This window comes from Platichthys flesus, chromosome 14 (assembly GCF_949316205.1).
Source record: "Platichthys flesus chromosome 14, fPlaFle2.1, whole genome shotgun sequence".
NCBI classification, from domain to species: domain Eukaryota; kingdom Metazoa; phylum Chordata; class Actinopteri; order Pleuronectiformes; family Pleuronectidae; genus Platichthys; species Platichthys flesus.
In genome coordinates, this window is record NC_084958.1 from 6,641,233 (window position 1) to 6,712,638 (window position 71,406).

The window sequence follows — 71,406 nt, forward strand, 5'->3', positions numbered from 1 at the left end:
GAGGATATAGAGATGAAACTTGTACAGCACTGTGTGGCGACATGGTCTTATTAGAAGGATGCTTGTTGACAAGCAAAAGAACAATCATCTTATTTGTTTTGAGATTCTGACACAATATATGCAATTATTTTTTATAGAAGAGATGTTATTGGGGAGGAGAGTGAAGCTGCTAAGAGTTTAATATTTGTGAAATCAAGTACTTTTGGACAACTTGAAAGGAAAACCACGTAAAATCGCTATTCACCACATGTCTGTTGTTTTTATTTCGTCACCTCAGTGCAAAAAGGGAATGCTTTACAAATTTGTACATTAAAAAAAAAAAAAAGAGAGATCGACCAGTTTATCAGTAACAAAATTGTACTGTATCACATGTGACAAGATGCAACTGATTCAGTGTTGACGGTGGAATGCGGCATCATGTCTTGACGGGGAGATTTGTCATCTTCTCTTGTCGTGATCTTTGGGGTGAGAGAAAAGAGCAGAAGAGGTGGAAGGGTCAGTAACATGGAGGTTATGAAACAAGAAAACAGAGTGTGACCTTTCCTCCACTGTCTGCTCATCTAAAAGGTAATAACGCTGTTTTCTAGCACAGCAAAGGCAATATGTGGTATCCTGTGGATCTACCCTGAATAGCAAGAGTCCGCTTTATCACACACTCTATCTGGAGCTGTTCCACTGAGAAATAAGTGATGACCTGGCAAGGACGGCTAATGTGACTAAGAGCACCCAAAGGACAAGGGCATGTCTTATTTTCCAAGCATATATCTTTATAAAAGCCCTTTTACTGTCCACTGAGAGACTGTGTGCCATATCCACAGGAGGGTTGGCTCATGTCCCTATAAACTCTTATACTCAAATACCGACTCCACTTAAAACCGATCGTAATTTCATCAGTGGCAATGGTGCTGAACAGAATGTAAACGTTAATAAATCCAGCTTTTCTAACTCTTACAATGAGAGATGTTTGTGTAAACTACACACCTTCTGAGAGGGGGCTAATTAGTTAGTTTCAACCGATGAAGTTCATCACAACCAGGTGGAGGACAGTGTGAGCGAACAGGAAGTCAGCAAAGGCCCTCTCTGGAGAGATGGACAGGAAGTCTCCCTTGTTCTGTGGGTTGATCTGGATACGAAGACACACTGGAGAGAGAGGGGGAGAGAGAGAGAGAGAGAGAGAGAGAAAAGACATGGAGGATTTAGCTTGTTTTGTGTACCAAAGAATAACACAAAAGCAATAGGACTATAACTAGTTCCATACTTAAGAACATTTTCAATTGATAGCTTAGCAAATATTTATCAGAACTTATCAGAATAAGAGGGGGGGGGGGGGGGGGGGTCTACCACAACCTGCTGCCTCCGGAGCTAGTTATGCCATCTTCATTGTTCTATTTGGAGTTAGGGTACGCTTTATGTTTTCTTTTATAATGTCTCATGACTATTTTCGATCCAATCATGATCCGGTGATTATAAATAGAAGAGTTGGAAAATTTAGGTTAATGTCTCGCCGCCCCCAAAAAGAAACGGTGTCTCGTTAATCTAAGTCTATCAGTGAAACTGTGCATTTTATGAGAATTATAAATACGTTACAGTAACGCTTTTTTCTTTCAAAGCTGAAAATTCCAACCCTGAAACCTTTAAAGGAGCATTATCAATAAATGCATATTTTACATCACAAATGACACCATGCAGGGAAGCTGAGACAAATAGCTACTGGCATATTGTCATACTGCTTAATGCAATGATCTGTATCATCATCATCATATCAGCCAAAGGGCCTAAAGTCACCCAGTCGAATGTTTTATGGACAAGTTGTCAATGAACTCTGAGTCACAGGGTCTCCACTCTCCTGCACTATGGGAACACATACAACTCTGAAACATACTGAGTTATTAAGTTACCTGTTTATTAGATATATGCACTTGAAATGCGAACACTTTAATGCAACGATCCTGCAGTAAACCCAACAACCCTGAAGGCTGGAATGTGCAGCACATTTTAAAATCTGTGGAATCAGCTTCGTGGTGATGTGGAGGCTGAGCTTTGCAGGATATATTATAAATGGCTTGGGATCATTTCAAACGGACCCTCAGTCTACTTTTATATAGATTTTGATCAAGCTACATTAGCTTGTTAGCTAGCATGTGTCTGTGCTGGTCGCTGAAGGAGCACTGACCCCGTGGCTCAGTGAAACCTTCTGGTGACAGTAACAACACTTCACCGTGGAGAAGACTCACCTGCGAGGATGAAGGAGCCCACACACGAGATGAATCCGGACAGAAAGCTGTTGAAGGGGAAGGTACCGACCAGCAGACAGTAGAGGAACTGCATGGCTCCCGTCAGCAGGATGTAGAGCAGATAGGCGTCCACCACCTTCAGCTTGTTCACCGTCGAGGAGCCGTACTCCTCCAGGAACCGGCCGACCACCGAGATCACGGAGTTAGACATGTTTCTTGGGTTGGAGGCTAAGTGTGCAGCTAGCAGCGGTTAGCGCAGATCCTCTTCCTCAGTCCAATGAGTGACGTGTCCTCGGCAACCGGAAGCCGCCACGGTGTTACAGGAAATGGTGTCCGAGTAGCAAAAAGGCCCGTGTTGAACCATAGACTGTATGTTGAACGAGGGATAGTGCGCACCGCCCCCCCAAAACCATTGAAAGAGAGATATGCTAAAAGTAAACAGATGTTACACTCTGTCAGTTTTATGACATGCATCCATGTTATTGTAATCTACATAATCATACCGCCACAGTAAGTGTAAAACAGTGACTGTTATAAAAGTTGATGAAGTGATTGAGTTTCTAAATTCAATTACAATTTCGGCACGACCCAAGAATAACTATGAAATCCCAATATACTGTAGCTTCTTTTGCTTATAGCTTTTTCTAAATAAACTTTATTAATTAACAAACTAGCCAAACCACATAAAGCACACAAACACTAATATAACATACCCTTAGAAATAACTAGCATTAGAGTACAAAGTTTCATATTGACAAACACAAACCAATGTTATATAAATATAAGTTTGGCAAAACTTAATCTTAAAGTTTGACATGTAAACAGATGATTATGAATTCTGTTTATCAAGCAATTAATAAATTATAAATAAGTGAATTATCCAGAGTGTTTGCAATTAACATTTGACCCCAATCTTCAAGTTATTTATTTATCTTTAATGAAAAATGCAATGTACAACTATATTACAGTTTAATAGTTTAACATAGAACAGAGTTCACAATGCAACTATACAATTCAAATACAGACAATAGATAAACCAAATTATATAATAATAGTAAAGGAGATGTTAAACCCAAAGTTAGTCTTGATCATCACAAATGTTCTGACAGACAGCAAGCTCAAATCCTGGTTGCGGCAATTTAGTCACTAGTATCTGCATTTGCACAAATTACTCAAACATAAAAAAGTGATTATTTACACATTTCAATGGTCTATCTGTCATCAAAAGCAATATATATTAATCCTTTTATGTTGTTCTTGCTAACCTTGGTGTAGATGTACTTGAAATTAGTGGTTAGCCAGGAAAGTATAAATAGCACTTTTTTTTACAGGAATACCCAGCCTGAGTCATTATTGGAGCTATTGTCAGTTAACTGAATTCATATTCTTGAAGGAGCACTTAGTCTTTTTTAAATGTTCTCATGGATGTTAGTGTATTTAACTAAGAGTCCTTGGGTAATGCCTATGAGATTCCGTCATGAAGAAAACATTTGGGCCAAAGTCGACTTATGATAGTATATAAAACTGTATATGGTTTATATGCAATTGGAAAGTACATTTTGTCTGTCTGTCTTTGCTGTCTTGTAACACAAGCACACTGAACACATTTATTCAGCCTAGAGAGAACCTACATATAAATTGAGGCAGTGTTCCTGGTCCTGTGCGTTACTAATACTTTGTTCCTTTGCGGTAATCCCATTCACTATGGTACAGTTGTATGCAATAAATTGCTCCATGAACAGTGGCATCTCCGTGCATCACTGCTCTCATGGACTTATTCACCATCTTGAATGTGTCTCATGTAGAATGTAAGGCAAGGACACGGTTTTCCTTTGGTTTATCACAGTTTACTCAGGCACAGCATCAGTCACACTGAAACTGATGCTGTGAACACAGGATCATGCTGCATGATCCTGGTGTCTATGGATAGAGAGGAACTCAAAGATCCATCAGATCCATGTGCATGGTTCATGCACATGGATCTGATGGATGTGGAGCTTTTTTCTTGATTCATGGGAACAAAGATAGCTGCCAGCGAACAGCGTGACAACACAGGCAGCTCCCTTTACACTGCAGTGGCAGTTGCTGTTGACGCCGGAAGAAGGCAGCTTTATTTCGTATTTTTGACCGCGATCGTAGACCGACGCTTCGGTGCATCCTCACCAATAGACGATCTTTGCGCCTGGTCAGCTGACCCGGGAATGTGCGAGTTACAAAACACGAGCTGCCCCCTCACGGTGACTCGTTGTGTTTGTGTGGCCGGAGCAGAAAACGTGTTGTTCTCCTCGATCGACTGAACTGGATTTAAACACCGGGGCATGTTGACAAATGGATCCCGGTTCAGCTCCGATGCAGACCGACTGTGAGACCGAGTAAGTCAGTGGCACGGCTGCGCAGCTACACAAACACACAAACACACACACAATACACCGAGTTCCCTGGGTGACCTGCGCCCCTTCACTCCCAGCAGCTGGGACCTGTGTTTCTACTGGGTCACTCCAGTGAGTCGGTGCATCTGAATCCACTCAGAGGAAGTAAGACACGATGTGTGATGGTGTCCTCCTCATTGAGTTTGTTCAACCCACATCAACACTAAAACATGATGAGGATTTAGACATGTAGCCATCTTACGTGATGGCACAATGCATGTCTGCTTCATGCGAGAGACAGTGGGGGAATCTTAGTCAACTGAAAAGTGAGCTGACTAGTTTGCAACTGGAACTCAGTGATGTAGATTCAATATGGTTTTTAATCAGCGTATTTGACTGTGTTGAGCAGATTGTGAAGCTACACATTGTTACACATGCTTACACATGCTGAAAACAACAACTTTTCAACAGGTTGAGCTCCTAAACGATTTAAAAGTGGTGTGTGTTTTTCACCAGATTTACAGCAACATTTGTGAAATTTGTCATCTTCACCTTCTTCGCAAAAAATACATCGAAGTAAAAGTTCATGATTTAATTCCTCTTTGTTCTTAAATTTAAACTAAGCCTGCATGTTAAATCTGAATATAAAGTCCTAATCTAAACGTTAAAGGTTGAGTTTAAATGATAATTCTAAATATTTAATCTGAATCAAAATGTTATCCCTAAATGTTATGCCCTGTATAGTACTGGTTTAATGAGATTATCTTACAACATGCCTCTTTTTTTATGTCACTGAGGAAAGCAGCAGCAGTGGTTGACACACCAATGACTCAGCAAATCTGAATAACCTGTTGGTATAAGGGCAGGTGACAGGCCTGGAGCTGTACCTGCTGTATTGGTGGTGGTGGTGGTGGTGGTGGAGCTAGAAATATGACACTGGCCTGTTTCCACCTGAATTCAGAGCGGAAGGGGATGGGGATGGTTGACCCATATTGTGTTTTTCAACATATTTTACATAATAGGTGTTCAAGATTTCAATGTTATCAGTGTATTGACTTAAACTGCTTAACAGTGAAATATAAATGACTACTAAGAAGTCACAGATAACTGGGGTGATCATTAACCTCTGCTCCAGTGCTGTGGCTTATGCGTGAGGGTAGTGAAACATGACACCCCTGGATGTGTAGTCGTCATGTGCCTCATGTAAATAACAAACCACAAGTGCTTGAATCTTGGACTTGTGCCAGAAGCATTCGTACTGTACATTTATCAGACACTGAGCATTTCCTGTTCTGTCTCTCTGTGCTGTCAGGGAAAACTCAGTTTGGAACTGGTGGCCCTCCTGGCGTCCGACCTCCACGTCCCTCTTGAAGACAACCGAGTCCAAGATTCTTGCCTGTAAGTATGTCTCAACTTATACTGGCTGATTACATAACCACTGGGAACTAGTGTAAACATAACTAGGCCCTTTGATGGTGTATTAAAGCTGCTAACCCTTTATGAAATATCACATTTCTGCATCTTGATTTCATTGTTACTCTTCTTTTCCTAATCACACCAGGTATTAAGAATGACCTGTGGGCCCGGTTTGTGACGTTACCAAACCAGTATCAGCTATGGACATTGACTCTCACCAACAAGATGGTTCATAAACCTGCAGGTATGACCCTCCTCTTATTGTACACCAGGAGGCAGCAGCTGCATTCTCTGGACTGTAAAACCCACAACCAAACTCCTGCTCTGTTACCCTCCTTTCTCCACCAGTCCCTAAGACTCCCCTGGTGATGGTCCATGGCTTTGGAGGAGGGGTGGGGATGTGGATCAGAAACCTGGACGCGCTGAGCAGGTCCCGGCCCGTCTATGCCTTCGACCTCCTGGGCTTTGGCCGGAGCTCCAGGCCTCCCTTCCCCTCAGACGCCGCCGAGGCAGAGGAGCAGTTTGTCGCCTCCATTGAACAGTGGAGACAGTCCGTGGGTCTGGACACCATGATTCTGCTGGGGCACAGTCTGGGGGGATACCTGGCTACCTCCTACGCCATCCAGTACCCTTCAAGGTAGTATAGATAAATTATAACTAAAACCCATCACGTGAACCCACATCAGGGATGTATACAGAAGCAAATACTTCAGTGTTTGTCATGTTGAATATAAGCTATTTTATCTGAATTTAAGTATTAAAACATTTTGTGATCTTGATTTATTGGAGTTCCAAAGGCGAGTTGGATAGCACTGTCATGGCATTAACATGAAATACTGCAAGCAGACAATGAGCTTCAGCTTGAGAGGGGCCAATGGTTCCTGTCTTTAAGATAACTAAGCTAAATACTTAACAGAACTGTAGCATTATGTTATTAATGGCCTTAAACTAGAGATATGAGTTTGTATCAAATTTCGCTTAGTGTCTTGTCAATACATTTCTCTTTGCCAAAATATTTTCCAGAACACCTCTGCAAGTTGTTATGATCTCCAGTATTTTGTTGCAGATTTAATGCTTTAACGCTGCCCCTAGTGGCCAGCAAAAAAAAGAAGTTAATGCTGCTTTAAACCTGTATTTAAAATAAATTGTACAGAATTCCAAGAAAGAATCTTTCGATATTGACCTTCTATTCTCAGGTTATGCTCCTTAAAATGTGCATCTGTATTGTCTGGTAAAGAGATACAACTAACAAACAATTCTAAATTGTAAAACTCTGTCCCTAAAACCCATTCACCCCAATCTCCTAATTACAGTATTAAGAAAGACAGCAGTGCGTACCACGTTATGAGTAAGGAAATAAATGGTGCTTAATATAATTTCTCTTCTGCTGTCCTTTTCCAGAGTATCACATCTTATCTTGGTAGACCCCTGGGGTTTCCCTGAGCACCCCAGTGCACAGACTGAGGCGAATGGCGATAAGGGGACAGAGGTGGCGAGGAGGCCGTCACCTCCACGCTGGGTGAAAGCTATTCTAGCGGTGGGCTCCCTCTTCAATCCACTGGCTGTCATTCGAGCAGCAGGCCCATGGGGTAAGAGACCTGATTGTTTATCTAGTAGAACGCTGAGCCACATAGTACTCTGTCCACTAACATCAGAGTATGTCACTGATTCAGGTCCGGGTCTGGTGAACAGATTCCGCCCCGATTTCAAAAGGAAATTTGAAGATCTGTTTGATGACGACACAATGACATCGTACATCTACCACTGTAACGCACAAACCCCGAGGTATGCAGACATTTTAGCAATACAACATGTTAATGCCTGATAATGGCCAACACATCTCATCGCCCTTTCTCTCCGTTCTCCTCCCAGTGGTGAAGTGGGTTTACGTGCCATGTCGGAGTCTCTGGGCTGGGCTAAGAGGCCGATGCTGCATCGGGTTGACCTGCTGCCGCCCTCCATGCCCCTCTCCATGCTGTATGGAGAATCTTCCTGGGTGGACAGCTCATCAGGGAACAGAGTGGTCCAGATTAGGAACCAGGCCAACACCAAAATGCTGGTGAGTGGACATGCACAAGTAAAGACATTAGGCTGATGTCGTCCAATTATGCATATTACAGCACATCACTGAATTGCTATCATTTTAATTCAATGAATTTTCTTCAGCACATAAACGTAATGCGTCTGCACATAACTAACCGTCTTTGTCATCTGTGTTTATCTGCAGCTGATTAGCGAAGCCTCTCATCACTTGTATGCTGATCAACCAGAAGAGTTCAACAGAGCGGTTGAAAATATATGTAACTCTGTTAACTGACTCCGTGGTTTTGTGTGTGTGTGCGTGTGTGTTCCTGTACTTGTATCTTTCGGAGAACCATTTTAAGCATAGACCCTACAAAGTGAGAACATTTTTGGAAAGTGAGGACAGTCCTCGCTTCTTCCAAGGGCAGTTTGAAGGTTAAGACTCGGTTTTAGGGTATTTAGTTGTGATGGTTAAGGTTAGAGTAAGGGGCTAGGGAATGCATTATGCGAATGAGTGGCCTCACTAAGATAGAAGTACAACTGGTGTGTATGTCTGCGCGTGTGCTTGTGTATGCACTGAATGTATAGAGACAGTTCATGTTGGTGGTTTTAGCAGTGTAATCTATGCATGTCAAGCATCCTGGATGTTGCTCTGCTCTGTAACAAGTTATTACTGGCATCAAATTGCTGTTTGGTATTTATTACACCAATTTATTTAGAATAAGAAACTTTATTTATAACATGTAATTTTTTTAATCTGCAATGTGTTCATACAGACCATTAAATGATCTGATTAAAACCAACACTGAAATAGTGCCGCCTGTCTGTGACAAAGCAGACACCAGTCCACTGATACGCACATTTTATATATGCCTCACGTCAAACATTAATACACTGTGTGTTATATTTTCTTTGACTTCTGTACCTTTCCCACTGTATTAAACAGATGATGGTGTTTTGTACATTGTAAACAATAAAAGCTTATTTGACAGACGCTATCCCTCTCTGCTGTTGTAGTATTCCACACGTGTTGCACTTTGTGACCCAGCCAGCAGAGGTCAGTAACAAGTGTCATCCCCATGAAAGTCCTCTGATCAAACTGCTGCACAAATAAAAGTATATCACTATTTTCAGCTACATATATCTTACCAGTAAACATACTCTCAACTCAACTCGCAGACAGCGCAGCCCTTGTCATTACATTAGTTAAAATAGCATTTGTAATCAATCTAAAGGTCATATGCATAGTCGGCTAGTTGAATTAAAACAATATATAATTGCTATTAGTTGTTTTTAAAGTAACATAAAATTGGAATAAACATGTACTTACATTTATATTACAATGTCCTTCAGTACAGTACTTAGGTAAAAGTATATCCTTACATCACTGCATGTGCACTACATTATATATTCCATTATTTTACTTAATCTGGCATGGCCATCATGTAAAACATGCTCAATGAGAGAGTAAATGTCGAGAAGAAGGAGCTCTGAGTATATCTGTAAACTAAATAAACCATGAACTAGTGTAAAGTGGTTGTGTAATGAGTGTCACATGCTATAAGCAGTTTGGATATCACGGTACATGGACGTTTTGGAAATATATGGTATTCAAAGGACAGCAATGAATATGCACATCATGTCAGCGAAGAGAACGACAAACCTCAGTGCAGTATGTAGGACAAAGGTAAAATACAATCACTGCATTGAAAGTTCTGAGCAAAAGATAAATATGTTTCACATCAGTATGTTAAAAACTGATGAAATGTAGCGAAGGTGTGTCACATTGGTCCACTCCTGTTGAAATGAATCACATGAGGTAACCAGTCATTATCACTTTCTTTCCTCTTATCAAAAAGCGAGTGGGATTACAGAATGGGATTGAACAGGCCCACATTTGATCTGTGGATATCCTTATTTCAACACCGCCCTCCTCTGACTAGGACTCTGGGTGTGTCTGTGAGAATGTGTGCAGAAAGAAAATAACTAGTAGTCAGAGCCGTCATTTCAGTGTAAATTTTATTACCAAAACGACACAGAAAACAATCCCGCTAAATAAGATAGATAAATAATGTCATGTTATTCAAATAGTTCCTTCACATTGTACTTTGAGTGCTGAAGTCAAACAGACCAGAACAAATACATCTGTGTGAATTCAGGCCGCTCTGGGCTCTGCTGTGACACGGTTGTTCAAATTCACAGCAGGGGCAAATCCAATCTTGTAGGTAAATTGCTAAATACTGTAAAGCTGATGTCAGTATGATTAAACACACACAGTGGAGACATGCACACAACGTATAACAGAGCAACATCTTCTTCATCAAGTTCAACCACAAGCAACACACAGCAAATGGAGACGTTTGGGTTTAATGTGTGCTAACTTTTTCAAAATAAAGGCGCGTTATGAATTTGCATGAATCTTCAGACTGAAATCACCCTTCAGCCAGGCCCTTCCTCATTCATTTTCTTTTCAAATACACAATGTCGACTAGTCTGGAAAAATGAACTTCGAACTTTGATCACAAAATGTTCTGTCAAATATAACAGAAAAAGAAACTGTGGGGAATTCCAGTGTGCAATTTGCAAAACGCCAATTTAAACGTCTCCTTTCAAAACCTTTCACAGTACCCTTCCTTCATTTAAGCCATGTGAGGTTCATTTTGTCTGAAAATAGTTTTCACAGATTATTTTTTTCCACCTTATGACAAGATACATGTATGACACACATACAGCATTTTCATTATCATGCAATACTGATGAGCTCACTGCACTGTCACATCGTTCATTGTCATGAAATGCACTAGTTTAGAATCAGTCTAATAACTAGAACAGTTTAATTCAATATATGAATGCTTGTTAGTTGCAGCACTGCATCGGCTAGGCATGCTCTTAAATCCTGCCCTATACATCTTTACCACAGGTTTAACATTTTAGATCAAGGCAGAAATTAATTTATATTTCTTCAGGTAAAAAATAATACTGATAATGCTACAGTTGTTAAGTGTCTATTCATAGTTTTAAAAATATAATGATTTCATATTTTGCTATTTAAAATACACAAGATAGTTTAAGATAGAGGAACTTGGCAGACTTCATATGATCAAACGCTTTCAGTTTATAAGTCGGAGTGATGGTGAGGCTACAGGCTCCATCTTATTTGTCAAGAACGATGATATCCGCCACTCCGTGCACTTGTGTGAGCTGTTTGCAGTCGAGGGACGCCACCAGCTTCCTGGGTCCGGGCTGGGTGGGGATGAAGTGCTCTGTCAGTGTCACCGTGGAGTGACCGCTAACGTCACTGAGAGGGACAAACGGGAGAGAAGGGTTAGTCTGGAGAAGGAAAGTAGAGGAGAATTTTGAAGGGTAAGAGACAGCGATGCAAAAAGAGAGGGCGACCCCTCACATTCTTACCCTACAACCACTTCATGGCCCTTTTGTAGACCCAGGCCTTCCACCCTGAACACCACGTCCTTCAGCGTACGTGGCAGGGGGTTGGTGAAGGTGATCTTTGCTGCCATCTCCTTGCCAACGACAGCTTCTCCCAAAGGCTGCAAGGCACAGATTACCAACAGAAAGGGTTGAACAAAACTCTTTACAGAGTGAAGGTTGAAATAACACTACTGTAGCAATGCTGTGCTGAATTGCCAATTGACCTACCGTGATGTTGAGGTCAGGGGTGCGGAGCCTGAACGAGGTCTGGTTGGCCAACAATTGCTGCGTCTCGCTGACTCTTCCAGACAGGGTCAGCATCAGGGCGGCCTGATCCATCAGCTCGTTCTGGTACTGCTGGTAGGGCAGCACCCACTCAATGATTTTTTCTGTGTTAAGAGATACGAAAAATGAGCACAGCTCAATATTCGATATTTTTACAATGCAGGTTTTACTGTTTTTCAAATGATTAGTTAGTTATCTTCACATTGAAATCAGAAACAGCTAGCCTCTGTCCAAAGGTTAAAAAAACGGCATGTTTTATAGCAGTTCAATAGTTAGCCTATTGAAATGAGAGAGATAAATCTATATAAATGTTTTGATTAACTTCTTCCTCTTGTAAATAAAAAGTTTGCTCATGATAAAAACACACTTTTGCTAAATAAAGTAAACCTGCTTCAGCCTCATTTGGTCTGATATCAACAGCTTAGCTTACGGTGAATAATGTTGCCTAACTTATCGCTGTGTAACAGACTCAGTTTAATGAAGTCATTACACATGAACAATTGTGCTACTTTTAACTTTTAACATCATGTCACCATTGTCACTTAGAGGTGCCACAGAGGTCACTGTTAAGCAAGATTTACCAAAAATCTCCAGAAAAGATCTTGTTGAACTGAGTGCTTCGACTGCACTGCAGCAGCCAAAACTAGCTGCGCAGTTTATCAGACAATCTGCAGACTATTGCTCATCTACACATTGAGCAACATTAGCATTTTACACTTAATCGTTTGACACATTGTTAATATAAAAAAGTATAGACTACGGCACTAATCTGACCTTCATTGGGCAAAAGCTCCACAGGTATCTGCTCCTTCTTGAGGGCTCCCTTCAGCACACCGGTGTAGTACATGACGGCCACCTGGCTGTGCAGGGTCGTCTGACGCGGCTGCGAGCTCATGTTCTTCACCAAGATGCTCAGCTTAGCATCTGCGCCCATCCTCGGCCCCTCGCCCTCCATCTTCACCTCCACGACCACGTCCTCAGCCATGGGTGTGGAGTAGACTTCTGGCTTGCTGCCATAGCGACTGGCGGTCTCCACAGCGATGCGTTCCTCGTCTGAACCTGATTGGGTGGAGGGAGGAGACGCCGAGTGAATTATTGACAGAGGCGAGAGATCTGGCACAGAGCCCTTCCAAACAAAGCAACACTAGTTTTAATAAATCATTACATTTTAATAATGTTGGAATGATTGCCGACGCTCTGAAACATCAATCTGAATGAAACGTGTTTTTCCGCACCTTCTTGGTGTTTGTACAGGTGTGTGATGTCCGCCCGATCGTCAGAGCCCACGGCCTTGGTGCTGATGCAGTGGCCGACCGCTTTCTTCTCAATGTAGAACTGGTCGAAAGTGCCATCCAGGTTCCTCTTCCAGTAGATTTTATCACTGTTGACCTGATAGGAAAAAACAGGGGAAAAAAAAGTCATGAGAAGAGGAAACAAAGAATACGTCACACTTATTTATTATTTTTATTCTTTTGTACAGTTGTAAAGAAATTATGTTTTCTTTAAGAGGTTAACTCTCTTTTGAATCAAATGGGCAGAATCAGGATCCCCAAGAAATAGTTATTGTCTAAGACCAATATTTCATATCCTTAATCCCAGAGATTTAGTTTGTCCACCCGTCTGTTACTGTGGCAACACGTTGTTATTTATATGGTGGTGAATAAAACAAGATTCCTGTACCACTTGCCAATTCATAACACTCACCTCAGCGAACACAAAAGGCGTGTCATGTTTGAGGTAGACTTGGCCGGAACGGATGGCGTTGACAGATGCGGGGCCACAGCGGAAGGTGCCCTGACTTGTTTCCTGTGGAGTGGAGTCAACAGCCTGCCAGCCTCCATGGCCAGGAGGCAGGTCTGGTCGGGCCATCCAGCAGTCGTTCCATACGTGGAAATTCCTGAGCGAAGATGGAAATGAGAGGTTTTCCATGTGAGGTTGTTTTAAGAGGAACAGAGTGACACTTTGGGAAATATGCTCTTTAGCTGATTTACTAAAAGTAAGAAGAGGATGATCTACACCAGCCTGCTGTGTGCCACCCATTTCAGATTCAGATCAATCGTCTGCCCTCGTTTGTATAGCACTTTTCATACAATGTAACACAAAGTGTTTTACAGAACAACAGCATAAAAACAACATCCTCCGTCCCTTCACTCACCCCATCCACGAACACAGCAAGACAAAATTGACAGGAAGTGAGGGAGCGTTATCGTAAATCTCATAAGTATGAAATGAGGATACAGCAAAGACAGGAACTAAAGACAGATCAAATGATATGGACATAATAATGAAATACTAAAGGAGATAAGTAAAATATAAGGATAAAGTAATAAAATGGGTCCAACAGTCTCGTAATTAGTTTTGTATTAACTGAAATCATTCTTCTTATCTAAAGCTCAGGAAGAACAGCTTATTAAATCAGCATATTTCCCAGTAATCTGTTTCTTGAATATTACACGGCATGTTCTTCAATTATACTTTTCGGAAGCTTCATTTCAGATTTGCATTATTTAAGTGTCCATGGGCATTTAAGTATAGCGGGCAAAATCTGTGTCAAGCATTTACAGAGCAATTACAGATTAAGTGTAATTTCAAAAAAGAGCATTATGGGTTGTTGTAGGCCTGGACGATATGGCCACAATTATACCTAAATAAAACATTTCATATCAGTCAATTTCGAAAATGATCAAGATAAATGTCACAATATTCAAATGTTTGCATTTGATAAACAGCAAAACCAATCTGAGGTAGATCAATTATATGTCAACAATGAATTATCAATATACCAATATAAATTGGACTTATGGTATATTGTTGTTCATGAAAATTATATTGTGATAATTAGAGAATTTTTTATTGCCCAGCCCTATCAGCTAGTATGGATTTAATGAAATTCAACCTAAATCATTGATTCAGATGGAGTTGGCTAACACTGCTCCGTGTATGGAGCAACATGTCCCTGGTGTACTTTTGCTTCCTAGCTATAGAGGGACAAGAAATGGTACCCATCAATCTAAGGACTGTACTACACATATGGGAGATGGATATATCAGTTCAGCCTCTTGAGTCGGAAAGGAGCTGCAGATAATTGTAAGTACACAACGTCTCAGGGTCAAGTCAAGTTAGGGGACTGCGTTCGGAGCAGATCTAAATATAAGGTGCATTCCAAAGGTATGGATTTAGCAGAGAGCCATTTTCCACGCAGGGTGTTACTGTCAATGTAAAGATACACATCTTACCAGACGGAATCACTATTGAGGTGGTCGATCGGCTCCGCATCCTCATCGAAATACACATCTGTGGTGAGGGACACGTCAGTATCGTGGGCGGACTGGAAGTTGGTCACACTGCGGGCTGGTATTCCAAGACACCGCAACACTGGAAGCAAAGACAGACACATGAGTAACATTTACAATAATTAAAACTCATTCAATAGTCAAATTATGTTCCCAGATGCAAAAGATGTGAGCAATCACTCGGCACATCTCTACAAAGATGGCATCTGCCTGGTTGCAGAGAAAGCCGATAAACCTGCATGAATGAAAACAAACACATGTGGCTCTATCTGTGATAAAAGTGGGAGGTATGACAGGAATGCCAATGCAAGGTATTTATGGTGGACATGAGCTATGTCCTGCTATCAGGAGCATCGATGCAGTTGTGCTATCATGTGAGGAATCCTGCAAGCACTGATTTAATAACACGTTCTGTTTCAGAGTAGTGAGATCTGATTAACGGAGCCTGATACACAGGAAGACAGGAGTACGATTCATTTAGACACTGTGAGTCAAACTCATGGGAACACTGGGAGATACAACTGGTATTCTCTGTGGTATTTCACACACATTCATACACCCAAATACAATCGCTCCACATGCCTTCCGCCACCACCCACTAAGCTCCCGCCTCTCTATAAAAACACCATCACATGATTCATTTCACATGCTCACCTGTTGTGGTGACCCCAGAAAAGACCCAGCATTGTCCATATGACACAGGCGTGCCGCTGGAGGAGTGGTACTTCCTCAGGATCTCCACGCTGCTGCTCCACGCCGAGGGAGAGACTCCGTCGGAGTAGTTCCCAGACCAGTTCCCGACCAGAACCCCATAGTCGTCCTGAGCGTTAATCTGGAAAGAGGGTGGAGACTCAATCAATAACATCTGACTGCCATCATCCTGTTTTCAAAACAGGACGGTGAAAATTATTTGGGCTGTAGCTAAAATTAAAGACAGTGAGATAGTCAATCCTTAAAATTTAAGATATAATAATGTTACATTTAATGTGATAGTGAAAGATATATTTTTCATGTATTTAGAAGTAATTTACTGATTTAGCATTGCACTTCGTCTGCTGCACGGGTTCTCAACCTGGAGTGTGGTCTATAAGTAACACGTTAATAAAATGAGTGACTATTTGGGTTCTGAATTTCATACACTTCCTCTAGTAAAACATCCAAAAGCACAAATCTTTTCAAATCGGCGTCTGTGGTCTAATTCATATCAGTTGAGGGGTCCTTAAAGTGCAAACGTTTTAAACAACTGATCTAAAGTGCAAGACACATGTGCATTTAGCGTGTAGCTAATTTAATAGTAAAATACACTGTAAACACTGGAAGTTTGTCTGAAACCAGCGATAACACTTCTGTCTCTTTTTTATTCTAGATATTCTTCTTCCTTTTGAAGATTGAGACTACTTTACCCAAAATGTTACTCAACTGCTCAACTTGAGAATCGGGTGTCTTATGCTTTTAGCAGCTAATGTAGCCTCAGGCCTCGAGCCTCAAGCAAAGAAGAGCTGTGCTTTCCACAGAGGTTTAGTAATTTAACGTCTCTTTAACTCCACACCAACAGATCTTTTACATAAAAAAAAAAAGTATGAATACTTCAGACAAAACCAAATGGAAAAGACTTCAAACTACAGAATACTGTATATAACTTCTTTAATATGTGCACATTGCACTGCTCTAGGCCTATAAATGGCCTTTGAAGGGTAAAGTTAGTGGAGATTTCCTTGACTTTTTACTACTTTGACTGTTACTGAATTAGATAATATGCAGTATGCGTACGTGTGTTATATGTGTGTCAAATACATGAATATACATTTTTATTTTGTATTAATGTATTTAGCAGTCTGTCCATGTAAGTGTCTTACCAAGGCAGATATGACCCTGACCACATTGACAGAATCCCCTCGACCAGACGGAGGCATTTCACTCTTCTCCAGGATGAACAGACACGCATCCAGGATTCCTTCATGAAACTATAGTGAAGAGAAACCCCACACAAATTAGTAATAAAGAAAATAGTTCATTTAGATGGGAGTTGATCATTATTTTAACATTTACACATTAAAAGATAAAAAAACTCAATTGATAACAAGGACTTTCATGCAGGTGATGTTCAATATTTAATATTTCTATATTTACTTATCCATAAATCCCATAAAAAGACCAAAACCAGCAATTAGCTTATCCAAGATTGCCCGAGTAGCTGGAGCCTGATATGTTTGATCCTATCAGCCAGACAGCATACCTCCCAGCTGAGCTTTTTTTTTTAAGTAAAACAAAATCAAAAACTGTTTTAAAGATTAACAACTTCGGTATAGGGACAGACGGGCTGAGTGTGGTGATAGTGCCTACCTGTCCAAAGTTCCATGTCCGGGCCCCAATCTGTTGCTCTGTGCCGTAGTAGATCCTCCCAGTGTCATTCAGCACATACTCCTTCCTCTCCTCCTCATCATCCAGGAACACTGTATCCTCTGGAAACACATGACAGTTATATATCTGTGTATGATCATTTATCATAATCAAAACAATTATGACAATACAGTGTTTTAGATTTGTGTGTGTGTGTGTTTTCTGTAAGATTCTACATTGGCATATCTTTTAATTATTCTTATTTCAGTAGAACTATATGGGTTTATTTGAATGATATGGACTCTAGTGAAGACTTTGGCTTATTTCCTGTCTGCTAAAAAATGTCCAACAATCCTCGCCTTGTTCACCTCTTCAGTGACTAAACCCCGAAAGAATGTTCACAAATCGTGTCCCCAAGAGTCTCCTGGACCAGGAAATGGTTAAGAAACACAAAGAAACCTTCGACCCTGAAATGGGGCCCACACTCATTTATGGGAAGTAGTCTGTTTTGAGTGACATCAGCGCCTCAGACTTGGGCGTGCACCCCTGACATGAGTTTCACAATCACAGTCTTTCTTTTTTCCATCTCATTATCTCCTGCTGATTCCACAGTGGTTATTGGCGGGTCGCGAAAAAGGAACACAGCAGAGAGAAGCAGTTAAAGTAGCAGAGCATTCAGGATGCAGGTGAAAAAAGCCCACAGTCCAAAGTGAAAGGAAGAGGTCATGAGGGACGACAGAGAAAGAAGGGATGTTATGCTTGGGAGGGAGATGAGGGAGAGAGAGTGGAGCGTAGCAGAGAGTCTTGAGAATTCTAAAGGAGAGATCAGAGGGAGGTGAAGTTAACTTTATCTGGCAGCTAGGATGACTGTGGTTTTCATTTCTTCTCAGAACATCGTGGAATGTATGACGAAACACCCACACCCACCACAGGATGAAGAATGAGGAGGAGGCTGAGAAACGGGGCATTGGATCAGCAGATAGCAAGAAGGGAGTGGGACAGAGTGGGCGAGGCATATAAAGGAAGGAAATACACATGGAGTCAGTAAAAGCGAGGGAGAGGACAGGTTGTCACCAGCTGTGGGATTACTCTGAGCTTGCCCCCTGGCATTTTATACAGTCATTGTACGATTTTGACTTTTATGAGCTTGAGGGAGAAATTGGTCTCGGGAATAGGAGATTGAAAAAGGGAAGAGGAGATTGGGAGTCCTGCCAAAAGCAGCAACCCCATAATAAAAGACCATCTTTTAATCAAATCCAGGTCCACATTTTTTTTTGTTAGCTGTGTCGCAAATTCACTGCTTTTCTGCTAAATTTCCTGTGGGTATAGTTTGCAGTGCTCAGCAAACTGAAAGAGAGTCGGGAGAATAAACAATGGATAGCATTTCCTAATGCTTTTATTTAAATTAATAAGAAAATAGTAACTGCCCAATACATTATTAAAAAAAAAGTCTGACCTTTATTTATTTGTTAAATACAATTAATTGAGAACCGGGGAAAAATACTATTCCCAGATAAAGAAAATGATATCTGAGTGCATAATACACTTATTTTATGTAAGGAGCTACATGGTCTATAAACACAACTCATCATGGCGTTTAAAATGGTTATAGTCAATATTTTCTATTAGAAATAGATAAAACTTGCTTTGTAAGGCTTACTAATGCGAATGAAATAGTTTAACAAGAATGAAGTTTCAATTATCACTCAACAGTAAGCCGCTCAACCTCAGGGAGGCTAGCTAAAAAAGTATGCCATCATATCTGGAAGGTGTCAATACCACGTTCCTGTCATCGGAAAACTTCAGCCACTGCTTCTGACTCTCTGCTAAAGGATCCAGCTGTCTAAATAAATTTACTCTCAAATATTGAAATACAGAGACACAAACACTGCAAAAACCATCATATTGAGCAAATTCTTTCAAAATAACATAGTCAATGGCCACAATACTGGAGTGACATACCTACTTGGAGTAATAACACTAATAATGCAATAATACTTTTTCAACAAAGCACTATGTCAATTGTTAACATCTTTGGGCCACTTCTTTAATTGTTACTGCAAATCAAATCTGTCAAAACTTTGAGAAACATCTTCCCAGTCGCAAAAATTAAGATTTAGACTTGAGGTAAACTGTATTTACTAGTTGGAAATTGGTAAATGTGGTATGAAGCGCCATGTTTGAAAAGTAATCATTGACACCTACTTACAATGCTATTTTATAGTGCAACAACAGTCTGAACACCAAGCCAATGACTGAAATCATGTTTATTTGCTCTTGTAGATGTGTCTTGCCCTCATCAATTGATCCCAGAGCTAAAAGAAGAACAAATATATGACTAACACTCCTCAGAATGCCAGAGAAGCTCCAAATGAATGAAAAAAAATGTACTGCTGGTTTGAATTAACTGGCAGTTTGGTAAGATGTTATCATATCGATTTAAAAGGCTATAATATTATATTCAGTTTGTTTTTGCTGCCCTCAATTGGCCAAAATAATCAAATGAACTTTAACCACAAAGGTAGCTCAGTGTGTATTATCTGTAATAATGTCAAAAATGATGTTTCATCTTACTCACACAGATGTTTTAGTTATACACAATTCAGGGTGGAGCTGTAACAGCACAACCACGTTTACCAGCTGTCTTGAGCTGTAGCCAGTGGGGTTACATAACTCCCATAGTTACAGGATCACGCTGTAGCTATTTGACTGACAGCAACACGGATCAAGTTGGCCTTTTTCACCCATGTGTAACATTATATCAGGACTCCTCTCATAGATTCGGAGCTGTACACACATCTACAGTATATTGTGCCAGTACTTGCCATCTGAAGGATGATGCTGTTACACGACAGCTATTTTCTGGGAACATCTTTGCTGGCTGCTCAGCAGTTTTTCTGCCAGCAAAATTATAGATTTTCATTTAAAGCTATAAGGCCTCAAAAGCTAATGTTAGGGTGTTATTTATTCCAGACAGGTTATGTAACACCATCTGCCTTTTACCATTAACCGTCTTATTTTCTTCAATGTGTTTCCTTACCTTCACACCAAGGATTGAAGAGCATGACGATGTTCTTGTTGGCATTGTAGGTAGTTGCGGCCTCTCCCTTTATAGAGCAGGTCACCACGCTGAGCCTGTAGAGGCCAATAACAGCGCTGGCTGGAGAGTTGACGGACAACTTGACCTTGGTGCTGTTCGCTTCTACGATCTTTGCCTCCCAGCGTTCATCCTCCAGGTGATCCACCAGAGGAATGATGATGTGGGTGCCTTTGGACACCATGGGCAGGGGACCTACACCAGAGAGGGGATACTTGAATCAGAGTGCACCATGATGGAAGAAACATAAAGAAACATGTTATTATGTTCTCTATTGTAATGGTTTCTACGTTGTGACTTTAGATGGCAGCCTACTGTAAAATGTACTTCTTTTAAAATAATGCAAATGCAAATACGAGTTTAATTTTTGTTATTGCAAATATATCGTTTTTCACAAAGAAATACGTGAGAAGATCGATAGCACTCTTGTATCCGTCCATTAAATCTGAACAGCCAGGAGACTGTTGCTGAGCTTAGCATAAAGACTATAACCATTTACCGCAACAAATAGTCAGAAAGAGGAAGACAAGACAATCAAATATAGTGAAATATAATATTTGAATCACACTTTGTTTCCCAGTGAGTCCAACATTAAAGTTGTTTTGTCATTCTCTGTTAGCTTTGAATTTGGATGAACTCAAGTTATACAGCAGCTATGGAAGTAGAAGGACTTTATGTTTTAATAAAGTCCTTCTGGCTGGGGGACAAACCCAATGTTTTATTATCTGTGTTTGACTCCTCACAGTGGTTGAAAATCCTACCAAACTGTAAACCACATATGAATCACATTTCCAGCTGTGCACTCTCCTCGGACTCTGGGTCTGGAAGACATCTAGTTCTGCATAAGACACACCTCCCTTCAGATAGTCCAGCACATTTCTGACAGATTTATCTTGAGGGGACTAACGTTGATGTTCCTGTGTACGTGACCCGATGTTTTGTTGAGGAAAACTCCAAAACAGCTGAACCAACTTTCAATTAAGTTCATCATAAAGTCCCTTCTATCCCAGCAGCTATGAAGCCTTATCGGAAGCTCTGCTCTGAGCTATTTGCTGTTTTATTTGAGTATGGAGTTTACCAGGATCTCATTGTTCCCCAGCTGACCCCAGTCAAGACCCCCTTCTTCCTTTCTCACCACTGAGGACTTATTCAAAAGGAAATCAATTAAAGAAACATGTTGTGTTGTGTAGAAACATGTAAAGAGACATGATCGTTTTTCTTTTCTTCTACAAATTTACCAAGGGACGATGATAATGCAAACGTTAGTTCACAGGTAATGAGTGGATGTTGAATGTGGTTGATAGTTATTCTCCTCTCGAGCATGTAATAATCTAGGCTGCCGCTGACTGATAATCATTTCTCCCTGGTGATGTAATAGCCTTTTATTCTTCAGCCGGTCGTAGCAGTGTGAGGCCTGTAAATACCAGAGGGAGGTGTTCTGTGGCCAGAGTGTAAGCACTCGGCTGGGTGGTGGAATCCAAAACTTGCGGCGTACGTCTGAACTGCTGATCTATTTAAATGTGATCGGTATGCACAGAATTTTGACCACATTTCCCAGGCTCTGTTTTGAGTCAGGGGTTCGTTCGTTCACATTTAACATGGGTTTGCAATAAATACTGCTTAAAGGGGCAGTCCACCAATTGTAAACATTTACATTAGCTTTTTCTTCATGGACTGGTAATCTTAATCTGTCAAAAAAAAGTCAGATGAACTCCACATAAATTTGAGTAGATTTCATCTTTCTTTTTATTTAACACTGTTAACTTGATGAGGCAATGTGTTTTTGAACTGAACCATAGGTTGGTCTGGTCAAGTTTAAAATATACTACAATGCTACGAGGAGGGTACCAACTATATGTCCAACATCCACGCCCAAATTTTTTGGTTTAAAGAAAACGGACACTTCTAATTGTTCATCAATCAGCTGCATTTAGTCATTTTCATTATTAAAGGTGCAGTGTGTAACATTTAGTGACTTAAAGTAGTGAAGTTGCATGATGCAGCTGAACACCCCTCACCTCACTCTCCCATTCCAAACATGAAAGAGAACCCATAAAAACTCAAAGGGTGTTTAGTTTGTCCAGGCCGGGCTACTACAAGAAACATGGCGGCCTCCATAGTGAGGACCCCCCCCCCCCCCCCCCGATGTAAACATAAAGTATTTAAATATAAAGGTCCATTCTAGTGTTAATAAAACAACAATTTGTATAATTTAGATGAAACACACTGGTGAAAACAACACTTGGATTATTTTATATTATATTTCTGTAAATAGATCCCTTTCACCTAAATCGTGCACACTGGACCTTTAAGGTTTGGTGAATTTGAAGCAGTTTTCATCTCATACCTGTTTTCAGATCCAGATGCATTTTGTCAGTTTCAGCATTGAAGGGCCTGTTGAGCTCCAGCTCAATCTGGAAGGTCTGTCCTCTGCGGATGATCAGCTCGTCGCCGTGATACAAGTCCGTGTGGTGCTCCTGTCTGTTCTGGCCGGTCTTGGAGCTCAGTTGGTCAACAGAACGCACCGACAGCTTTATTTCTGAAAGAGAACATTTCACATCAGGTTTAGATCCTGCCTGTATTGCTGCTGCTATCTGGATTATCAAATGTGCATAATATAAAAACATTTAGAGATTTGATCTAAGCCTATGGTCATTACAAGCTTATCCAAAAAGTCACGCTACCTTCCATCTCCTTTGATTCTCCATTCTCAGGCTTTGGCTTGGCGGGCTCTGGGGCTGGAGGTTTGACCAATTCAACCTTGTCTGTGATATCATAGGAGGTGCTGTTCTGGCGCTTACAGCAGCACGGACACATCTTCCTGAACCATCGGCGACAGGATCCATCTTCCTGTTTCTTCTCCCCCTCTTTCTGAATGCTGAACTCCACCCTGGTGGGCGGGCTTGCTCCGGGGAAGCGCCCTACCTCCGACTCGCCCCTGACTGTCAAACGCTCGCTTGGCATTCTAGGGGACAAATAAAAGAATGCTTGAATTGTCTAAAAAAAATGTATTACCCAGAGAAGATGATTGAATCATCCCACTCTTAGGACAATTTTTTGTTTTGCAACTTAAAGATATGGTTGGCAATTTGTTTTTTTGGATCAAATGAAATGATTGGCTGAATCAGAGATGAATGCCACAAATTAGCGATTGAGACACAGAAGAGTCGGTTTCTACAATTTCACAATCATGGGGGTGTAGCTTTGGCGAGACGGCCATTGGGAGAAGATGGGTTGTATCAGTTGCATTTTATCAAAGTGTAGCTGGCTCTTGCAAGCTTAGCTAGTGGAAATTACAATAACATGTTTTATCGCCTACCCCAAGCAGTATTTATCATGCAGAAGGAGTAGGTTTTCCTTGGAACTACTTTCTACCAAAGAACAGCCTCTGGAGAATTGCTAATTGCGATTCTGTGTTATGAGAAATATCCAGATTGAAGTGGATTATGTTTTTGGATGCAATGGTTGTCCTTTTATAGTGAGAGGACCAATAATACAATTTCATTCGTCTCAACTTTGTTGGCACAAAAGCTGAAAAATTAGACCAAACACATCTGAAACAGGGCATTGGTTGAGAAAACGTTGAAGCAGCTCATCAACATTGTAGGTGCAGCGGACAGAACATGGACAACACAAGCCATTGTAGAGGTTCGAGGTTATAGAGACGGTATGGAATTTCATTCCAGCGAACTCTGTATCCATAACAAAAAACATCTCTTCAATTCTTTCATCTCTCCATCAGGAAAACACCCATTATACTTTCTCTGTCACTTTTTTCCACAATTACCACGTTCCAGACGTGCGCTCTCCTCGGTCGTTAGGCTTTCCCAAAGCATTCTGGGGTATTTAGCCTTTATCCTTGTCAGCTACACTCCGTGAACAATCCAACACGCCTCCTGCAAGGAACTGGATTCTATCTGCCTCACCCCAGCTGTTGGGGCGTAATGTGCTTTCCGTGCATGTGGGTGTAGGTGTACCATGGATCATATGATCATCTATCACACTGCCATGTTTCTCCCTCTCATATGGTGAGGGTGGGATCACTCGGGAATTAGATCATTTGTCACATTAAAGATAAGCCTGTCCTAGGGCGTCCTAATATCCAAATGATTAGGGTGCATACCACATACCCCAAATTCCCTGAGCCCTGAGTTCCTGGTTCAAATCTGCTCAACTATTTAATGCATGTATTCCCCTACTTTCTTTCCTGCATTTCCTGCCCGTCTTCACTGCCCCTGTCAAACAAACAAACATATTAAAGAAATATATGAGCCTCTAAACGCAGGGTTAAATGTCATGCAGTGAAGCCAAAACAAAAACTGTTTACATAAATGGAAGGCAGATGGAGCAGGCCTTTCCCATTCCCCCCCTCCTTTCGCTCTTTAATCTCAACATCTGCAACTTGTCCATTGCGTTAAACTCTCAAGGCTGAGCACTGCAAGCAAAATACAATTTATTTTAATCAAACTTTAAAGCAGCGTCTGAGTTTTGTGGATTCTTGTAAAACACTGAGCTGCAATAATGCACGTAGTCAGGAGAAATGGAGCATTGTAAGGCAAACACATATAAACAATGTTTGGTTTATGGGGTTACTATTCGCATTTTTCACAACACCCTTCACTGAGCTCTGCCTCCCATTAGATGCCGATGCTACTCCTGTAAAACATTCCATTTTGTAGCACTCTACAGTTTGAAGACTGGAAGATTCCCACAAAAGAAAGACAACTTTTTAATAGAATGGGTCGTCAATGTCACACAGAAGTGAACAGAAGATTTATTTTCTAACCGAAAAGGTTCTTTGACTGAGATAATCACTAATACATCAATCAGCTGTAGAAAGCAAGTTAGTTAGTATGATGGTATGTTTGTGATTATCTCAGTCAAAGATCCTTGGCTTGTCTTGACTTGTTGTTGACGAAAAATAATTACGACATTTCAAGAAGAATCTTCACATCTGGATGATGATTCAAGTTCAAGTTTTACTGGAGCCTGAAAGAGTCAAACTTCAGTGAGCATGAGTTATCCTTGTTATCCTTTTACTTACTAAAAAAATTATTTTTTTTTACAATTATGACTCAGTTTTTGTAAGTATAAACTATATCTTAACTTAAATTTTAAACTTTGTCATGTAATATTGTGACTTTATTCCCAAGTAAAAACATTTTTTTCTCTCACAATATTTAGACTTTAGTTGTGTAAAAGTAGGATTTTTTCTAGAATTACGACTTTGTGTTCGAAATCCCCAATTAGTTTTTTCTTCCACATGGGCCTACTGTGTAGTAAATCGGTTTAGTTTAGAGGTAAGGTTTTTTTTGGCTGTCCATGATGAATGGAAGTAAATGCAAAGTTCTAATTAGGACAACTTTCCAAACCTGTGTGTGTGTGGTCCAGATATTACACATTTTGTAGTAACATAAATCTGTTTACAGAATCACATTATTCTTTAACATACAGTAAAATTCAATAAGACAATAAGGGACTCAATATTTGCGAAAAACTAAAAACATAATTGTTTAAAAAATACAGCAACACTGATGCTTTTCAAACATAACAGCTTTTCATGCTGTTTGGCACATTGTTTGTGTCTTCACAGGCTTTACAACAAGGCAAGATATCTCCCTGCTGCCTTAGGTGGCCTATAAATTAGCCAATTAGTCACCCACTCAACCCCATAAAACCATGAAAAGCCACAACCCTCTTTTTTTTTTGGGCAGCGCTGCTCTTCCCTCACGCTTTAATGCACAAACTTAAATGGGTTTATAATACAGCCATCAGCCAAGCTTGAAATTAAGTGTTACTTCTTCATCTCTTTCTTGGTTTGCCCATCACCACCCTGCAGTGTACATCATGTGTGCTGCATGTGTCCTATCTCCTTCTGCAGCTCTGCACTTTTTCAACAGTCAGTTTGGATTGGCATGCTCTCACGCCTGGTACACCCACTGACCTCTGAGATAAGTGATGTCAGGCTCGTATGTCAGGTGATGTTGTCCCCATGTAACACTGATTAGTTGATTTAACTCAAAAAAGCGGAAAAAAGCATTTGGTAAAAAATTGTTTTGCGTAGAATGTCTTAAGAAAAAGTTGAAATCCTGTAAATTCCTCATCCATCAATGTTTCTAAGTATGGCTTGGCCATTAAACCTTATCAATTATTATCAGAAAATAACTTATCCCAAGCAAAAAAGTTCAATATATTTCAATGTATAACTATTGTGCGAGCACAGTGAGGACGTATAGCACACTATTGATCTGCATAGGGCAAACGCAGGGTTTGGACCCCAATGGAAATCTGATTGACCCCTGTCCTATCAGTTGTCTTTGTTTTTTCATGTTTAGCTGTTTAGCAAGTGATTGTCATCCTCTGCTCATAAACCTAACCCAGGTGCAGAAATCCAAATCTTCAAAATTAACAGAAATAATTGTGTAACACTTATTGTGATAATCTGTATATCAATATCAACTAATTTTTATCTTCATATAATTGTGGTCATATCCTCCAGATTTATCTCTGAGAGAAGGGGAATGATCAGCTGCAGTTGGTTGGCCCACGACCAACCAGGCTGAACACATGAAACCACTTTCACTTGTTGTTTATTTCAATGAACATGGGGAGATGCTTTATACGCAGGTATAATAGTAAACAACATTTGTGAGAGGACAGAAAGGCCTCACTTGTTATTAACTGAGCCAAGTGAGGTCATTAATTGGATTGTTGTTGCAGTTTGTGACAACAGAAAAAGTTCAGCTTTTATTTAGAGCTGACAGACACTTGATGATGCTCAAGTTCAACAAAAGGCAAGAAAACAACCAGTGAATAAGACAATAAGTTCCACCGTGTAATATATATATTTGACATGTCTACTTTTTTAAACATGACCCCCCCCCCCCCCCCCCCTCTCTCTCTGTGGACGAACCATCACGGCTTCAATAGACTCTCTGGACTAAATAAGGAAACCGTTAGGTCTTTGAAATAAGAAACTCTTAAAGTAGCAGTGACTTACTTTCTCTTCGTGGATTCTCCTCTTCGAAATGTTCCTTCGGCGGATGAATACTTTTTTCTTCTTCACTCGCTCTGTTCTCGGATCTGAATACTTATATGCCCCGGACACACCCCTCTCTACTCCCAGCTCAGCCCAGTGCGCCCCACCCTGCTCCGCACGGCTCGAGTTCCCCCACTCCCACCAGGAGGTCCTGGCAACGGGGGCGCGCTGCGTAAAAGAGCGCACGTATTGAATTATAACCAACCACACACGTCCCGCCCCCCCCCCCCCCACCACCACATACACACAGACACACGTACACACATACACACACTGAGGATATAGAGTTTGTTACGCAATGTTCAGCCAAACGTTTCCAATGCAGGAAGGGAGTGGGACAGAAAGTGGAGTGCAGGAAGTAGACTGTAATGCTTGAATATTGTGAATGTTAATGTGACGATAAAATTAATAATAATAAATAAAACGTCATAAATGATATATAAATAAATGAATACCTCTAATACTCACCATAGAACAGACACAAACTATAAACCACACCAATCTCAAACTAAACTGTACCACATCAGACCGATACATTTATTATCATAACCTTATCATATGCATCCTCACCTTTAAAAAAAGGAGGGTTAGGGTTAAGGTTAGTTAATAAAGTAGAAACAACCAGTACTCCCAATGTATGCTACAAACATTGTAGCATATATTAGAAACTTTTTTTGCCTATAAACTTGAATAGATTATACATGCTAATTTAGAATTTCAAAGTTACTTTCATTACCGTATAGAATATTGTGCATTTATGAAACATACATAAACACTGAAATTACACCAAAAAAGGGGCGACTGATTGATTCAAGCTCAAACCTCATAGGAATTCCCCTCCATGTTGTTGGACTCACTGTGCAACACATTGCAAGACATTTAACTTCCCCTGCACACTCACTGTCAGTTCCCCTCTGCTGGTCACATGGCAAACCACAGAGGATGAACCCTTCTTGACCTCTTGTCCACTAAAGCCACATCCTAAGTTTAAACCAAGGCTAAAATGATCAAACCATAATATTTAGAATAGGGTTGGATCAAGACTGTACACGCTGTTGATTCCAGTCCAACTACAGCGTGATTCAATGTTTCTTACAGGTAATCTGTCTCATGGAATCCACACCCTTCTGCTCTCACTGATTGTGAATGACTGCGGTTGATTTTCCGCTTTGTGGTGGGCAGGGAATCATGAGGATGACATAGCCGATGAGGGCTGATGATGACTGGGGCAAACTGAAGCCTTCATTCATGTCTAAGTCTGCCTTCCTCTCTTAATCACTGCTCTTGCGTGGTATGGTTACCATAGAGCAGTGTAGGATCTCAGTCACACTGAACATTTATATTCAAGTTTACCTGTCAATACATGTTTAAAGAAATGTGAAGTACGTCAATGTCAGAATGCACGTTTTCCAAAACGTTCAACACCTCATTCCTTATTAGAACTTAACACAAAGACGCTAAAACAGATGGATATTTGTTTATTACAAACTACAAATTTAGATTGTTGAATCAACGGATGAGAAATTCAACGGCGCAAAATTCCAGTCAATCCAATAGCTGTTGAGATATTTCTGTCAAGACCAACAAATTGTCATCTAGAGCAACACTGCAAGTATGGCAAACAACTAACTGTGTTATATATCATAATTCAAACAAGGAACACAGAGTTGACTGCACTTGTATTGGATATGTCTAGTCGTGTTTTGAGTGCTTGATGGCTGTAAGCCATTCAGCAGTCAACCCGAGAGAGGAAACATTAGGATTTTGTATCATCTGCCACAGAGCAGGCCATACAGGAAGTCCAACAGTTAGTCAAGGCCAGTAGTTAATCTTTACTACTGCAGTGTGAAAATACAACAGAAAACAGACAGCAAAAAGCATCGCAACAAGGACACAACTAAAGGTAATGACCCAAAAGCCCTACTGCAAATCAGTCCTTTAGTTCAGTCTCTTATCCTTTATCTTCAGTTCGAGTTTTAACAGAAACAGCTCCTGTGTAGCTACGAATGTGAAACATTATTAAATCCCATCCGGCTGTCCTTACTCCAGGGTTCATCTGTTGTACGTGCTCACTCGGCATACCAGTCTAAACTTGTGCTTTTTCTGCTATTACGTCATAATGCGCCTACTGTTGGGGGGAAAAAAAACTGTGAGTAATAAGGCGACCAAGAGCAACTGATTCATCATTTTTGCTTCACTGTCATTTGTAAAGATGAGTCTTACAAGAATCTTGCATAAGCCATACATTAGATTTTTGTTTCCTGCTCATCGTTGGTTCTGCTGGCTTGACACCAGTGTGATAAATGACATGGACAACATTTGCAGCTTCTGCAAAGCGGTGGGCGTGAGAGGAAACATAAAGGTGACTCTGGTTCACCGAGTATCTGAGTGTAACAGATGGGCCCAAGTCCTGGCTCTCACACTGTACATGGGAAACCGGCCAGCAGCAGGCCAAAGGAAACTTCCTGACTGTGAGAGACACAGTCAAATGATGGGGAAAGCACCCTTTTATTATATAAGTGAAAAATACCATCAAAGAATGAGATTCATGGTATGTAGATAATATCTAGTACTGGTATGAGCATTGATTTTTCTCTGCATGTACTGATGGTTATTGTCCATGTGCTAAGGTGAGTCAGGGAGATAATCTTTGGAATGTGCTCTATTGACACTTCATTGTTAAACTATAACTCAAGTTCTCCAGGCATTGTCTGTTACACAAGAATAAAAAATGTACAACACATAGCACACAACGCTGTACAACGGGTTGTACATTCTTAATGGCAATGAACAAATAATACCCTGGATGAAAACCTCACATATAGATGGCTTGTGTTGTGTTAAAGCAATGCGTTTGTTGTTTTGGGAAATATGCTTATTCATTTACCTCTTCCGAATGTCTATGTTTTTATGCTTTTATACCACTACAGTTTTTCTTAGATTAACATAAACTGCTTTCAGACATGCACAGAACTCAGAAGTTCCTCCGATTTTTTCTCTGGAGGAGATTCATGCGTGAGCGCAAAAGTCCAAATGAAACGTGTAAGTGTAGTTTCTGCAGACTTTCTCTCCCGGGACCCTTGTAGAAGGCTGATAATGCTTCTTACACGTGACAAATGCAAAAATCAAAGAAACTAAAAGAAAAAATATAACTGCTTGTGAAAAAGCGGTGACACACACGTAGAACACACTGAGAAAAATGTCTAGAGATGTCTAGAGAGTTTATAGTGATAGGAACTGATCTCGGCAGCGGAGTTAATACGTCACCTACTGTCTCTGCCTGCTGCACCCAGCTGCTCCACCTCTGGCCTGAATAATGAAGAGGATTTGATGCTGTTGTGAACGTGTCTGATCAGGAAACCTCCCGTTGTTTTATGCATGTGTGAAAAGCAAACTGAGGGTGAAGTCTGCAGCCAATTCTCCAGATTTAACCTGGAGGTCATGTCTGAAAACATATATATATATGTCTCTATCTACATATACAGTCTGACATTTGAATATAAATTTGGGGTATTTGAATATAAAGGTCAGTGATATCAGATGTTAAAGTATTTTGCAATAGCCCATTGTTTCCATGCCTTTATGAGGAATAGGACCTCTAACCCTGTTTCACACAAACATCTTGACAGGCAACCAGAGACCGTTAGAGAGATGAGATACAATTTTTTTTAATGTTTCATGCTAATTACAAAGAATTCCTCATTCCATATTATTTAGGTGCAGTGTTTGATCTGAATGATTCATAAGTCTGTGACAACAAGAACTTGCGCAACATCAGTGTGATGAAATGCGTCTCGCAAAAGTCTAAATCAGCTGCTGCTCTATTCACTCACAATTCGCTGTGCGGCGGAGGATTTCATGCACTGCAGTTGCTCAGGAGACAAACAGACAAAGCCAACAGGAGCTCTGCCAACAGGAGTATAGATGGACAGACCACGTTACACTTTCCACAGTTTTCTGCTCTTTTCTTCTACATTGTCTGTAAAAAAAATGGTGGTTTGTGGTTTGTTTATGTTGTTGCATTTACTACACTTGAGCACCATGCAATCGTGTGCATAAGAATAAGTTTGAGTATAGCACCATAGCTCCATGTTCCTTCACAACCAATCCCAAAGTTTTTAGATCATTTGATCAAGACTAAAGTAGAGAACTCATAGACAACATTGTCAACCCTAAAGTTACGATGCCAAACTCATTCAACTCAATTGAAAACCATTTGAATGTGAATACAGCCGTGGACCATGTGAAGAAATCCCTCTTACCTCTGGTCTTCCTGTTAACCCATGGAACATATTACAGGTCCTGGGTTTCTAATCCGATCACAAACACACTTCAAATTGACTCATCACTGTTCCGGTAAATAACACACCCATATATACAGTATACATAACTGAAACCAAGGGTAGGTCCCTTTACAGAGGAAGTACCCTGGTCCTAAACATTGTGTTGTGAGTTTGAAACAAAAGTAAACTGAAGGGTGGTGTGTGAGCCAAAGAAGAACACATTCCATTTTCGAGTGGATTTGATCAAGGGGGTAGAATAAGGTGTTTTCTTTAACTTCCCTTTTTTTAACATCTATATGATCATAACTTAAAGAGCTTCATGAATAAATCAGTTATATGTAGCGTGCTAATATGCATATGAATAGGTGGAATTGCAAGCAGTTTGCAGAAAATGTCTGTGTAAGTGATACAGAATATGAATCTGATCTCCATACGTGTATTATGCATATGGTGATAAAGTGGCCAATCAGCCGTGGTGGAGGAATGTGCTGTCAGAGTGCCCTTCCAGTTCCTTTTTACTGTTCATTATCATTCATTGCACATTCTAAAAAGCTGCAGTTTCCCAAAGAATAAGACGCAGCTGACAGTGACCTGACCAAAAAAATCATCAGGCTGTTAGGGGGGGGGGGGGCACACTTACCTGTTATACAATGTTACAGGAAATAATTGACTAGATCAAAGGTGGAAATAGACCTGGGACTTACTGACATGTATTGATTCATCACGAAGTAGAGCATCTTTACAGTCGATAAAGGTATTGAAGCTCTGTGTCAATATTTTGTCTTTCAGCAGCACCTAAAATAAATCCTGCTATGAAACCATTAACATGACATGATAGTGGGCCTACAAATTAAAAAATGACCATCTGTTTTCGACTGAATGTGAAGCGGACAACCATCAAGGACGGTGAAAGGTTCCTTGTGTGTCAAAAACCCTGTTGACGTCAATAGTGTATAGTTAAATGCCTGAGGCGCTATTCCTCAGCTCTGACCATTTTCAGCTGACTATGCTCCCCCCTGGTGGCCACGACCACAGCTCATTGTGCAAGTCATACTGTGTGAACTGGTTAACAATCATGTCATTAATGTTAGTTAAGATATATATATAAATAAATAGATAACACTTCTTATTTTCTCTGTAGTATTTTTTTTCTTTGGGCTAGAGACTCCAGCTTTTCCAACAATAAGGACACTTAAGCTGCATAAGCTGATCTCATTAGCAATAAAAAAAAAGCTACCATTTGTCTGTATTAGATTTATAATTTTGTTTTAAATCTTGAGATGGATTTATTCCTACATATGATTCAACAGCATTCAACCAAACTTATGAAGCAGATTCTATTTTATTAAGTTATACTGTACCCTCTGTCCTGTGTCTGGTCAGAATAACAATAATGTGAATGTGGATTTTTTTTACTTTTTCAAGACTTAATTTATAAGAAATTCCTTCACAAACGAAATATTAAACATTGTTAATAGAGTCATAATCAACTACATATATTTAAGATTTAAAAATTAAGTTGAAAATAAAGAAAATTAAAACAATGAAATAAAAAAAATTATTAAAAAAAAACAAGGGGACTGTTTGTATTTAGTGTATATTTAGTTATATATATATATTTATAATATTAATATTTAGTGGTTGAAGAGGAGCGGGAGTCGCGGTCCTTCTACGTCATCACTCCGCGTCAGGAAACCACCATCAGCTCAACACATCTGACACGTGAGTCGAACTGGTTCGTGTTTACTGTTTGTATCGAGTCACATTTCCCATGAATCAGGCTGACTGTGTCATCTTATTCTTCTTTAACTATTTATTAAAACTGTCTGACAAATTCAGAGTTTACTGCCGTTTACGTTCTCGTGCAGAGCCTTAAGTAACGGCTGTCGGTCGAGTTTCAGCCAAACTCTTTCCAGAACAAGTCAATTCAATTTTCCTAAAACACACCTTGTGATATCACCTGAGACATTACAAGCTGGAGATCAAAACAAATAGATGTACCTTGTTTACATTTAATTTCCTGCTTGCACTTGGTATCAGTCTTCGATCAAACCATGAGATTGAACACATCGATGTAAATATACGGGATACTTTCCTCTTATTCCTAGTCTGAAGGGTTTCACATTAAACATTAACAAACCTAACTATCACTTATTCATTCGGTGAATCAGATGGATCTAAGCAATGTTCATTTAAAAGAGTTTTTTGTTTCCTGTGACAGACACAAGATCAAACCTCTCCTCTCTCAGACGTTGACCTGATCATCTTCAACTCATCACAGTGAGGTGAAAGCTATGTGGGAAAAAGCAGAGGAAACAAACCCACAGGAAGGAGGAGGAAAGAAGAGGAAATACCCCGGTGGTGATGATGGGGAAGGAGAAGAGAGAAAGAAGTGGGGAGGTGAAGAAGGAGAGAGGAGTAAGGGAGACGGTGGAAGGAAGCGCCTGGACGCCATGAGTGTGGGATATTTCCGCCGAGTCGGAGAGAGACTAGCTGACGGTTTTGAAGATAAAGAGGAGAGAGGTGAGAATGAGTGTTCTGATGATCTGAGCAGCTGGAAGGCTGAAAAGTGCAGAAATATAACACATGACATTACAGTAGTATACTTCCATATCAGAGCAAAAATAAGGGCCTTCTCCTATTAAGGCCCTTTTTAGAAATGAACTCTGAAAAATGTCTGGAATATTAGGTTTAGACATTTCCTGAGTTTGCCTCTCACATATGAAGAACGCTGCTAAAACAGGAAAATGGGGGGGCGCTTGAGTACAGCATGCAGGAGGCAGACTATAATGTACAAAACATGACTGATCACATCGACACCAGCGACGGCCGTTATCACCGAAAGCTCTCAGATCTCTTTCCAGATTAAATATTCTTCTGTGTCTTGTACGTGTATGACACCTCTTTTTTCACTTTAGCCTTTGTTGCATGTCAATCTTTAAACCCCATTATAATTTCCAAGAACCCAAAGTGTATTAAGTCTTCAAATTGCTCGTTTTAACCAATGAACTGTCAGTATAAACCTATAGGCATTCAGTATAAAAAATTCAACTTTGCAGTCAGAGAATGAGCCATGTAGCATTTCTCTGAAAAATCACTTTAATTATTTGAGGGTCTGGTTATTAAATCGGCTAATCTTATTAGCTTCATTTCAAATGATATGTAGCCCCAGTTCTTACTGAACATCAACAGCTTATTATGTCGATCTGTCTTTTGTTTGCCCGGATAATCTGTCATTTAGCTCTCAGCTTTAAAAGTCCAAAATGTGCTTTTAGAAAAGTGTTTCATCCATGTCCACTGAAAGGGGTATCTTTCACTTTGCATTGAGATCTTGAGATATTCATGACTTCAATGTTGCCGCGCACCCCCCCCCCCCCCCCCCCCCCGCTCGGCCGTTATTGTTGTAAATTTTCTCTGTTGACCCTGGTTCCTCTCTCTGTCGCTCCCATAGCGATGTTTGTGGAGAATGTGCTCTCTGAAGTCAAAGGTAAAGCGATGTTGGTGGCGATGGACTGCACAGGAAGCATCACCCTGCAGCGGCTGCTCCCTCTGTCCAGCCCTGAGCAAGTGGGAGAGGTGCTGGCTGAACTGGGCGGAGAATCCGGCTCAGACATTGCGGTGGTTTCCTGCGATCGCTGCGGGGGCCACGTCGTGGAGAGTGCAGTCAGACAGATGTCCAGGTGGACGGGTAAGATTCCTCTCTCATCACTGTGCCAATTTCTTTGTAGTAAAATAATAAAGTCAAACAAAACACCTCAGCTTGTCTGTATCAATTGCTTCCATTTTTTTTTAGAGTCTTCCCAGAAGGAGTCGTCTGATACCACAGAAGGAGAAGAGGAGAGTTTTGAATTGCTGGAGGCGCAGGTGTTGTCTCTCAGTCAGGTGGTCAGAGACAACATTGAAGAGTTCATCCAACATGTCCATGGCTCACACGTGGTCCGCACACTTCTACACCTGTTGGCAGGCTGCCTCGGACCCCCCCGCACTGAATCCCGTCAAGGTACGAACACACGCACACACACAGATGCACACATTCATTGCGTGGCTGACACTGATATTCTTAATACAACATCGACAGAGCTCCGCAGTGGAATTAGTACGTTAGTTCCTGCTTCTGTCTACTGCTTCACCCCTCACCTGAAGCCTGCAGATTATTTGTCGGTGTTGTGATCATCTCCAGAGAACCCCTGCTGTGTTGTGCATGTGTGAAAGAAAATTTCCGGAGAAAGTTCAGACCCGATTCTGCAGAGTTTCTCAAGTCCGAGAGACCAAATTAATAGCGGCCAGTCCCTTTTGTGTCATTAAGCCATTTTGAGTTTAAACAGGGACAGAAGTTTTTTTTACGCAACGTTAAAAAACGAAATTTCAATGGATCTGTCACTTCAAATTGTTTTGGAAATACCGTTTATAAGATATTTTTGGGGATATAAACAGGAATAATAATGTTTCTGAATTACTTTTAAAACTTCTCTATGCTGAGCTTTACATAGTGTCTGCTTTTCTCTGATTTCTAATTGGATCGATCCAGGTTAATTCATGACTGATATAATAGTATCCCCAAAAAGTGTGCAGTTATTCAATCAGCCATCGTGTGGCAGCAGTGTCATGTACACGTCTCGCAGCTACAGGATATGGAGTTTCAGTTAATGTTCACATAAGAAATGAGAAAAGATTTCATCACAGCAATGTGAACTCGGACAAATCACTGAATAAAGAACGAAGTTGTACCTCATGTAGCATCTTCCCCTCCCATGTCTCACTCCAAACATCCCCTTTACTTCTCACCATCAGTGTCTTGACTCAGTTTGAAAAGCCCTGGCCTAACGCATCCAGTTTTTCTTCTTGAACATCTGTGACCCTGCGTTTCTGCTCCAGTCAACCCTCACCAGACAGAGAGACACCTGTCGGGATATAAAGACTTTTGCGTGTGGCTTTTTTCAATTAACTTTTCATTCCAGCTTGACACAAAGAAAATAGAGCTTTTATTGTTGCCCGTTCCTTGAGGCTGCTCGCGTGTGTCAGGACATTTACACCCAGAGGCGTGTTTGTTTTAATCTTGAATTCCTTTTTGATATCCTCATTTTACTCCAGGTCCAAAAGGGCGCGGTGTCGCTCCTCCGCTGACAGACTTTGAGATTCCCACGTCATTTTGGTACGAGCTGAAAAGCCTCACAGAGACCTTGATGGAAAACATTAATCGTGAGTCATCTTTCATCAAACCCGACAGGACATGTATAATCACAAGCATTGTGGTATTGCACACAAAAAAAGGCATGGGGCCAACCTCATCACACACATTTTGATTTCCAAAAGATAACTTTTGATCTGGATTGATTTTTAAATATTTTTTAAACATGGAAATGAGAAAGTTATGTACTTGTTGTGGTGGAAATATATACATGGAACAAATATTAGTAGAGTTAACAATTTTCTCATTACATTTCTCTTAAATGTGATTTTTAGAGTTGTATTTAGTATCTACATATTTAGGATTAAATTTATTTTATCTATTTATCTCAGTTTCTGCTCGACCACATATTAGACATATCAGCAGGTGCTGTCAGAAGTGCTGTATCCTTGTCCTCTGCTGAGCATATTTGTGGAATCAAAACAACAGTCTTTTAAATGCAAGTGAGGACTCACAGGAGAGTCAGTGGGGTAAAGCTAAAGGGCAGCAGTTTGTAATAGAAAGCTGCTTAGAATTCATACGATTAGTCCAACCGTGAAGTTTTAATATCACAACAAAATGAAGTCAATAAATTCTCTCCCTGCTCATCTGTTCATTAAGGAACATAAAGAGAAAACAAGTCTGGATGACTGAGGAGAGACACAACATATGGTTCTTTCTGTTCTGTGTCAATATCCTCCATGCATCACTCAGGGCACTGATTGAACCTTGACTGTCACTCAGTCGAGCAAATACCTCCGCCAAGTTCCAAGGCCATGTAGCGAGACTATGATGTATTTTTCGGTTGTAATCCCATGCGACGCCATCTAGCGTGTCGTTTCTGAATTGGAACCACAACAAATCGCGGGAGTGGTTTTTTTTTATTAGTTTTTGGGACGGTAGACATGCCAGACACCCAAATTAACGTGTAGAAGCACTACAAAAGTGGAATTATCCTAATGTGTCTCCTTTAAAGTAATTAACGTTAATCAGGATCTAGCATTATGTAAGTTATGAAATACACTAACTTCCATTGTTATAGCAGCATTCTCCAGCATAATGGCTGAATCCATTCAGGGAGCATAGAAAGAATCCCGATTAATAAGTAAATAATTAATGACCAGACCATCAACAACCTGACAATTATTTCCAAAATTCAAAAGACATTGACTCATGTCCCTGCATCTCTGCATCTCTAGCAGGTTTGGCTTCATACAGTCCTCAGCAGGGCTCAGTCACTCTGGTTGTATTGAATTGTATCAGCTGGTGCGTCCCTCATGTGGGTATGTGCTGTAATTGATATAAACAGTTGGATACTTAGTGAGCCTTTCTATAACTGGAGGCTGTTTCTGACTCATCTTTAGCACTGGGTATTAATACACTGATAATCTGCATAAACTGCCAGTGTTCCCGTCTAAGTAGATTTAACTCTACCTGCGGTTTTCAAAACATTTTCTATCACTGCCAAGCTATCCCCATGTCACCACAACAGAATGAAGAACGACTAAAATATGTAAATCTTCAAAACCACTCTTTTGCATATGAGCTTGTTAGACCTCCAGGATACACACACAGGATTTAAGTACAACAGTTTGCCACAGGGTATCCAAACAAAAGGCAGAAAGATTGACTACTTTTCTCTCTCTTCTCCTCTCTTTCCTGTCTAGTGAGCGTGACAGATGCTGTTGCCAGCGCAGTGTTCCAGACCATGTTGACTGTCTGTCACAGGAAAAGGCCCAAGCTCTGCAAACAGCTCCTCAAACAAATCATGGCGTACCTGACGAGTCGCAGTGCTGCTCCAGGACTGAGGTCAGTCCTGAATCCTACCTGACATTTATTGATTTTATGGATGATGTTATTTCCAGTGTAACATGGGGTATTGTTTTTCTTTTGGCTGTAGTCCACTTCTGGTCTTCCTGAAGGATCAAGCTTCAAGTCACCTCATTGAGACGATCATACAGCTATCCCACAAGCCCCTTCTGCGTGACCTCTACAAGAACCATCTCAAGGGTCACATGGTAGACCTAGCCCTCCATCCCATCGCCAACTTTCCAATACAGCGTCTGACTGCAGCGTCAGCCAAATACAAGATGGTAGGTAATAATTGTCCAGCCCTCTGTGACATAGTCAGTGATACACTCTTATTTTGAACATGAACACAACAGACTTGTTGTGCAATTGTAAGACTGTTCAAAATATCATTATCGTGCCCTTGCAACAGAACGTTTAATCCTTATTATCTGGAAAGTTATAAAGGTTGTTTGTTTTAACTCGAGTAATGAGATGAAGAATTTCATGAACCTTAAATATGGAAGAAGCTGCAGCATCCCTGATGTATCCAGACAAGGGGGGGTGTCACAATGAGGTCAACAAAATGCTCTCCTCCCTTTTAATAAAATAGTTACTGTGCTGGAATTCATATTTTAGTCATAATCCCATTTTATCCATGTATGATTAAGGAATTACTATCTTTAAAAAATGTGCATTTAAATGGTAAATGGGCTTTTCTAGTCTCAAAGTGCTTTTACAGAACAGTTTTGCCATCCACCCACATATTCATGCATCTAGCATCAGCTGTCAGGGTCAATTTTTGGTTCAGTATCTAGCCCAAAGGACACCTGATCAAACCGCTTACCCTCTGGTCAGTGGAACACCCACTCTACCTCCTGAGCCACAGTATTTATGTGATGGAGCAAAGTAAGAATGCATGTGTACCTATGGTCAAATTATGTATCAAATATGTCGAGCAGTAAATGACCTGTTTTTGTTTGTCAGCCTGCCTGTTGTGGAAAATCTGTAATAGTTTGTGACTGAATATTGAACTCCAGGTGAAACTGACCTCTCTCTGTCCCATCTTCTGTCTCTGTAGTTCCTGAAGTTGTTTGATGAGCTAATCCAAGGTGTGGAGGCCGTCTTGGCCTCAGGTCACATGGGGGTGATCATCCAGCTGGCGGAGAGCTGTGCAGAGAGCGAAGAGAAACAGGACGAGATGCTGCAGTGTCTCCTGCGTGTAAGCCCTAAAGAGTATATGCTATTGACTTTTAAAGGTCCACACGGGTGTCGAATCAATATAACAAAATCCTTGTTACTGTTTATTCCTCTTTTACGGCCGAGATCGAAACTTGATAACACCGTTAAACTACTAAATGTTTGATTTATGGATTAATCGGGATCCTGTTGACTCGCAGGCGTTCCACTGCGCTGAGCCCGGCTCCCGGCAAGTCAGCTGCCTCCCCCTTTTCATGTCCCTGCTCACCTACGAGGTGTACTACCACTCTGAAACAGCAGAGGGCGGCACATCAACAGAGGTGAGCAGCTAAGAGGAATCGAATCATTTATGAATGAATGCTACAGTGTTGATGTTAAATACATGTTGCAGATGCAGGGAGGTGACTTTGTGGATTTCTTGATAATTTTCCAGGTCCCGCTGTCGTCCATCTGTTATCATGGCTCGCGGCTGGTCCAGGCACTGTCCAAGTTCAAGGAGCGCTCGGTCCTCCTCAGCAGCCTGCGAACCCTGAGCCCGGCTGACCTTCTGACGCTGGCCTCTGACCCTGCGGGCAGCCACGTCCTCCAGGCCCTCATCACCACATCCAGCGACAAAGGGAGGGGAAAGATCCTTAGGAGACTGGAGGTACGAGAAAAAGGGCGCTAGTGGAATACTCAAAACAGAAACGATTGGTAGATGACTTGATCTCTTTGGACCGTGAACAAGCAATTTTGAGATGTTCCTCCGGACTTTAGGATATTGCGGTGGTCATTGTCCTCTATTTAGCCTTTTTCATGACCTGCAGGTAAAGTCCAGAGAAATGTGAACATGATGTGTGGTGAATTTCCACAAATTTTCTAAGGGCTTTATATTAGGGGAACAGGCGGGGAGAAAGTCCAAGGATACTATGGAGCTCATCACTCGGACATTTGCACTCACACATACAGCTCCTCCAGAGAAAAGAAAAGAGCTGTGGAGTTCAATGCATGTCTGAATGCAGCTTTTCTGACATTTGATAAATCAGAAGCTGCCGGCAACTTTGAATCTGGGAATAAATGTTTTTTCTTTATCCATTCATATATTTTGTCAGTTAACTTTCACATTAGTAACTTAATTCCGAACATGCCTTTAGAATTTGCCCCCCAGAGGGTGTAAAATACACTAATTAGAGGAAAGTTCCAGTCTCCTCTCTTCTGAGGTTCTCTTTTAAGTTACAGACTTTATCTATGTTAAAATTATAAAAATATCTCAGAAATAATTTTAAAAATAGAGGGGAAAAGCAAAGAGTTTAACATTATAAAAGAGGCAGGACAAGAAGCTTTTTCATCAAACCATTTCTCCTCACAGGGGTTGCATGTTCAGATGGCTTGCTCCAGGCTGGGCAGTCGGGTGCTGGAAGCCATATGGAACAGTGCATCCGTGAATCAGAGGCAAAGCATCGCACAGGACCTAGGTAAGGCAAACAAAGGCTTTCACTTACTTTTCTGTAGAATTTCACATTTTATCCAGTTCAAATGCAATCTTTTCCCTCCCCTATCGCTCCTTCTCTTCCAGTTCCAAGTGAAAACCAGCTGAGGTCGCATCAGTTCGCTCGTCACGTGTGGGCCAAATTCGCTCTCTCCCACTTTGTGCACAGACGAGCGCACTGGCAGGAAATACAGGCGGGCGAGTCCAAGAAGAGGAAGCTTTTCAGTGACATTCTGGAATAGAAATTCTTAACAGCTTTCATTGTTATTTCCTACATATGTTCATCAAATAAAATAGCAAATTGTCTTTCTGTGTGTGGTCTCAGGAGAGTAAATACAGCCTCAGTCTTTAGCTCAAACCACTGTTGTGCCTTTAGGTGCAAGAATCTGCATGGCCTGTAGGGGGTGCTAGTGGAGCATTCAATGTTTCCCTGAGGTCTGGGTTCGGTTCTGACAGAAGCACTGGCTCCAATGTGTACACATACAGTCAACTTGCAAAACTGTCAGAAACTCTGAGCCAAAGACCCACAGCTGAAACATCTTATCCTCTAGAGTCATGTTGTTTGTCATTTGAACTGCTGGGATGAGCATAATGGGAAAAACCCTTGAAGCTATAATTGATCCTTCAGTTGCTCTGAATGTCGTGTTTCTTCAATGGAAACAAAAAAACAAGTCCCTGTTGTGATAAAATCCAAATGACGTCTTTTGTCCCAGACCTGTTGTAGACACATTAGCACAGATCATTGATTATGATTTGATTTGGAGGAAGAGAGAACTTTATCCTGACAGGTGCTTGTCACACCGAGCCAAGAAGTAACGTTCCAGCATGTGTTACTGGTTCTGGAACAACAAGAAAGATCAACTTAACCCCATGTAGTAAATACGTTGGCAATTTATCTAGTTTGATTTAAACACATGGTCGGCAAACTCATCCATAATGTACAGATTCCGACAAACGGGTCAAATCGTTTCAACCCTGATTTTTCAAGCAAAACAGCGAGAATCAGCATGTTGGACCGCAAAATAGAAACCTCACAGCGCTATAAGTCAGTGGTGTAATAAATTCAATCTTAATGAAAGTGTTGTGTGGAGGTGTGGATACAAAACAGGTGTTGATTCTACTCTATAGTAATTCTATTGTAATTTTGTGTTTTTTTGTATATAAGCAACATCTTTTTTTCAATGTAGTACAATACAGATGTCACAAAGCTCCCATAACACATACATCAGTGCAACCACAGAAGTCTACTTGGCCATGCTTTGCATCAGTGAAGCCTCTCCATTTTCAGTCAGAATGTAAAGCGATGAGAGCCGCCCATTACTAAAGCATGACTGCACCTAGAGAGCAATTTGCCGCTTGCCACTGAAGAGTATAGAAAAGATCAGTTCACCAACATCATTTAAAAAAAAGATGCCATAGATATGCTGAATATCTAATGGCATCTAACTGTCATATACAGGGCTGTGGCTCAGGATCCCCTGACGGCTGTGTCAGTGTGTGAGTGATAGAGAAAGTGCTGCACATAGATACACTCTGTGAATTTGTGATTGGCAAAAAATGTAGTGCAATGCAATCTGAGTTGTCATCAAGACTAGAAAAGCTGCATTTACCATTTTCACCATATGCAACCATTGGAATACACCTGAGTTAAATACAATTTAATTTGTGTTGCTGAAAGCATAGAAAAATCACAACTGGGGGGAAAAACGCAAAAGCAAATTGTCCCGAAACCGATGATGAAGACTTGAGAGGGAGAATCCTGTTTTGTTTTTCAGACATCCTGACCTTTCCACTTGCAGAATATAAAGTCAAATTGTCAACTATGCACAGTTATATTATAGATAGATGGATATTTCACTCATGGTCCAATTAAGATGGAACATCTTTTTACTATGGGTCCACTAAAAGATCGCTGTCGCCACTTCAGCCAATGAATCATCTCAATCTATCATATTTGATTTCTGCGGCACATATTCACAAATCACTATTTACCTCATAGGGCTTACTAATGTGTAGAATGTTTGATATCCTCTGTCCCTAACCATGGACAAGTCAGCAAAACATTTGAAATAAACGTCATATAATTTGAAGGGATAATTCAACCAAAAATGAAACTTCACTCATACTCGACCCTATGCTATGATTGAAGGTGTGGTGAAGTGTTTGATTCCACTACACACTGAGGAGTTTCAGGGGTAAAGTAGCAGGAGCAGTATGGAGGCATTTTGTGTTTTTTATCCTGTTTTTACTTTTGAAGAATTGGTCACCTTCAATTGTATTGGATTTTGCTGCAATGCTGTTTAGCCCTGAAACCCCAAAAGTGTTTTGTGGACTCAAACACTTCACCCACCCTTCCATCGGCATAGTGGTGGATTTTCATTTTTTTCATACTGAAATTGTTCCCAACTCTTGGAATAAAAGTCTGAATAATAATTCTCGAAGCTAGAGGCAATTATAAGCAGCTATTCGTTATGCTTACCCTTATCAATGCTGCTAGAACCTTTATGTTGATGTTCTTCTTTAAACGCGACATCTATTGCACTTCTATGCGTCCTGGGAGAGGGATCCCTCACATGTGGCTCTCTGAGCTTTCTACGTATTTTTACCCTCTTAAAAGTTTTTTTGTGCAATTTGTCCTTACTGTTGTTGAGGGTTAAGGACAGAGGATGTCACACCATGTTAAAGCTCTATGAGACAGTATGAGACGAATTGTGATTTGTGAATATGGGCTTTACAAATACAACTTGATTAATGATTGATACTTGGAGGTATCACTTCGACCTATTTAGTCAATCCTGATCTATTGTGTTACTATGACTGGAAAAAACTTAGCTAAAATGAGTAATATAAGCATGGGATTGGAGGAAGCTTGAGAGTTTCGTCAGTGTAGGTAAAAGAAATAAAATATTATAATGTGTGTGATAATGCTGTGATGCTCTTATTTAAGTTGATTAGCCTTTAAGACAGAAAGTAGTGGGAAACAGCTGATCCGGCTCAAATGAAACATCCAGCTGCTCATCCAAACCTCTGGGTTTAACACCTGTCATTTTTTAATTCACACACACCAGAGTAAAAGCGATGATGCTGTTGTAAAGTGTTTAGGTGACGAACCCCATCCTGGGTGAGACAATAACCATGTGTTACCTGGGATATAGGTGTCTTTGACTGTTGCTAGGCAACATCACTGATGATTTAGGTCTGTGTCTGAAATCACACTTTTATTCACTGATTCACCGCTTCCTGATTTACACACACACACACATACAGACACACACACACACACACAACACACACTAATTATAGTATAGAAAATAGTAAAGTAAGATTTGGTGACTCATAAATGATTATCAATTTGTTTAATGTCTGGCAAATTTGATATGTGTATTTTCTGCATTTATATGATTTATTGCATGTAGAGTACACGGCAGGGATTTTGGCATGAATTATCCATTGATAATTTTTTTGCATATGATGTTTAAAGAGAAAATAATTCATACTCTGAATCAGCCTGTAAATGATGTCCATAAAACAACAAACTGCAAGTTATTTTAGACAAAGCCTCAGAAGTCACTGCTCATGGGAAAGAAAAACTACAATGATTTTCAATACACTTTCTGAACACACTAGACAAAAAGTTGATTTTTGAAATGCTGCTAAGTGAATTTTGTTACCATTGTATAAAACCAGACTTCCAGTGTCCCTCTACTTTCTGCCTCTGTACTAAACTAAGCTAACGTCTCCAGCTTCATATTCATCAGACAGATGAGAGAGTTTGAACCTTTCATTGAACCTCTCATCCAACTCTCTGCAAGATATCAATCAATTTGACCTTTTTCATAAATAGCGCTTATCGGAAATTAATAAAATCGTCTACCTTCTACCCATGTACACTAACTAGTTAGAGTCTTTTCATATTTGCTTCGCTGTCACCGTTCTACCTGCTACTAATCCACATTACTGGAAACCCTGCACGAGGCATTCAGACCATAATGAGGCTGATTGGTGCCCTCTTTTTCAACCCACTGTTACAATGATGGTGTCACTGCGAGCCTCTCGCTCTGACAAGCCACTTTTAATCGCATGTGCTTCATTCTGAGTGTGATTTTCGAGTGAGGACGGCCGGGCTCGCCCTAGCTCCCTTTTGTTGTTCTTTTATTTCAGCTCCGTGCACAGATAATCAGCTCCGTGCACTCAGGAGGCAAATCAGAGGAACAATGACCTTTGGAGTGCGACGAGCCACTGGTCCTTGAAAGGAAATCACATGGATTCTCCGGGGATTTCAGCAACACTTCCTTCAATGCCACTCAATATCTGGCCAGACTAGTTAATGGACGTCACTGCAGTTTCCCCATGCCTCGCTCTATCCCCAGTTCCACTTATTTCCAGTGTTACCTCCTCGCTAACGTGTCTACACCCACACCTCGGGTTAATGAGCATCATTCGTTAGGCACAGCTCTCACTGAAAATAGTCTTCGTTTGGAGCAAAGTGAGGAGTTAGTTCGACAGGCTTTCACAGGCACACAGCAGGTGGGTCCTCTTGTCTGTCTCTGTCACTATTGAGAAGGATTCTTCCGCCCAAGAAACCCCAGAATGAGTCAGCGACAGGAAGACACAGAGAGGGAGGATTTCTGTCACGATTTGAAAGAGTGATCGGGTGTGACAATAAGGGAATTGTATGATATTTTCCTTGTTTCCCTTTCTGTTTCCCGTGGGCTTCTGTGTAGCTGTCAAACGTATGCTATTATCTGACAGTTATCTGACCTGCGGAGTGTGATAATGTCCCCTTTTTGTGCCAGTTGAAATGCTGCGAGACGTATTGTATAAAATCCAAACTGCCTCTGTTTGATGGGTTCACCTTCCCTCTGTGCTTATCACCAGCTGTCACTGTTCAGCTACTGGGGTAAGAAAAGGTAAAAACAACGAAAAGCTCCTCTTTCTGAAAAATCAACATAAATATAGGACACATGAGATGCCAAAGGACTCTAGGACTCATCGTCTCCTTGACAACAGTCTCCAAGCAACCATTACTCCTCAAAGCATCTCTCCAACCCTGTCTCCCTCTGACTCTCTCTCTCTCTCTCTCTCTCTCTCTCTCTCCTCAGCCCCTCTGTCTCTTTGCCAATTTGTCTCCTCTCAAGAGTCCTCCAGACTGTCCCTGTACCAGTATCAGGACCTGGAAACTGCAGCCATCTCATGTGATAGCATGTGATTGGCTGTCGTCGCTTCACTACACCTGCCAGAACTAGGTTGGAGCAGAAAGGAGTTGGTGGTGAGGGGCTGTTATTTGCAGGTATTTAGTTAATTGCAGAATAATTTCAGTTAAGAGTCATTATTTGTGGTATCTTTTTTGAAAGGTTTTGCATATAATCAACATAATACAAAAATAAATAATGGGTCATTTGCTTACATTCTCTCCCAACCTCCCTGCCTCTCTCCCAACCCCTAACAGCAGCAGAGGAGGGAAGAAACTCCAAACAATGCAACAATAAGGCAAATATATAACACACACACACACACACACACACACACACACACACAAACACACACACACACACACAGAGGCTAATAGTGAGTTAGTATCACGTGGACCTTTGGTAAGATCAGTTCAAATAGAATTTCAACATGTCGGATTAAGATAGATGACAGTGCTGCAAAAAAAGAAGCTAAGAAATGTAAAATAGAATTTTAGGGAAAACAAAACCCCAAAAGGCAATAAAGAATAATGTGCAAGTGTGTGTATAGGAAACATGCCTGAAGTTATCCCCATCTTCGGCAATAAGGGTTTTACATGCAGACAGGGATACCATGTTTTTTCAAAGTTTCTCAGGAAGCCTTTCAGAGAAAATCTACTCATCTCTAACAATACTAATAATAAAGAGATGTTTTTGAATTGATAATACTTTCATGGTGCAGCGTATTTAAATAAGTCTAGTTTTTTTAAACTTACCTGTTGAGTGATGAAGTGTGATTGCACTTCTGTGTTGTCACAGCAACTCACCTGTTTGGAATGAGCCGCTATAACAACACTAGAGTACATGTACACATTTAACACACATCTCAGTGATGTGATTGGAGGGCAGTTTGCATTGCAGGCAGACACAGACCTGAAATCCATGATGCTATGATGCCTATCTCCACTTGTGGCTAAAACCAAAGTCTGTATATGCACTCTGTAGCTATGTCCGAAAAGTCCATTCATCCCCATGCACTATAAATAGCTTGACTAGACAATGGGATGCTGGTAGTCAGCGCCATAGATATATATATAAAGGCTAGATGTCTCAGCCAACCGCGTCGAATGTCCGCACATGGTGGCCATCTTGCCACAGTCAGCTCGCTCACCCATAACATTGTGTTGTAGTTGTACGTACTTTTAAAATAACCATAACTTGCTCAACTTTCAACCGATTTTTAAACGGTTTGGTTTGTTATAAACGTCAGAGATGTAGTTCTGTCAGACAACTCACGTTCGATCATGTAATATATTTATTACAACAGATTTAGTGTTTGGCGTCTAGGCTCCAACTTAATCACTCCCCCATATGATTACACAGGAATGATGGGAGTGATGAGCAAATACTTGTAACCCCCCGTTGGAGCCTACAGGTGGATGCTGGGGTGGTGGAGGGACTGAAGCAACAGGTAGAAATACTGCAGCAGCAGTGCGAGCAAGAGGGGTTGATGGGAAATGTCTCTCTGGTTAATAGACCACCTGATAAGGTGGGTGTGTATTATAGATGGTTGTGGAGATTGAGGTATGTCACATGATGTATGTCACATGATGTATGTCACATGATTGGCGCAGCACAGCTCGAGTTGCCTGCCAGAACTAGCTCGCAGGCGTCGCCATATTTATGACACTGCATACTTATGAATAATTATGTTATTTTCTAAAAAAATTGAATAATGTTCTGTATAGGTACAAGATTTCCCTTTACAAATATACATCAATAATTATTTTATTTTATTTTATCTAAAAAGTACATGTACCACTACCAACACAATGTTACTTAATTTCCCTTCGGGGATGAATAAAGTAATCTATCTTATGGGTGGGCGATCCGCCTGTGGCAAGATGGCCGCCATGTGTGGACGTTCGACTCCTTTGGCCGGCATGAGGACAAGACATCTAGCCTTTAGATATATATCTATGGGCAGCGCACCGAATGCAAATAAGACGTATCTACGTAACATGTGGCGTCATTACGTAGCGACTTTTAGCTACACTTCAGAAAGCCAATAGCTTCTTTGGGAGAGTTTATTTTGGCAACACTGGCTGTAACACCTGAACTAACTCCTGAGTTAGCAGGCAAGCAGGTATCAAAGTTTAGCTGGTAGCTATAAAGTTCCTTGGTTTATAGTGATAAACAGTTGAGATTTAGTAAATGATAATCAAGTAGTTCATGTAATAGCTAAATGATGGAAATAATGCAGTTAGCTTAAAGAAGCCAAATGGATAAATGTTTGTAGTAAATGGACTTAAAGTTGAAAAAGGAAGCTTAGTCATGCATAATGGTTTAGTTTGTGATATTCCAAGTTGTGCAAATGTTACAAACCAACCTAAAGACTTAACATCACCATGTATTACTTAGTCAATTTACATCAGCATAATCTGAACATGACAGTTGACTTTATCTGTGAGTGTATGTGGGACTACAAAGGTTGAGAATTCCCCTTTGCAATTGAGGACTGAACCCTAGAACTATATTCTTAGTCTTATCATTCTCAGAGTCTTAACATAAGGCAGATAACGTTACAGAGCTCTCATGTGTTAGGTATATATATCTTGAATTTTGGTGGTTCATATTGCCTGCTCTTGTTTCATTCCTGATTTATTTTCAACCTAAGATTTTGTTACAGCCGCAAAAAGTTGACGTTGCATCTTTGAACCGCCAAGTCCTAAATGGAACAACTGTCCCGAGAGGCCCCAGTCTGTCGAGAACCTGTGACTCATCTGATGACCTGCCACAGCATCCCTCAAGAATTGCTGTAACAAGACATTCATTTCAAAATGTTGCCATAAAAAAGGACAAGAGGCTCATACAGGATGTCAAAGAAAAACAGAATTTATTCTCAGTGGAAAGATGACGGTGCTTCGTAGATGGTGACAAAAGGGTGACCATATGTCAGTGATGCCGCCACGCTTGAAGAGATAACCAAACAACGTTTCCAGAACGTTCTCTTCTTGGGTCCCCTGTGCGGCCGGACCCCATAGAATCAGTCTTAACACACGTAACAATGTCAGTGGGTAAAAAGACAATTATGAAAACACCAAACGGCCAAAGGTAGGTTTTAGGTTTTTCTCCAGTTTGTCCTCCAGCGAACAAGAACTCCCTAGTGTTCTGTGACTGGACTCCGACTGAAGAAAAGCTCAGTCTGGTCATTCCTCTTAACATCTCGTGCTTTAGAGCTGTTGTGACCTTTTTTTTGTCTTTGCGCTCCGCATCCTACAGTAAAGGGTTCTTAGTGCTGCTCACTCATGACGCATTCAGCGTAAATATGGCTTTTGCGCTGATGTTTTTTTCTTCTCAGTTTTGTATAAAAGTCAAAGAGGAACATTTGCCAATGGTGGTATCAAACACTTCATTAGGTCCGTACGTGACACAAAAGGTGGATGCAGTGTGAAGATGGTATGAGCAGAGAAAGGGAGCATGTTTGTACATAAAGGGTCTTGCTTTCGATGGCATTGCTAGAGACACTAGCTAGATTGTGCATTAGCTATTGGGCCACTGAGGTACGGTAAATGCAGTATCATGTCATTGTAAAACCTACAGGGTCATTTCTGAAAATCCTCTACAGCATGCTATAAAACAGGGTCTACAATATGTTTACATCAGATTGCTAACAATCTCTACATAAGTGCGTGCTACTTGGGTGTGTGTTTATTTGTGGACCCCCCCTCCACCCAACCCGCTGGCTGATTCACCCAAGGTCACCTCCTAATCTGTTTCTCTGCTTGTATCTCTATATCCTGACCTCAAAATTTGTTTTTTATCGATAGGGAGAAGATAAAGATTGAGTGCTTAGATCCAGGATGATTTCTGTTCTCACCATCTCTTTATCCCAGTTTTTTCTCCTTTTCTTCTCCCTTGACCTTTATTTTCCAAAGCTAAATGTATATACCTCGACCACTTTTATTATACAACTCTTACAACTAAGTTTTCTCATTCCTCTTCTTGCTCCTATCTTCCATTGTGCCCTCTTCTCCTCCTCTTTCATATATTCCTCCCCCTCAATACCTTTCAATCTGATTTTGTGTGTACTTGTGTGGGAGTGTCTTTTTGCTTGTGTGTACATATGTGTCACAGTGCACTAAGGTCATGGCAGGAGCGAGACTTCTGGCGGAAGATCTTGCTGCCCCGGTGGCGGCTCATCTCCCGGTAACGGCCTCGATCCCTGTCACGGTCTCGGCCGTACGTGCGCGGTACCAGCCCTGCCAAGAAGCGTTTGGCCCGGCTGGTCAGGCTCTCCCTGCGGCCTGCCCCCGGGTCCCCGTCGGTCCAACCGGGGCCTACGGAGTCGCCCCTTGCAGACCGAATGGCTGCCTCCAGGAGCTCGTTGGTACCGTGGTCCAGGGAGGCTGAGAGCTCCAGGTAGACGCAGTCGAACATCGTGGCGCTGGATTGGGCCTCTGGTGAGAGAGGAGAAGGTTCTGTAAACATTGCTGTGCAGTGCACATCATAAATAATTGAGGCTTAGCACACTGGCAGCTGGAAATGGCAATTAGAGGCAGCAGTTTGAAATGTAAGGGCTTTAGATCATGAAAGCATGTAAACCATCCACAGCATGGCAGCGACCCAGCTGGTTTGCGATGTGTATCACAGCACGATAACGTCTCTGCATCAACGGCTGAATCACAGCTGTTTGGGAGACTCTTAAGTGTTAGATTGTCACCTCTTATGCACCAGATCAAGACAAATAGTGAGTCTACTGCATCTCATTTTGTGGGGATTTGATACCTCCTCTCAGTTTACTGTGCTGTTGAAATGTTTACGTTGTCATAAAAGGAGAGACATTCTCCAGATCTGTGATGATGAAAAAGCTGCTAGCTTTTTCTAGAGCTTTAATATCTTCTTCGTTCTCACTGATATTAATACGAATAAAACCACTAAACTAGTGTTTCAATGGTCACGAAAGGGGCAGGACAAGTCAGAGAAGTGTAGTGGATCAAATCAGCCACTGAGCTTCGACTCAATGGATTTGTCTCTATGACAACGTAGATCACTATCTGCCATTGAAGATTGTTTAAAGATCTAGAAAAGAAGATGGTATGTGTACTTTCAGTTAGAAATTCATCAAGTCACATTTGATAATTGCGATTCAGTAATAACCAAACTCTGCAAAATATATTTATCAATGAACAAATATTTTTGGTTTGCACTAATTTCAATCCAGATTGCATTGTTTCCTTCAACCAAAGGAAAATATTAGCCACTGTGAAGGTTCTTAGACAATAGGTGACTCAACCTGAATACAGAAATGGAAGGAAATTGCAAATCAAAAGGTAGAACTCACATTAATCAACATTTCTGTAAATGTGTTAGGCTAAGTGTCAACTTTCCAAAATATAGATTTCAGATACATTTTCATCAAACTTTTAATATTAAGCTCCCCCTTTTATTTTTCAATAAATGATTGGTCGTTATAACTGTTTCCGAAATCAACATTGTACATATTCCTGTTGCATATAGTTTTCATGAGCAGTAAATGAACGCTAAGAGCCTGAGAGACAGAGGAATAAGTGATGTCAGGATGGGGTTAATGTTGCCAATAGCAGAGAGGTTTAAGCCCAAATCTCTTGGCTGCAGCTCAAACAGGGAAACGTTTTTTTCCTCAATGTGAAGCTCCTGGATAAGAACAGGTGACTAAACGTGCTGTCGCTCAGTATCTCAGCTAAAAGCACCTGATTGTCTCTGGTCAAACAAGGCGCTGTGATAAGGAAGGCTGACAGATACAGATCACTGTGCAACAAAAAGGCTTCTCTGTCAGTGCAAACAGCATTTTTTTTCAACTATATTAAGGTTCTGCTTTATTCCGGCTATGCTCTAAGCCAATCTGAGAGCTTATGAGCAGCTGTGTGCACAAAGACAACTGTTGGTTTTCATAATAACTCAATTAAACTTTGACAGTCTGAACTTGGAATAACTGGGCTTCAGAAAAACATGGCCTTTTCTGTCAATTGGTTTAGAAAAATGATTTCAACAAACAATAACGTACTGCAAGAGCCAATACAGAAAATCAAATGATCTACTCAAGAGAATTAAGACACAGAACACAAGTAGAGCAAATTAGGTAATTGTCTTACCTAAATAAGACATAAAAAACAGGAACAATTGGCTATTGCCCAAAATGTGATTTCAAATTGAACATAACACTGAGTAGAAAATTAGTTTTTCCATCAACCGTCAGTATTAATTCTTATTCTTTTATATTTTCTCTTTGAAACAGAAATTAACATTACCAGATTAAAAAAAATTACTCTACCAAATAATGTGTGGTTTATAAATGTTCCTGTATGACTAGATCATAGACTGTATATAAAGATAGACAACATGTCTCCTCCTCAACACCTTTGCTGTGCCCAGCCACCAGTGGGCGACGAGACGCTTTGACTTCACTTTGGGCAACCTGTTAATATTGCCCACCTTTATACACACTCTATGGACTAGACATGACAACTACTTTGTAGTAATCAGCAGGGGATGACGTTTTTGCTTGGTTGACATGGAGACAGATCTGTTGACAGGGGAACTCTGTCTGCTGATGTGTGATGGAGTTATAAATTACAGAAAAATAATGAATCCAGATTTAGCTGCCTTTTTTACAGCACGGTCACACATGCACTGGTGTTACACAGGTACAGCACACAGCGAGAGATTTGATCTGGGTGTAATAATCCACCCACAAAGCAGCTGTCGACCAACAGCAATGCCACCTAATAGTAGATGAGGTAAGAGTGGGAGGACAAAATACAAATCCCAAACCAGATCAACTAAGCTTATCCTAATACCCATGACCACTGATTGAATTGGATCGAGTCCATATAACTTCTAAAGGGTGTTTGGGAGATTGAATTGTAGAGGAGAGGGAAGGAGAGAAGACAAAGTGAGGGGATGAGGTGAAGTAATGATGGAGGGAGAAGATGAGTAGAGAAAACAAGAAGAGGAGTACAAAGTAGAGGAGAGGAAACAAGGAGAGGAGGAACTAGGATAGGAGAAGAGATGGGGTAAAGGGATAAGGAAACAATGAAGGATAGAAGGAGAAACTGAAAGAAAAATAAATTATTGTAGAGGAGAGGAGAGTGATAATAGCAAACAAGAGAGGACAAGATAGGAGACAGGAGGCCACCCAAAGGTAATTACAAAGGAAGGTCCCTTCCTGTATGCTGACAAGTAAAAAAAAAGGAGGGATGGAAAAAGATACAGACAGAGAATCAAGTGAGAGTGGCATTAAGCTGAATAGGAAGAAATGTGAGTCATGCTGAAGGAAGAGGGGGATGCTGAAAGAAGATGACAGGCAAGATGTCATATGACACGAGCAAGAGGAGGAGAAGGAGGCAGAGAGAGAGAGAGAGACAGAGGGAGGAGAAGGAGAGACAGAAAATAATGTTGACTAAGCAAACGGACCCAGAGTTCACATTAATCAAAGCCCTGAGGAGCGGGGCCACACCACAGACACATATTGAGCAAATGATAAATATGTGAATGACAGTGTGTATCACTGTGTGCGTTAAGGAGGGAGAGAGAGGTGTAGCAAAGAGGGGGAAGGTGAGAAATAGCAGAATAAAAGTGTCACAGTACCAGCCATAAATAGACTTTATGACTTCAGCACTCTTAGCCTACACCCCCCCCCCCCCCTGTTTTTTTTAAGGAGGATGTTAGCTCGCTGGGCAGCCCCGTCAGCTTCCTCTGTCAGCCTCACATATCAGAGTACAAGTGGTCTGTCTGCAGAGAACACAGGAAACATCTATGTCTGGCGCCCCTAGGAACGAGGCCGGAACATTTCCATATGCCGTGACCGCTGCGACGTTCCCGTTTTGTTTGTTGTCATGAAGCAAGGAAAGATGCTGAGCAAAGGAATGTCTCGTTATTCATTCCTCACGTCCCTGCCTGCTCCTTCCACTCGTGTCAATAAGTGTAACCCTAAGTTTTGTCAGAGTCGACGGGCGATGTGCACACATTTTACACTTGCTGCCTCTGCACGACAAAGCAAGCCAAACAAGATTTGACCTGCACAGTGAACACACACAAGTTCACATATTTCCCTTTTATTTATTTTCCTATCAGCCTCTGACTGTGTGTTTGCGCCTAGTTTCAACCAATACACATTCAAAGCCTGAGGTTGAGTCCACATCAAAATCTAAGTTATTACAAACAATTAGCATAACCCTTGAATGAACATTAATCTGGTTTTGATCTCTAGTAATATTCCTACATTTTTAACTCAACATGACCTCTTATGAGATAACAACCATCAGCAGAAGAGTTTTTGTAAACATTTAAAATTGTATACTTACTTTTACACCTTTGTATTTTGTTGGAAGACACTAAATATACACATATTGCGTAAACACAGCTACTTTTAAGACCCTGTCATACTGATAAGTCTTGGGGGTTTTCATTTGTAATCCAGTGATAATAATACATAATCAAATGTAGTTTGATTGTCAAGCAATAGCCTTTACATGTCTCTCTAGCATTATAGGCCAAACATGTACTTTATGTTGATTCAAATAATGTTAAAGGTGCACAAACTAAATTGTGGCCACTAGGGGGCAAAGGAATTGTCAGCTGGGGGAATGATGGGCAGTCACAGCCGTCTTTCAAAACAGCAGTTGACGGAAGGAGCATCAGTGATGTGGTGTTCTTCATCTGCCACAATATAATGAAATGGTTTGCTTCATAGAGTGTTACAATGTATGGTGCGTTGGTATCACTAGCAAATGAAGTTGTTGTGGCTAACGTGCTAGCAAACCACCTGGCTTTTGTGGCCTGTGCCATGTTTTTTAGTTCAATTATATTTGTATAGAGCCAAATCAAAATATACATTATCTCAAGGCACTTCACCTAGTAAAGACTCTCTGCACTCAGAAAACACAAAGGGCCAATATCCTAGGTAGTAAAAAAGAACTAATAGAACATCAACATTAAAAGAAGAGTCAAGTGTATGTGAACTGTATATTGCTGTGACAGATCCTTGTGAGTAATTCATCATTAATCCGTCATTTTGACTTCCTTTGTATCTGAGAGTGAATAGCACCACTGGTCACCGACAATTTCTGCACAGTTTAATTTTAAAGCCATTCTCAAGCAGCTGCGGTGGTTCAGGGAACCAATTTTACTTTTTCCAAATAAATACAAAAAGGCAGAACTTGACAAAATGAGCCGGGGTTCAGGAATGTCTTCCATAAAAGAGCCGCAGGAGAACCTCTATAGTACCGGAAAGAAAATAATTTGTCTAAATGAGCTCAACATCACCTCAGTGGCAAATGGAGAAAGAAGGTTTGTCGGTGTAACAGTAGCTGTATGGACTTCCTTTGTGAGAAATGTTCTCATTGTGAAGGTCTGAAACTAAGTGTTACTCTCAAGGACAACTAAACAAGCCCGGCTCTCTCTGCACACACTGCTAACATAATGCATCACACAAACCTCTTCAAACTAAGGCTCCCATTTGCGAACAGGCACACACAGAGACACACACACACACACAGACACACACACACACACACACACATACACACACAAACTCATACCATTCTCATCCATTCGCCCTTGCCTCCGTCACTCCCCTCTTCCCGTGCCTCTTATCACAGCCTTCTGAGGCGGCTTCAAAAAGATAGAGAGATGAGGGGAGTACGCCTGCTTGTTTGTGCATTTGTCGAGTCTGTGCGCACGCATGCAGCTGTGCATGTATGGTGGATACAAACATATATAATTATAGGGGGAGCAGCATCTTGTAAGAGGGAGATAATTCAAACAGGGATAGATCTGGAAAAAAACAAAAAAACGAAACAAAGAAAACGAGCTGGAGCCGAGGGATATAATGAGATGTAACCCCTCCAGAGGGTTAGATGAAAAGGATATGGGAATGTTTGCAGCTGCACAAAAATATGTCTTTAGACTGATGTTAATGATGTGAGACATTTAGAAAGTAAACATATACCGTGGAATGACAGAAATCGCAGGGGTGACCCTAAGAGTTTCTACACAATACGAATAGAAGTTCAAATCAAGGTCTGCTGTCAATCTTCTCACTTATACTCTGCAGCCAAGTCTTAATATATAATATATAATATATAATATAATATAATATTTCCATGATAACCTCCAGTCAAATGATAACTTGCCAGGGCTCTGATCCCTGCTCAGTGGAATTTTAAGCATTGCTAAACAGATTCTGTTTGTTGCTGTGTTTTGCATTCTCAGTGATTGTGTTGTGCCGGGACCTTGCTTCAGCGTGTATGCCAAAATGTTAAAAGTCTACAAAGCTTGCTGTGCAACAATGATAAATGAGTAAGGTTAGCTCTGAGATCGATGAAATCTCAATACACATTCATTTCAATTAAACACAAAACAATCTGCATTAAGTAGTCCTCTCAATCAATGACTACGTTTACATGGACAGCAATGATCTGACTTGATCTGATCATTCCTTGAATTATAATGTTTAAAAGAGTTTTGCATGGTGTGCAGTGTTTAGTACTGTCACCTCACAGCGAAAAGCGATTCCTTACATATATGCATGTTCTCCCTGCGTCAGCGGGGCTTTCCTCCAGGTACTCCAGCTTCCTCCCACAGTCCGAGACATACAGATATGGGGTTTGGTTGACTGGACACTCTGAAGGTGGGAATATGAATGGTCGTTTGTCTCTGTATGTCAAGTCTACTTAACACTCGCGACATGGGTGTACCCCACCTCTAACCCAATGTCAGCTGGGATCGGCTCCTGCTCCCCCCATGACCCTCAAAGATAAGTGTTGTCGATAACGGATTGATGGATGTTTACATGACTTGCAAATAGAATATTCCATTCATATTCCTCTCTAAATATAACAGAGCATAGTCTGATTATGTCTCATGTCAACATTACTACTTTCACTATTGTATGTATTGGTGTCCATGTAATTAGAGCAACTCTGAATGTGGACATTTGTATCCACTATACACACCAGGAAATCTTGTCGATACCAATGTTCTGGTAAAACTTTCAGAAGGTAGCTTGCTTATGTTTGCCTTTTAGGATAAATATATGACAGTTAGCTTCTTACGTGACAATTGGATGATTTATGTGTTGCAGGGCAGAAATCAGCAGCTGAAACACAATGCAAACCACTGCTGAATTCATCTGTTGAGATATCACTTATTTTGTGCTTTAGGTCTTCTTGTGTAGTTGATTTCTGTAACATAATAATCTAATAACATCCAGCGAGATTCACTTTGGCAAAAAAATAAAACATAATAAAAAGCCTACGGGGTAAACATATTTTGTAGACAGTTAGTATTTCCATCCCTTTACAACAATAAGAGCTGATATAATTTCTTCCCATGAGGTGTTTCGCAACAGAGTATTTATCCCTGGATGTTGTAAACAGATAGGAAATGGATTTTGCTGATCAAAGTTACATCCCCAAAGAGTCTGTTTAATGGCCGCAATGTCCACTTGAAGGGATATTTATGTTAAAATACCTGGATGGAGAGAGGAAGAGATGAGGACAGGGGACGACAGAGAGAGGAGTAAATAGAAGGGGTAGAGGAGTAATGTGTGTAAGTGTTTGTCTGTTAAATAGATATTTGTATTTTGAGCACATGAGCACTCTCATGCATCATAAGCAATGGAAAAGCATCAATAACTGCCAGATTACCAAAAATGTCCCCTTTTGGGAGCTACTAGAAAGCCAGTAGAAAGAAGCATCAGAGTGCATTTCAAATCTTTCATATGTTTTTCCTTTTTCTTGCATCAGTCACCCAGCTGTTTGCTTGTCTGGGAAGAAGCATTTCCTAAGCCTCTGTTGCACTGCTCGTCAAGCTTTCAGTTCTCACACGGAAGGGAGGGTGCACACATTCTAATCATAACAGAGGCAGCTATTCCACTTGAAATACTTGGTCATTTAAAAAAGATGGGTTCTAAATATCAGTAAAAGGCAGACAAGACTTACATTTTAATCTGACTTCCTCCAACAGTCCAAAAACATGCAGATTGGGGTAAGGGTTAACTTGAGGGCTCAAAATGGACCATAGGTGTGAATGTGTGTGTCATTTGTCTTTTTTTGTTGACCCTACAATACCCTAGTGACCTGTCCAGGGTTTCTCCCGCTGCTCGCCTTGTGTCAGCTGGGGTTTGCTCCAGCTCCCCCTGTGAGCCTGAAAGAATAAATGTAATGGATGGATGGAGAAGACACTAACGTGTCCCTCAGGGTGAGCCCTGAGCCCCAGCTGTGTGCCTGACAGGTCATGGTCAGGGTGATACAAACACATATGTCACAGTTAGGTGGTTTTGCTGACAAGCATTATAGCGAATAGCAAAGCAGATGCACAATGTTGCGCTTTCCAAGACAAATGAAAACAAAAGCCAGTGTGTCTAGATGGTGGGAGCAGAGTTGCATGATGAAAAAAGTCAATCTCAGGCGTAACTACAGCTGGAAACATGCAGCTTAACCGTATCTATTGGGAGGACAAATGCTCGGCTAAAGTTAATACTCTTGAACCCTCAAACTGGTGGAGTTTATGTGCCCAAAAAGACGTTTTCACAAGACCGTATTACGAGATCATCCTACACAGGCAAGTTGTTCAGTGAGCAGAAGCTGAAACCTCATTCATAAGGAGTTGCCTTGTTGCAGCTGAGGACTTGTGAAATCATGCATTGCCTCCACACACAGTGCTTTCTTCTACTCTGCATGAAAATATACCTGCTATGGCAAATTCATACAGTGATTTGCAGAAAGTGATTCTGCAAAGCTCCTTCAAACATTTGGTGAGGAGTCTCATTTTTGAAAAGTTAATAAAATAAACTGTTAAACTGTATTGTTAAGATGTTTAATGTGATAAAAGCTACATGGGCCCGTCAACCTACAACACAAAATCCCTTAGTAGGAAATCTACGATGAACTCAAAGCTACTTACAACAACTGCTATGACTATTTATTATCCCAAACGATTCATGCGAGACTCAGTCCTACTCCAGATTCACTGACCAAAACGTGAACAAAAAAACAGCGAGTAGCATCATCCTCACCACTACCATCTGACATCAGACACCTCGCCAAAGACTATTCCAGCCTTTGATTAGGAGATTGGTGTGATGTTTAAATTCAATATGGCTCTTGATAGAAAAATGTTTCCCCACCCCTGGCCTTGGAAGTAACATGGGTAACATTAGTGGTCTAAATAGCATGCTAGTTAGCTAGACAGGCTAAAGGTTACATCATACTTCAAGCTTATAAACACATTATTCAAACTTACAATATGTAGCTTGGCCCCTAGGTGTCCTCTCAATCAAAACAATAACCAACGGACTAGTTTGAAGGATGTTGTAAAGCAGCATGGGCTCATGGGAGTTTATCCAACAATGTTACCAATGAAATTCTACATGACGCAACTCAAGTGTAAATCATAATCCATTTATGTTTAATTCATGTAACTCAGCAAACAGCAATGAATAATCGTGAATAGGACCAATACAAACAGTGGAAGGAAAAAACAGCTGATCCGAGAACGGGCTAGCAGTGTGTTTTTTTTCAAACTCTAATCGAGGATTTCGTTGGGTTTGAACATTGTGGGTAATATTTTGAAAAATGTAATATAGGTCTCGTAGTTTTAAGACATTTTAATAAAGAATTGTTACATATTATACAGGTATCTTTAATTCCATTCCTTGCATTTTTGCTCGTGCCTGGTTTGTAGAAAAAAACACTGACACTTATAATCCTGACCAATTCACACTAGGCACACTGCTTCAGCATGCGTAGTCTTCACAGGTGCATTATAAAAACTGGATAGAAACTTAAAAATAATGTCCAGTATCCTGAAGCCAAAATAGTTCTTTGCCTTGAGATGCATATTAGTATTTCTCCCAATAGCCCCAACTGAGTGACACATAGACATTGGGGGGACATCATGAAAGTATAAATCCTGTTTGACAAATATATATCCTCCATGAATTAAAAATGATAATACAACAAGTCACCGGCTTTACACACACTTCATTTTCAAAGGTGGTCTATGGAGAAATCGAATATGCTGTGCCTAGTTGCAGCAGCTTAGCTTGATTGGACAGGAGAGGGGTTTGGAGAACAGTCAATTACATGCAAGTGTGACAGCTTTTCATTAGAGAGCAGCGCCCCTCACTCCACCTACCCTCTGAGCTGATTTCACGGGATCGGACCAGGTCGCTCTTGTTGCCCACCAGGATGATTGGTGTGTGTGGCTGGGCCTCCCTGAGGAGGAGGCGGAGCTGGGAGGTGCGGTGGAAACTCCGCCTGTCAGTCACCGAGAAGACTAGGATACACACGTCACACTGTAGAGCGGACAGGTCCTGGGGATAGAAAAGCACACATATACACAAATGCATTAATAAATCAACACCCTGGCTGAGAAGATTAGCACTGCTCACACACAGGAGAGATCCGGTGACGGCTGAATAGGTGTGGAATGTCACGTAGCTGAAACACAGCACACAAGATCGCCTTCATGCCATCACCAAATTGGCAATTTGTCCTTGCACACCATTTTAACCTCAACCTCCTTCTTCAAGTTATGTTTCTGTTGTGCTGGAACTTTGCCACTGAAATGACATTAATGCCAACGCCAGGGGGACGGCACTTTAGTTTTTATCACTGTCCCATGGGAGGACACAGAGGAGGCTTTGCTCAAGCTGACTGTGTGCACATCACGCTTCACTTTGAATATCCTGACCCTTTTAACAGTGACCACCAAATTCCCATTGGGGCTGCTGTCACAGAGGCTCAATTTGCAAGAGTGGCTGCAGCAGAAAAGGCAGCTTGGAAGTGCCTGGGACCATCATTGTCCTCTTTCGCTTTGTCTCTCTGATTCTGTCAGCTACATTTACATTTGACTGAAGGAGGATCATGGGTGTAAAATGGCTCGTTGCAAGGTTCTCCTGGGTATTCCTGAGTTTTAATGATCGTTCATTCCCTGTTCGCTGATCAACACAAGACGTGACAGCACAATCTCACGGTAAGAGATTATATTAAGGAAGCATTCACAGCCAGTCCTCTTTTATCTGTCAAAGATCTGGTAATTTTTCAGTGACATTTGATGCAGGGCCTCACAGTGTTCCAGTGGCTAACACTGTCGCCTCACAGCAAGAACATCTAGTTTGGCCCGGTGCTTTTCTGGAATGCATGTTCATCCCATGTCTTTGGGTACTCTGGCTTCCTCCCGCAGTCCAAAGACATGCAGGTTGGGGCTAGGTTAGAGTGAAAGGCTGTTCCTTTGCATGTTGGCCCTGCAATGTGCTGGCGACAGGGTATACCCCGCCTCTCAGCTGGTGTTGGCTCAAGCTCCCCTTGCAACCTCTTCAGGATTAGCTCTGTAGATAATGGCAGGAGGTATATTAGATGCAGAGACTCCATATGGTTCAGAGTTTACTGAACTCAATTCCGTGTGGTTGTGAAATGCAAACCAGGGTTGGATGTAAGTCTGAAGTATGTGGTCATGTGGATTAGATGCACATTTATATCACAGAGCATTGTAGATTTTTATATTACACCCTTTCTATGTTTTGAACATTGAAACATCAACCTTAACCAGTGCTTCCTGATATAAAGATGCACTGATGAATATTTTGATGTAAACATTATGGCTCAAATGAGACATATAGCCTTTATTGTGAAAAACTCAAAGATAATCATCAATTACTCAATCTCTCCAGCACCAAACAGCAGAATAACCTTCATAAGCTAAAACACGAAATTAAGTGTCAGTACTTTGAGTTGGACGAGTCAATATTTATCAGATTAATGAGGGATGTGGCAGGTTATAGCAAAAAAGCACTGATAAGCCCACTGTCTACGAACCGCTGAGCTCCAGACAACAGGGAGATTTGGTAACAACTAGCCATAGAAAATAGTGCAGCATTTAAGAAATTAAAAATGAAAAAGAGAGTGAATATATACTGAAATAAAAATCCAGATAGAGCTCTCTCAGCTCTCAGTTAAAAAACTTCAAGGTCATAATACATCAAACTCTTCTTTCAGCTTATTCCATTTCCCAAAGACTATCCAAAATCCACACAGCTTTGAAACTCCAAAGTGAGATACGGAATCTTTTTCCCACTCAGCTTACATCTGCATCTGCTTGATCCACAGATTTAGTAATTCCCCAGAACTAAAGTCTTTCAGGTCATTCTCTATATATTTTATTTAAATTATCCAGCAGGAGAATTTTTATGTTTTTAAAATCCTTAAAATGTTATCTCTCTCTCTATTTTTCAATTCACATTGGTTAACAATGCTCCTCCAGACTAACATCATAGTATGAGGTTGAAAATATGAGAACAAAAGACTATTGTAAAGTAAAGTTTGACAAGTACAATAGAAATAAACTTTTTTTTAACCAAAGAATAAATCTGTAGTGTACCGCCAGTAATAGCTACATTCTCTGTCAATAAAACAGCGAGCAAGTAGTTCACAAATAGAAAACACCCAGGAGCTACTTTTTCACATCTAGATGGAACTCAGCATTGTAGCCTGCAAATCAAATCCAAAGTATTACCACTGTGTCGACAAAGTATTTCTGGTTTATTTTATTTGTGGGTTAGTTTTAGGTTTAATCTTTAATTCTAGGTTCCATTACGTCTGAACATTGTCTATTTCTGTAGAACAGAAAATCAATGTGTATTTCAGCTCAAAATAGGACTCTGAAGCCATAAATAGTAGTGACTGATCAATACAAAAGCATTTTATTCCCGCCAGATAACCCAATCTGACTCCATGCTTTGGACTGCATATTGTCAGAGTGTATGTGTGCGTGTGCGGATGCCCTTGCCCTACATCCGCAGCCCTGAGGGTAAACTCCAGCCCCCTAGAGAGTTTCAGACGCCTGAAAAATTCACACCATTTCAAGTGGCCAAGTACTATCGGATCGGAGCCCAGAGCAGGAAATTCATGGGAAGTGCCTTGGCACGGTCTGTTTGCTGGAGCACAGGAAAATACAAGGGAGAGGAGAAAAACAGAGATGAGCAAGCCAATCGCATGGAAGGCGGCTCCGCCGCCTGTCACAGTCTGACTGAGGGAGGAGGACGAAGAATGGAAACTACAAGGCACCGGGAGATAAAGTGAGGGAGAAGCTTATCTTTGTGGGCAAAGGAGTAACAACACGAGTGGGGACATCGATTAGGAGGTTGATTGAATGGGTCCAGGAAGAAAAATGTGACCAAGTAAATCGAAACACAACTCTGGACACTGCCAACTCTCTCCCTCTTGATTAAGCAGCTCCTCTCTGTCTCACAGAGAACAGGCCATCTGTCAATACCTACACACACACACACACACGCACACGCACACGCACACGCACACACACACACGCACACGCACACGCACACGCACACACACATACACACACACACACAGGAACTGACACACAGGGACTGACACACAAACACAAAAGCCTGGCTAACACAGAAGCACTCAGATCTATGAGCATTCAGGAAAAATATTCATTAAATTATCTCAATGACAAATAATTCATCTGGCTAAACATACCATTTTCTCTGTGATGTCAGGGATTTGTTAAGTTTCCATTGATCAACATCTGTACACTTCTTGCAAAGCTACATGGCCAAAAGTATGTGGACATACAGTACAATCTTAGAATATGTCTAGCATAATTGGTGTGGAGGTGTTTTCCATGCTTTATGGTCAGACCCTTTGGTATATTTTACAGATTAATCAAAGTCTAATATTAAATAGTCAGTAATTAGTAACCTAATAATAATAACATCAGATTGTTATGCAAAACCTTGCATTGCTGGCTCTATATTAAAACATTGAAATTATAGATATTTTTGTTGTTGGAAGAGTGTTACTTTGGGCTATATTCTGGCAAAAAGCTCATGTTGATGCCCGTCATCTATAACTGTTAACGATTATCAATCTTACTGATAGCTTCAGTTTCGCTGAAACACTTTGGCTGAAATTGAATTTGAGTCAGTAAACATAACATTAATAAGAATTTGTCCTTTGACCATTAAAAACTCTATACAGTATTTTAACTCTAACACATTTTCATACACATCCTCATACCTCCTGTACTGCAATTTCAGTTTAAAGGCTGAAATGTAGGCCATATGAAAATATATGTAATTGTATAAATTGGTCTGACAGAAAACCTTTAGACATATTGGTGCTCAGCTTCAGCTTCTAACTCTATATGAACTGAGTATAGGGCAATCATTCAGGCCCTCATCCACCATGATAAATGTCATCTTCAAAAATAGAAAGCTCACAATGCAGTCCTATCAAGCTTGATCAGATAGAGAGACTCACATGCAAGGCTTTTTCCTTTTACCAGGCGCAAATGCAGATAAGAAAAACACACATCCAATCAAACATGATGGAAGCATTGTATGGATACATGACTTCCATCATGTATCCATACTTTTGAAAATTACATTTATGGTATGTGCAGACCTTAAATCCAGGGGCTGCAGCTCAAAGCTTGTGGAGCTGTGGTTGAAATACTGCCTTTAATATTCTGCTGAACTGGAATGAACTGGAGTTTTCGTAAGCTTTTTATTATGCAGAGAAACAACACACAGCATGCACACACACATGCATTAACATGCACTCAAAAACACATCAAACACCAACAACTACACCAGCAACCATTAACTATGAGGACAATGAATCAGATCTCATTTGCATAACTTGCTGCGCCTGCACGAGCGCTCAAACTGTTATTACCCCCAGTTGGGAACAAAGGCAGAAAACACAGCATACAGACCTTTTTTTGAGAGTGTGCATGAGCGCGTACGTCTGTGTGTGTGTGTGATTGTGTGTGTTTGCGCCGGTGTTAGTGTATTTGTCATTATACAAAATGCTCCCCCCTGCCTGGAACACAGATCCTGAACTATTGCAATCTATTGGCTCCAAACTCATTTGCTTTTCAGAGTAAGATACATGAGCAAAGCAGCTTACAGCCTTTACATGGAAACAAAAGGTCACACACCTGCTTGCACAAACATGCACAGAGTGCGCACACTGATAAATGCATGTTGAACTCGTGCTACCATTTGGCTTTATCAAAAGCAAACACATGCCATCTGCCTCTTTGGTTTGTGCCTGTCTGAGCAAAAGGAAAGAGGGAATGGCAGTGAAAAGGAAGTAAGGGAAGCAAGGATCAGAAGAAAGACAGTAGAAAACCACTTGCTCTAAGTCAAAATCTGATAATTGGATGACAAAGCTTAGTGCGGACAGAGTGCTGAGTTAGTGGTTTTGCTCTGACCTAACTTTATACTGCTCAGAGACAATGATTCCCTTAGGAAATATCCTGCATAGTCCATCTGGCCTGCACACACACACACACAATGCACACACACAGTACACACAGAGCCCACACAAGCCTGCGTGAGCAACGGCCACCGATGACCACATCATTCCCGAATTCAGCTGACATCACAGACACACCCACACACACAAACACACACAGAAGGGTAGTGTAGTAAGTGTCCCTGCATGACCCAGATTCAAGCTTTATTATGGCAGCATGTAGAGCCTCCACCCTGCTGAAGTGTCCATTAGCAAATCCCTGAATCCTTACTTGTATCAGGAAAGCTGTTGTGTGCAGTTGACCTCTGACCTGCCCTGTGCAGCGAGGATAAAAAAGGATTTCCCACTAAGACACAATAAAATGTTGCATTATTGGTTAAATACCCAACATCATTTGATCTTAGAATAAAAAGGTTCTACCTATCTTTTGCCCAAAATGAGTTATTCACGTGGCAATATTGACTTTGGGGGAAAGGTGTGTTGAATTACTGTATTTCATGGTCATACATTAATGGTCTTATAATTATATACAAAAAAAAAAGAAATAAGAAAATATTTCATTCCCGCTGCAAATCAGTGCTTGGCATGTGAACAGAAGGCCCAATCAGCTTCTGCCTCTCACCCTTTGCCCTGCTGCTTTATGGTTGAGGTTATGAATAAATAAAATATGAATAATTTACGCAATGTTGCACAAATGGTTATGTGAAACAATGTGAATTACACTTAGAGATACTTTAACCATTAACTATCATGCTATAGAAGACTAGCATATATACTGGCTTTTTTTTTGTTGTGCTTTGACTCGGTTGAATTCAACTCATAGTTACAAATGACAACTAGGTTCAGCATCATTAATCAACCAGTTTGAACCTGATCAAAAGATTATTTTTAACATTAGCTGCTGATTCTAGCTAGCTCACTAAGGTCAATTTACACAGACATGCTAACATTCATTAGCATAACCTGGTGTTGTAACTAATAAAAAAAGAGTTCCTCCTTGCTGGGAAACTTCATGTGAACCTCACCTCAAGTCAGGGCACCAACCCCGAAAGTAAGCAAACATTTGGAAAACAATTAGACTAGACAACTAGAATGGCACTCATTAGGGTCTAAACCTTCACCAAGGCCCAACGGTCCCATTAAGTTTAATCAAACTGCACCAAATTGCACATTCATGAATAACAGTCCACTCTATATGTCAAATTTTTCATCAAGATCTCTTAATTATTTGAAGAGGAATCACAGAAAAAGTGAAAAAAACATCTCACAATGTTCAAGAAAATAAAACAATTCCTGGATCCACCCACAGATCTGGATTTACACAAACATGTGATGTGTTCCTCCCTGAGGCATACCACATCCTTCCAACAAGTTTCGTGGGAAATCTGTCCAGTGTTTTTTGAGAAATGTTGCTTACAATTAAAGAACAACAAACAAACAAACAAACCAAAATAAATGGACAGGGGTGAATTACCTCCCAGGCAGAAGAAAAAAAAATTGCAAGTTCAAATCTATTAAGACAACCAAGTATAGTAGATTCCAAATTTAAATTATATTGCTGAAATGATTTAACCAAAATATATTGTATGCCTTCTCAAGTAAGAACAACAATGTAGCTTTTAACCCTGTAGCACCCCTTGTTGTAAAATTACAACGTTACCTTTAACCATCCTAAAAAACAATCTGGCTTTTTTTTTCTTGTTTTTTTACCACATTTACATAGTCATTGGGTCCTATTGTTCAGTCTCACAATGTTATTAGATCGTACATTTGTTTATAAGTCACGCCTTCTGGCCTTGAACTCGCACAACCTCTCAAGGTTTCCTTCGAACAACATCTATTGGTTTCATTGGACTGGATTCATCAGATGCATGTAAGTAAAATGTCTTTTATATATTTTTTGGTTGTTATTATAATGTCTAGAGCATGTACATATGTAGTTAGTGTGGAAAAAATGCATCAAATTTCTTTTAGAGCTTATTATATAATTGTTGCAATTATACAACACTGGGTGAATGTGGTAGTCAAAATAGCTGGCTTGTTGCAGTGGGCTCAAACAGGTTGTGTTCCCTCCACTACACCACTGCCTGAAACAGAGTATTTTCTTTATACATGGATAGTATACATTCTACCCTTGTGTTGTGTTCTGGTCAAATTTGACTGATTTAAAAGTTTTATCTCTAAAAAATGTAGTTAATTTGATCAGCCTGACCTAAAATTCCATGACTTTGTCCATGGAACAATTCAGTTCTGGGGACAGGAATGTTCCTGAATGTGGGGTGTGGATGTAAGTGGGGGGGATGCATGTTTTCCTTTTAGTATGATAATTAGAGCCATTAAACCATTTACATTTACATTTAGGGAATTTAGCAGACGCTTTTGTCCAAAGCGACTTACCAGGCAGACAGCATTGTCTGCATGGAAAACATTTCTACCCTTAGCACTTGGTCCACCACCCTATCTATTCCTTCAGGTTATGTACTACAATATATAAAACATATATTCATGTTAATTAATTGATATTTTATTTTGAGAATGCCACCAGCAAGGAGAGAGCCGCGATACACGGTGTAGGATGTTATTGACCTGGTCCAAAATGGAGAGAGTGAGGTTGAGATTGAAATCAGTGACACAGATGAGAGTGATGAAGACTCCGATGAAGATGTCTGTAAAGAAGTGGACAAAGAAAACCAACCACCCATGGTCTGTCCAGCTGATAATTACGTGGACATCGAGCCAAAAACAAGGAAACACACCATGCCCCGTGACAGGTATCGCTGGCTGAAAAAAAGATTTCATCAGTCCCAACACAGATTTTTCTGGTCTGGATATCAGGAAGCCCTCTGAATGCTCAGAAGAGGCCATCCAAGAGATGTGCAAACCTCCCATTGGATGTACGCAAGGACCTAGTTGGTCATTTCCCAAGGAAGACAGGGAGAGGACGCTGCAGACAGTGCAATAAAGGATACACCAACACGCAATGCAGAAAGTGTGATGTTCGCCTTTGCTTTTTAGACAACAGGGACTGTTTTTGGGACTTTCACCACCAATGAAAGTCTTCATGACCAATGTCATAAAAAGAAAAAAAGAGGGAAAAACGCGCTTTTTAAGAGTTTTATCTTGTTTAATATTTTTAATAATTTTAATAAATGACTTCATAAAAATATGACTAATGTGTGATTATTATTAATGTTATATACCGTCATGGGGCTAAGTAAGCAATCAACCCTGCAAATTAACCCTTAGTTGTTCTGAATTGTTCACACAAAATACAGAAATCCTGCTCCCAACTAAGCCCAATGTTGCAATATTACAACATTTCTCTAAAAACGTACATAAACATTTTTTTTTTAAAAAATCTTTAATTTCTGCATCAAAGGCCTCATACAACATGATCTGAAAGGTCAAATAATTTTTTTTTTAGGTTTTTCTATATTTGGGTCTTGCAGGGTATTAAAAGAAAATGAAAGATTTCCAAGGTTCTGTCTTGAATACACCTGATCTAGACGACTGGTATAGTATTCTGGCAGTTCCCTTGTAGATATCCCTCGAATACAATGCACATTTTTTTTACACATTAAAGAAAAATGAGAAATGAATCCCTGCGGAGACTTAAACCATCAAAACGATTAAAGTATAGCAGCTTACATGGATTAGGGCAAGAAATGAGAAACTGTAAATGGAGCAGAACAACTCTTATAAGGAAGCAGAACAGCGAAGGATGAAAGAGAAAATAGTCCAGGGAAGAAACTCCCAGGACACAAGGCCAAATTCAGTCTCTTTTCCGAGAACTGGATGGTGGAACGATGTTTTTCTTTCTTCCTAATCGAGTGAAAGAATGTGGTCAAGCAGTAATTATCTCCTTCCAAATTACATCCTGGACCTTCTCCCTAATTTGCTTTAGCAAAACAAATGATCCATTCCTCCGCGGCAGCTTTTCTCGCTGCGCACTGATGGTAACACATATATAAGACACTGGCCTACATTTCTCCAGGCTTCAGGCGGCCCCTCTTGGTTGTTTTTTAATAAATATTTAAATTTCAGGCTATCAAATAATAATGGAAACTCTTAGACTGACTCAGGAAAGGTATAAATTCAGTAATGCGCCAACGTACAGTCACCAAGACAGACACACACACAGTCACACACGTTAGATAGAAGGGTCTGAAGGTCCGTCGAGTCATCAGTGACCTCAATCTTCGACTTGGTCCCTTACATGCAGAACCCAATTTATTAAAGGTTTGAGGGATACATTCAATTAGACAACCAATATCGGGCTAAAAGCAGAGAAGGGAACGGTCTTGCTGGGTCAAATTTGCCAGTGTTTCTATTTTAAGCACGCGGATGACTTATTTAAACCATCCAAGCCCAGTGACATCAACAATGCTGACAACGTCCCAGCATCTGGCACAGCAGTCTCTCAACACGGTGTGCATTTGTACGGTGTTATGTTTTACACACTGTTATCAGTGCTACATGAAGACACACACAAAGACACACACACACACACACACACACACACACACACACACACACACACACACACACACACACACACACACACACACATCTGCCAGCATTGTCTATATATGTCTCGACACTGGCAATATAAGTGCAACCTGGGGTTTGTTGTGCACCACTCTTTGCACTGCAGTTGGGAAAGTGACAGCTCCAGCTCGACTTCCATGAGTAAATCAGCAAGACCAATAAGAGCACTGCAACAAAACATTGCTGAGTGTCAGTGTAACAGTTTTACATTTTTTTTGAAAGACAGGGCCAGTCAGAGAGCGGACGAAGCCTCGCAGCCATCAGCTTTTGATGCTGACTGTTGTAGCATGATGTTATGCCTGAGTGAGTGATTAAGCCCTGGTTGTGCATACATGAGTGTGTATGTGTGTGTGTGTCTGTCTGTGTGAGTTGCCATGGTAACTTGGGTGTAGGTTTGGATGCCCCACGGAGAACCCTTGCAGCTCGCTACAAGGCCAGAAGCTCTGCCTCCAGGGACTGGGGCCGCTGTCGGTTAATACTCTGCTAGTTGAGGTTCATGAGATGTGTGATAGGCAGCTGGACAACATCTGTCTGACCATGTGAGGGAGTGTCTTTGTGCTCACAATGTATGTGTGTGTATGTGTACATGTTTTCTATCTGCGGGCACTTCCCCCAAAAAAAGCACAAAAAACATGAACACGAATTAGCAGATGATTTTAGGATTGCTGTCCAGTTCTCTCTGCCTTCCCCCACTGCTGACGGCCCTGGAGTTATTCCAAGCCTCCCGCTGTCCGGCGTCTGTTGCCTCAGTCTGAAGGGCCTGCCTCGTATTAACACGCACAGAATAACAAATGTAATTAACTCTTGGTGAGACTTGACCATGGCAGGAAAAGGGCCACTGGAGATAGAGGAGCAAGTGACACATAAAAATGAAACAAGAGTGTGAATGGACGGGGAGATTTGGAGATGATGACAGCTGCAGG

At 40.8% G+C, this 71,406-nt stretch overlaps 5 protein-coding genes across 8 annotated transcripts in view; 2 read left to right on the top strand and 3 right to left on the bottom strand.

Annotated features, from left to right (window-relative positions):
• Window positions 1-233: 233 nt before the first annotated feature.
• Window positions 234-2,554, bottom strand: dad1 (defender against cell death 1). Of its 3 annotated transcripts, none has more exons than XM_062403957.1 (3): window positions 2,235-2,554; window positions 982-1,140; window positions 234-442 (listed from the first exon to the last, which is right to left on the bottom strand). In XM_062403957.1, the coding sequence occupies exons 1-2, from the start codon at window positions 2,443-2,445 to the stop codon at window positions 1,010-1,012; spliced, it is 342 nt and encodes a 113-aa protein (XP_062259941.1). In that variant the 5' UTR covers window positions 2,446-2,554; the 3' UTR covers window positions 234-442; window positions 982-1,009. The 3 variants fall into 3 exon arrangements, with proteins under 3 accessions (XP_062259941.1, XP_062259940.1, XP_062259939.1); XM_062403956.1 differs by having other exon boundaries at window positions 234-447; window positions 2,235-2,553; XM_062403955.1 differs by having other exon boundaries at window positions 234-458; window positions 2,235-2,553.
• Window positions 2,555-4,436: 1,882 nt separating this feature from the next.
• On the top strand, window positions 4,437-9,035 carry abhd4 (abhydrolase domain containing 4, N-acyl phospholipase B). The gene is made up of 8 exons (XM_062404952.1): window positions 4,437-4,606; window positions 5,916-6,001; window positions 6,165-6,263; window positions 6,368-6,656; window positions 7,421-7,608; window positions 7,693-7,804; window positions 7,892-8,078; window positions 8,247-9,035. Exons 1-8 carry the CDS (start codon window positions 4,563-4,565, stop codon window positions 8,334-8,336), a joined length of 1,095 nt encoding a protein of 364 aa, XP_062260936.1. The 5' UTR covers window positions 4,437-4,562; the 3' UTR covers window positions 8,337-9,035.
• Window positions 9,036-10,041: 1,006 nt separating this feature from the next.
• tgm1l1 (transglutaminase 1 like 1) lies at window positions 10,042-27,639 on the bottom strand. Its single transcript, XM_062404944.1, has 14 exons — window positions 27,486-27,639; window positions 23,170-23,450; window positions 22,833-23,024; window positions 20,429-20,680; window positions 17,392-17,510; window positions 16,905-17,012; window positions 15,703-15,880; window positions 14,992-15,130; window positions 13,460-13,652; window positions 12,991-13,144; window positions 12,530-12,814; window positions 11,699-11,859; window positions 11,453-11,589; window positions 10,042-11,339 (listed from the first exon to the last, which is right to left on the bottom strand). The coding sequence occupies exons 2-14, from the start codon at window positions 23,447-23,449 to the stop codon at window positions 11,195-11,197; spliced, it is 2,343 nt and encodes a 780-aa protein (XP_062260928.1). The 5' UTR covers window position 23,450; window positions 27,486-27,639; the 3' UTR covers window positions 10,042-11,194.
• Window positions 27,640-33,464: 5,825 nt separating this feature from the next.
• On the top strand, window positions 33,465-41,736 carry LOC133968915 (nucleolar protein 9). Of its 2 annotated transcripts, none has more exons than XM_062405172.1 (12): window positions 33,465-33,529; window positions 34,029-34,330; window positions 35,259-35,495; window positions 35,601-35,807; window positions 36,899-37,006; window positions 38,642-38,783; window positions 38,875-39,067; window positions 39,844-39,984; window positions 40,163-40,282; window positions 40,396-40,608; window positions 41,311-41,416; window positions 41,518-41,736. In XM_062405172.1, exons 2-12 carry the CDS (start codon window positions 34,102-34,104, stop codon window positions 41,670-41,672), a joined length of 1,851 nt encoding a protein of 616 aa, XP_062261156.1. In that variant the 5' UTR covers window positions 33,465-33,529; window positions 34,029-34,101; the 3' UTR covers window positions 41,673-41,736. The 2 variants fall into 2 exon arrangements, with proteins under 2 accessions (XP_062261156.1, XP_062261157.1); XM_062405173.1 differs by having other exon boundaries at window positions 33,496-33,542.
• Window positions 41,737-49,473: 7,737 nt separating this feature from the next.
• The window catches only part of rem2 (RAS (RAD and GEM)-like GTP binding 2), a 28,994-nt gene continuing 7,061 nt past the window's right edge, over window positions 49,474-71,406 (bottom strand). Inside the window, exons 4-5 of the mRNA XM_062403502.1 lie at window positions 60,783-60,960; window positions 49,474-51,061 (exon numbers count right to left, since the gene is read on the bottom strand). Coding sequence (XP_062259486.1) covers window positions 50,733-51,061; window positions 60,783-60,960 — 507 coding nt within the window. The 3' untranslated portion in view covers window positions 49,474-50,732. The remainder of the gene's footprint in view (window positions 51,062-60,782; window positions 60,961-71,406) is intronic.

Excerpts from the sequence above, each read along its gene's own strand:
- dad1 (XM_062403957.1), bottom strand. The coding sequence starts at position 2,445 with ATGTCTAACTCCGTGATCTCGGTGGTCGGCCGGTTCCTGGAGGAGTAC. Across the intron at positions 1,141-2,234 it reads GGGCTCCTTCATCCTCGCAG|TGTGTCTTCGTATCCAGATC; the intron begins GTGAGTCTTCTC and ends CTCTCTCTCCAG.
- abhd4 (XM_062404952.1), top strand. The coding sequence starts at position 4,563 with ATGGATCCCGGTTCAGCTCCGATGCAGACCGACTGTGAGACCGA. Across the intron at positions 7,609-7,692 it reads TCGAGCAGCAGGCCCATGGG|GTCCGGGTCTGGTGAACAGA; the intron begins GTAAGAGACCTG and ends TCACTGATTCAG. Across the intron at positions 8,079-8,246 it reads AGGCCAACACCAAAATGCTG|CTGATTAGCGAAGCCTCTCA; the intron begins GTGAGTGGACAT and ends GTTTATCTGCAG.
- tgm1l1 (XM_062404944.1), bottom strand. The coding sequence starts at position 23,449 with ATGCCAAGCGAGCGTTTGACAGTCAGGGGCGAGTCGGAGGTAGGGCGC. Across the intron at positions 17,013-17,391 it reads GGACATGGAACTTTGGACAG|TTTCATGAAGGAATCCTGGA; the intron begins GTAGGCACTATC and ends TCTTCACTATAG. Across the intron at positions 15,881-16,904 it reads TCAGGGTCATATCTGCCTTG|ATTAACGCTCAGGACGACTA; the intron begins GTAAGACACTTA and ends CCCTCTTTCCAG.
- LOC133968915 (XM_062405172.1), top strand. The coding sequence starts at position 34,102 with ATGTGGGAAAAAGCAGAGGAAACAAACCCACAGGAAGGAGGAGGAAAG. Across the intron at positions 35,496-35,600 it reads ACAGATGTCCAGGTGGACGG|AGTCTTCCCAGAAGGAGTCG; the intron begins GTAAGATTCCTC and ends ATTTTTTTTTAG. Across the intron at positions 41,417-41,517 it reads AAGCATCGCACAGGACCTAG|TTCCAAGTGAAAACCAGCTG; the intron begins GTAAGGCAAACA and ends CTTCTCTTCCAG.